Source organism: Pogona vitticeps, chromosome 1, assembly GCF_051106095.1.
Source record: "Pogona vitticeps strain Pit_001003342236 chromosome 1, PviZW2.1, whole genome shotgun sequence".
NCBI classification, from domain to species: domain Eukaryota; kingdom Metazoa; phylum Chordata; class Lepidosauria; order Squamata; family Agamidae; genus Pogona; species Pogona vitticeps.
Window position 1 is genome coordinate 104,071,114 of NC_135783.1, and position 72,089 is coordinate 104,143,202.

At 40.3% G+C, this 72,089-nt stretch overlaps 1 protein-coding gene across 3 annotated transcripts; it reads right to left on the minus strand.

Moving 5' to 3' along the window:
• Positions 1-8,330: 8,330 nt before the first annotated feature.
• MANEA (mannosidase endo-alpha) lies at positions 8,331-54,419 on the minus strand. Of its 3 annotated transcripts, none has more exons than XM_078380358.1 (5): positions 54,283-54,401; positions 44,634-45,217; positions 39,647-39,756; positions 38,175-38,251; positions 8,331-9,311 (listed from the first exon to the last, which is right to left on the minus strand). In XM_078380358.1, exons 2-5 carry the CDS (start codon positions 45,175-45,177, stop codon positions 9,149-9,151), a joined length of 894 nt encoding a protein of 297 aa, XP_078236484.1. In that variant the 5' UTR covers positions 45,178-45,217; positions 54,283-54,401; the 3' UTR covers positions 8,331-9,148. The 3 variants fall into 3 exon arrangements, with proteins under 3 accessions (XP_078236484.1, XP_020639735.3, XP_020639827.3); XM_020784076.3 differs by lacking the exon at positions 8,331-9,311 and adding an exon at positions 35,344-37,754 and having other exon boundaries at positions 54,283-54,419; XM_020784168.3 differs by lacking the exons at positions 8,331-9,311; positions 54,283-54,401 and adding exons at positions 35,344-37,754; positions 54,032-54,256.
• Between the last annotated feature and the right edge of the window lie 17,670 nt (positions 54,420-72,089).

The window sequence follows — 72,089 nt, forward strand, 5'->3', positions numbered from 1 at the left end:
GGGGTCTCTGTCTCCAGCATCTCCCTTATATTCTCTAGTTCCCAAGGGCTCTCTTTCCCCTCTAGGCATCACTCCTCCAGATCTGAGCTTTCAGCCTTTGCCACTCCCTCCAGGGCTGTGGTCCTGGTTCCTTCGTCCTGTAGTCTGGGTTCCTCCCATCCAGGTCCCTCTGGAAAGCCCTCTGCTAACCTGATCTCCCCCAGGTCCACTGGGGAGCTTTACCATCTGGAACTGGGTGAAGGTGAGCTAGCCTGATGGCAGGAGCACCAGTCCCACAGTCACTATATTCACTGAGGCCAAGGACAGAATGAAGGTAAAAATCACTTCCTGCTCCTATGGAAAATGTAATTAATTTTAAATACAAATAATGATTTCAGTCTTGTGTGTTCAGTCGTTTAGTCGTGTCCGACTCTTCGTGACCCCATGGACCAGAGCATGCCAGGCCCTCCTATCTTTCACCGCCTCCCGAAGTTGTGCCAAATTCATGTTGGTTGCTTCGATGACGCTGTCCAACCATCTCATCCTCGGTCGTCCCCTTCTCCTCTTGCCTTCACACTTTCCAAACATCAAAGTCTTTTCCAAGGAGTCTTCTCTTCTCATGAGATGGCCAAAGTACTGGAGCCTCAGCTTCAGGATCTGTCCTTCCAATGAGCACTCAGGGTTGATTTCCTTTAGAATTTCAGTCTTACAACTACTGAATCTTTTTAGATTACACACAGTTTCAATGGGCTTAGCAGCATCAGCATCCTTCCTGGAACTCCTAATAAGAGGGTGACCAGTTATCTTCTTAATGTCCCCTTGCCTGCTTTTCCTTGTAGGAAGGAGAGAACTGTATAGGCTTGTCAGTTTCCAATGTAAGTTGCATATCTTGAGAATCCTCACTCTGCAACTAACTGGTTCATTAGGTCATTTAGAGACATGTAAATTTTATTTGTTTGTTTATTAAATTTCTACTCCAGCCATCTAGTGGCAAGCCACTACTCTGGGCAGCTCACAACAAAAAACTGTAAATTAAGAGCAAAACATAGGTTTGAAACAACAGGCAGAAAAGGAAAACACCACAGCAGAAATACTGTCTACATCTAAACATATCTCTTCCAAGAAGGCAGCAACGGTAGCATCTGTTAAACAATAGATATAACAGAATAAAATATTTAAATTAAATTAAATTAAATGGAGAGAAGGTATTCAAAGGCCTGAGTAAAAAGCCATATTAAATATATACTTAGCTAAGCTATCAAAAGTGCCAGTACCACTAAACACCCTGGGCATGAAGAAGAAACCAAGTGGAAGGGCCCTTTTTTGACAGCGAGTCCATTGCTAAGCAAATATCAGATATTGTCCATGATACGAATGGATGAGGATATGTAAGTAGGCTTCTATGAAGTCTAACAACATTAGGAAATCTCCTTGCTGCAGTTTCTCTAGTACGGGACAGAACATTTCCATTCAAAAATTGAGTCTCCTGACAAATTTGTTTAGATGTGTGGGAGATTGATACCTTTATTACAGTACTAAAAATGTAAGCTAGTTTTCAATCCATACAGCTCTTACTCAGGACAGTCACCACAGAGCTGTGCATGGTGTAGAAAAAACATGGAAGCTCCAAAATTCCTGGCCACGTGTGCATGGGCCAGGCATCTCTGCTTAAGGCAAGTTTCAAAATGAGGGCTGTCATCTCATCTCGGAGGAGTACCAGACTGCACCTCTGAAGTTCCTCCCAGGCTTCTTAGCCAAAAGGGCTGTCAGTCACTCAGCATCCCCCCCTCCTTCTGTGCCCTATTTTGGAACACATGGCATGTGCCTCAAGTTGTAAGGAATCTAAATTTGCATCAGTCTTGAATGCTGATGCCTTGATTATTTTGTTCATACCTTAACCGTTTTTAGTCTCAGAGAGGAGAATGAGCTAAAATAATTCTTTTGCCCAAAGGAAAAAAATCCTGCTCATGACAGAGACAGCTGAAGATACTCTAATAGCAAGCGAGGTGGGTTTGTGAATTTTCTTTAACATTGAGCTCATTTTGGCTCTTTAGTGCAGCCATTCTCAAAAGGGGCCGTATGGCCTCCTGGGGGGTCTGACATATTTGAAGGAGGTGACAGACTGAAAGGGGGCCATAGACTCTTCTCATGAGAAGAGAAGACTCCCTGGAAAAGACCCTGATGCTGGGAAAGTGTGAAAGCAAGAGGAGAAGGGGACGACAGAGGATGAGATGGTTGGACAGTGTCATCGAAGCCACCAACATGACTTTGACCAAACTTTGACCAGGAGGGCCTGGCATGCTCTGGTCTAAGGGGTCACGAAGAGTCAGACACAACTTAACGATTAAACAACAACACAGACTGAAAATGTGAAATGTTTTTGAAAGATATCTGTTCATGTTGTATCCTTGTTTGACAGGGAGCCCTAGAACCTGAGAAGAGCTCCTAAAAGGGCCATGGCCAAAATGAAATAATGATGATTAAAAGATTGAGAATGGCTGCTTCAAGTGTATCCTCTCCATCCTTAGCGTACATGGATTCTTCAAAACCAACCAAACTAAACAAACCAAAATCCTCCAGTTTATGAATATGGGACATTGTGTTTCTATACCTACAGTTCAAAACACCAGGAAATGGCCCAATTTTGCTGCAAAATATCATTCCTGTGTTGCTAGCAGGAAAAAGGATGCCAAGCTTTACAAAGAACAACCTGGATGTTAACAATACCAGTGGCAGCTGTCAAGATGGTCTGCAGGATATCCTCTTGTGCTCGCTATCGTTCACAAAGTGACATCAAGTGAGAGAAAAATCCCAGAAGCTGGCTCCTTTTTTCATCAGTTAATCACTTCTTACCCAAACAGAAAACAATTTTCAGGGCTATTTTTTCAAAAGTGTAAATGACAAGAGAGTATCCTGTAGACCACCTTGGCTGTGGTCCAATCAAAATGGTCTAAAGGATGGTTAACGTCTTTTAAAATATTTCACAGTCAGACATTTCAGACATCTCTGTTTCAAATATAGAAAATATACTAGTATGGGTGATTTTGATTTCTTGGATTACAAATCCCATAATTCCACATTCTGGGAGTTCTATCTCACTTACAGTCATCTAAATGAACTTACCTGGGAGAATTGGCCTAAAGTGGAAGAATTCAAGGTTCAGCTAAGCCTAGCTCCACTTCAACTTCCTGTTTCCTTTTGGTGCTGGCTGAGAACTTCCTTTTTGATCTGGAAGCTAGACAGAGCTACAGTAGATCTAGCTACACCTGAAATCCTTTAGACCTTCTTTCCCCTGGTGAGACACATTCAAGTGTCTGTAAGGCATATGTTAGTCAGGTAGAATTCCAAGAATGGAGAAACATGGGATATGTAGTCCAAGGATTTTTTTTTAAAAAAATCCCATCCTTTTTTTTTTTTTTTTTGGACGTATATACCTCCCCATAGCGCTACAAGCACTCTCCGGGTGGTTTGCAATTTTAATTATACAGGCTACACATTGCCCCCCCCAGCAAGCTGGGTACTCATTTTACCGACCTCGGAAGGATGGAAGGCTGAGTCAACCTTGAGCCGGCTACCTGGGATTTGAAGCCCAGGTTGTGAGCACAGTTTTAGCTGCAGTACAGCGTTTTAACCACTGCGCCACGAGGCTCTTTCTTATAGACCAGCAGTTGAATCTTCCCCCAGTACTGGTGATGGGACATCCTCCTCCACTGTAGCCATATGACTGAGGGGGGCATGCCCCATTTTGAGGGTGAGTGTTTCCCTTGCATGCTCCCTAAGCTGCCTATGACCAGAGTTTGGAAAGTTACTGAAAAATGGTCATGTCTTAAATGAATTATTAATAAATCAAATACTCTAATTAAGTTAAATTTATGTTGACAAAAGGAGATTACTATATTAAAAATCTTAATGGAATGAAGGTGAAAAGTCTCATGATTTTGCTTCTTTCCTCCCTTGTCCTTTTCTGAGCTTTCAAGAGACGAAAATAGCTGCAAAATTTCTTACTCATCCTGAAAAAGAAAATCATCTATAAAACCATCTATTCATCTATAATCTCACCTCATTATTCTTTCTTTAAGAGTTTAAGATTCTTCATTGGGCTGGGCAATACAGATCTTAGGGTAGGAGGAGAAGCAGGGTTTATGTTATGCAATATAACGATGCTCCTGTTGCCTGGCAACAGCTTTCTTTCCTGAACTCTCCTGACTAAATTATTACTGGAGAGAGTTAAGTTAAACACTAAATAAATTATGTTAGAAAATTATGTTACAGTTATCTTAGAAAATGCCCAGTTTAGTTGATGATTTAATTTATTGTAATATATTAGTGCCAATTTGACAAGCTAAACTAAGGATAGGTAGGGCACACACAGTTCTGTCCTCTAACATAGTGGTCCCCAACCTTGGGCCTCCAAATGTTCTTGGACTACAACTCCCAGAAGCCTTCACCCCTACCTTTGTTGGCCAGGATTTCTGGGAGTTGAAGTCCTAGAATATCTGGAGACCCAAGGTTGGGGACCACTGCACACAATACCCCAACATCTACTGCCTGACAGGCAACATCATTTGGTCTGTTGGTCAAGTATTTTCAAATACTTGTTTACTAATATTGGTAATTTCACCAATATTAGTTAAGTTTCTTTTTTGAATTGTGTAAGATTATTTACAAAGTTTTAAGGTATGTGTATGTAAAATATTTTGACCTCTTTGCTTTCTTTTCTGTTGAAATGTATATTGTAGTTAATTAAAAAAAATTCATTTATACCATATAAACAATATGTTCTTAAGAATTAGTAATGCTAATTATCTTAACATTTTAATTTGTTTTAATTTCACCTATATTTCATATAAGTCCATAATTTTAAATTGTGGAACATTGTGATATACAGTACATAATGAATGAATTTGTTATTACAACTGTCTTGCTGTGGGTCTTGTAATAATACTGACTGACAAAATGTCTTTAAATCTCAGGATTTTTGACAGCATTATATCTGAGAAGATGATATAATAATGGGCATTAACTTATCATCTGGAGGGTTGTTGTTGGTTTATTTTATTTTATTTGTTTATTTTTGGTAGCATATTTCCTTGAAACTAAGTTTCCCAAATCTTCCTTAGGAGGAACAGAATAAGGAATAAGAGGGACCCCGTTCATTCTGTAAGGGTGTTATGCCCATTTAAACCAAGGAAACAAGGATGAAGGGGGTGGAATCTGCCTTTTTATTTAAAAAATGGTATCAGAGGTCTGAATGGGAGCTTTACTCCGAAAGTGCAGGTTAACTTAGAAGTGCTATTAATCAACCACTGCTGTCAGCCAAGATGATTAGCATTTTTTATCTCTATTGCTTTCCTGAGTGCAATTACCACCTAATTATCTCTCTGTCACCTAATCAAGGGCACTTTTAAAAAGCTGATTGTGTTGAAAGTTGTTTTTCCTCCCTCCTCAATGAACTTGGTAGCACTAGAAGACATGGCTTTAGAAAAAAATCTGGTACATACTGTACATGTACAGTATATTGAAGCTAGGAATTTTAGGATGCTTTTAGAAATAGAACTGTAATGAACCAAATTTTATTAAGAGCATATGTTGTCTGCCTCTGAGTCCCGAGAGGCTAAATATAAAAATACAGTGTCTCCTCTACACATTTGAAATCTACTTTTACTACACTACTAACAGAATATTGCATACCTCATTACACACACACACATGAAGAAACAGACATAGGAGAATGTATATTGTACAAAGCACTTTATGGCAAACGATAATTCATCCAAACACGATTCGTACTTGAACTATGTATCTCCTCTTTGGAGAGGTAGTAATTAGGAATATGTTGTCCATTCACCTTGTGTCTGTAGCAAAAATTCTCCAGCTTGGAAAGCACAGGGGACTCATTGTATCTCTTTTAGGAGAGAGGAAGGTCACTAAGACTGCCCTGTTTTTGCCTTTAATGTTGATAGCCACCAGATGTTAAGGAAGAAGCAGGAGAACAGCTAACATAAAAATCATAATAATTTCACAATAACTTCCCTGTCTGGAGACTTTTCATTCTGGCTGGTCCAAACTTTGGGGTGGGGGATGGATGGATGGTGTAGCACCAGTCCAGCCAAGATCAAATCATCACCATCATCATTGAACTGCAGAGCTATAAGGGACCCTTTGGATCATGGGAACCAACTCCTCTCAGTGGGGAACTGAATTCCCAACTTCTGGCTCTGCAGCCAGATACCTAAACCACTGGGCAGCAGTTATAATATAGGGAACAAACTGCTGAATAAAGGATGAATATAGAGAAATAAAGACTTGGGAGGGGGATTTTTACCTAATTTCAGTTAATGGCATGACATTAAATTAGATATCTGTTAATACAATTCAGAAGATTGAATTGAGAATATATTCTTTGTATGATGTACTTTGTTGTTGTTGTTGTTTAGTTGTTAGTTGTGTCTGACTCTTCATGATCCAATGGACCAGAGCACGCCAGGCCCTCCTGTCTTTCACTGCCTCCCACAGTTGGGTCAAATTCATGTTGATAGCTTCGATGACACTGTCCAGCCATTTCGTCCTCTGTTATCCCCTTCTCCTCTTGTCTTCACACTTTCCCAACATTAGGGTCTTTTCCAGGGAGTCGTCTCTTCTCATGTGATGGCCAAAGTATTGAAGCCTCAGCTTCAGGATCTGTCCTTCCAGTGAGCACTCAGGGTTGATTTCCTTCAAAATGGATAGGTTTGTTCTCCTTGCAGTCCCGGGGACTCTCAAGAGCCTCCTCCAGCACCACAATTCAAAAGCATAAATTCTTCAGCAGTCAGCCTTCTTTATTGTCCAGCTCTCACTTCCATACATCGCTACTGGAAAAACCATAGCTTTGACTATGTGGACCTTTGTCGGCAAGGTGATGTCTCTGCTTTTTAAGATGCTGTCTAGTTTTGGTGTCGTCATGATGTGCTTACTGAAGCACATACATCCAGAGAAAAATATTCAATGGTCAAAGTCCACTGTGGGCTGCCACCTACTGGGTATTATAGATGTTGCATCTTTTTATGTGCCGTTCTGTAGTCCAGTGGCCATTAAGATGTGGCCCATTGCTGAAATCTCTTAGGATTAGGTGCCCCATCTCTGTCTCACAGACAACTGGCTAATAAAACAAATCACATATGCTCTTGTCTTTCTCTGATCTTTCAATAAGATGTTCTTCTGAACATTGTGCAGTAGTAGGCTTTGTATACACTCCCATGAGGGAAGGTGGAATGGAAAGAGAAAGGATGAGAGTTATTTAAATAAGACTGCTATTACAACCTTGTCTTTCAGGGTACCTATATTGGAGAAAGCAGCTTTGACCTATTCATAGCAATGTATGTCACAGCACACAGCACAAACAGCGTTGGTCATGTCCACTTGGCAGGGGTCTGAGAAAGCATGGGTACTGTTGCATCCAGAGATGGGCACAAATCAGAAAAATGGTCCTTCATTTTGATTCATGTTTCATCAAGTTCAGCGAATCATGAATTATGAAAATAATTTTTTTTCTGACAAGTTGACAACTGCATTTGTCAATTCATTTTTTACTTTACTAGTTTATTAAACAGCTCCCAAGCACCTAGAAACACCAAATTTGCAGGGAAGCTTCAAAGACTCTCCTCTACAAGTCCTGTAAGTTTGGTGAACTTTGGGTTTTGGATGTCCCAGTAATACACCCACAAAGAGCCCACCCCAAGAAAATTCCCCTCCCCCAGGCACCAAACTTGGAGGGATTATAGAGGAGCGTCATTGGATGCTTCTCTGTGATCTTGGTGTCTCTAGGTGCCTGGTGGAAACTTTCCTGGGGGTGTATAACTTGGGCATCTGAAACCCAATCGTCAACAACCTTGGAAAGATTGTACATGAGAGTCAAGGGAAGCTTCTCTGCAATTTTGGTGCCTCTAGATGCCTTGGGGGCTATTTTATCGCTCTCTTCTTTCATCCTCCATAAAAAGGTAAAGGTAAAGGTTCCCCTTGACATTTAGTCCAGTTGTGTCTGACTCTAGAGTGCGGTGCTCATCCCCGTCTCCAAGCTGTAGAGCCAACTTTTGTCCATAGACAGTTTCCATGGTCACGTGGCCAGCACAACTAGACACAGACCACCGTTACCTTCCCACCAGGGTGGTACCTATTTATCTACTCGCATTTTTACATGCTTTTGTACTGCTAGGTTGGCAGGAGCTGGGACATCCTCCATACTTACCCCAATTTTCCTTTAGACAAACAAACAAACAAACTTTTCCTTACAAGGAGCCTGCAGGGGGATCTCCCCCCCCCCCAGGAAGCAGCCATGTTTGTCTATTGCAGATAACAAAGAGTCCTGGAGTATCTTTAAGATTAACAGTTTTATTTGGTGTAAACTGGCTACACGGTGGATTCAGCTGAGAGATATTGATTGGTCCAAGACCACTCAATAAAACTGATGTGCTCACTCTCTCTCCTACACAAGTATAGCATTATACAAACAAAGCTAAGACTGATGGAAATAAACGGAGTTAGATTAAAATTAACTTGTGTCCTCAACTTTCTCAGGAGCTAATATGGGTATTCATAGGTGGATTTCCCTGAGGCAAAGATGCAGATACATAAACTAAAATTATAAGGAGAGGCAGAAAATTGAATTACAAATTATAAGGATCCAAATATAGCCCTCAAAATATAGGCTATAAACTGAGAGAGACAGAAAAAGGTAACTGACAGCTGCCATCTCTAGTTCCATTCCACACATGCATACTGGGTTCTTCTTAATAACTAAAACATTAGCATTCCATTCTGGGAGAGGCTATTTAAAGCAACATTTCTGAAGGCACCTGAAGGCAACCCTTTCTCAGGCTGCCATGGCAGGACAGAGCATTGTATTTAAACAAATGTAGAACAGTGTCATTAGCAATAGAATCACATTGCGGCTGTCGGCTCCTGGTTGTGATTTGTACTGACAGAATAACATGACTTGGAAGCCCAGGGCAAGGTTTTATGCAGGACTCCTTCGAGCATTCTGCTTTTATATATTTGAAAAGTACACAGGTCTGACATAGTTGTCCTCTGTGTTTCTCCTCATAAAGAGCAATCCACTCTCCTGAGCAGTGTCTGAGGTAAAGATGCCGCTCCGTCAGCTGTGCTATATTTAGAGCCCAGGATTCATTGAGAATCAGGACCTGAGACAGCAGCCTTGGAATTCCAGACACCTTAAAGAGCCCCTGAAAACAGCCTCTGGCTCAGAGAAAAAGGCAACAAGAACTGAGAGAATCCCCAGAAGTCTTGTCGATCCTGAAGTGCTCTGAAGAACAAACAACAGTTCCAGGTGTGCAGCTCTGCGAGTAAAGGGAAGATAAAGAGAGAAACCCAGGTTATGTTGGTAGCAGTCGACTCCCTTGTAGGTTTTGTCGTTCTTGTTGTTAGATGCTGACTGGTCAACATTTTAAAAAGAGGACAGGCTTGTAAGTGCTTACAAGATACAAATATTCTGATTCTATTAAATAAAAGAATATTCTGCTTGTTCTATCCACAAGACTCTACTTATATATGTATAAATATTTAAATTGTTACTTATGTATGGATTTTATTGTTTTCAATAGTCCATGCCAGGAGTGTTTGTGTGGTGTGTGTATATGGAAAGATCTATCTATCTATCTATCTATCTATCTATCTATCTATCTATCTATCTATCTATCTATCTATCTATCTATCTATCTATCTATCTATCTATCTATCTATCTATCTATCTATCTATCTATCTATCTATCTATCTATCTATCTGATTTATATACTGTCCTATTAGTGCAAGTACTATGCTGGGCAGTTTACAGGTTTTATGGCTATTCACTCTAACATTGAGTGAATATTTACTCTAATATAAACTGAACTGCCACCAACATAAATTCTACTGAAAATACATCCAGCGAATTTCAGTGGTGTCACAATGTGTTTAAGCCTAAAACAGCCAAGCATACATAGGCTTCATCCCTACATCCACTCATTTAAGTGTAAACCCAATTTAATTTGTTTCTGAGTAGACATATATAGGATTGCAGGGTAAATGAATTTTTGTGCAATCCTACACATGCCCATTCAGAAGTAAACTTGTCTCCTTTTTATGACTTGCTATAGGTCACAATGCACATGCCTCAGGATACTAATGGTTGGATCCAGCATGCAACTGAGCTTCCAAACACCAACATGCTATACATGGGGAGTGGGTTATTGAAGAATGTAGAGAGGAGAATGACCCATGGAAGGCAATTTCACTTGACCTTTGGGGATTCCTCTTGAAGCAAAGTGCATGCCATTGAGTAGGATTCCGTGGCCTTTTACATAGCACTGGGGTGTTTTTGAGGGGTAGTGGTGGAGGAACTGTTATAGGGATGAGTAAGCAAGCCCAATCTACTCGCAGGTTCCTAAAGCTGGATCTAACCCTGTGAACCTCAGCCTGACAGATAATGTAGGAAATCTTGAATGGGGGCGGAAAATGTGTCCTCCCTCAGATGCTGTTGGAGTGGAACTCCCATCAACCCTAGTCTGTGTGGTCAAAAATGAGGCATGATGGGAACTGGAATCCAACAACACCTGTTAGGCAACGAGATGATTGTCACTGTCCTACATGAACTTGCAAGAAGCTTGATTGAGAGCCAACATTTCATTATCCCAGCACTGATCATTTTAAACATCTGTTTCATCCATGAAATATGAAAGCAATCCAATATCTTCTGCTAAAGGGACCATTTCTTATTTGACTTCGTAAGTGCTCTAGACATAGCCTTTATCATCTAGCCTGCTGTAAATATTATTTGCCACTGACCTGATGACTAATTTATTTTATTTATTTTATTGGACTTATATACCGCCCCATAGCGCTACAAGCACTCTCCGGGCGGTTTACAATTTTTAATTATACAGGCTACACATTGCCCCCCCAGCAAGCTGGGTACTCATTTTACCGACCTCGGAAGGATGGAAGGCTGAATCAACCTTGAGCCGGCTACCTGGGATTTGAACCCCAGGTCGTGAGCACAGTTTTTAGCTGCAGTACAGCGTTTTAACCATATGTATATGTATGTGTTCTTCACCCAGAGCTGATTGTGCTGCATTTCTTCATGGCTTTCAGAGCCTGACAGATCTACTGGATGATTCTTCAGTGTTTGCTTGCCTTTTATGATTTCTACATCTTCACTGAAAGTTCTTCAGCATAGGAAAAATACTGACTGGCATGATATATGGGGGAAAAACAAAACAAAAAACAGAAGCAAAGCACATTCAATTTAAACTCCCCTTGAGAACATCTCTCTTTCAGCCTGGATGAAAAAGGCCATGCCATACACACTTGCCAAGTCAAATAAAAGATGGTCCCTTTGTTTCAGCAGAATGCATTAGATTGCTTTCATGTCTCATGGGTGAAACAGGAACCCAAAATGTTCATGCTAGGATCCCATATTGATTTTGATGTCCCGCCTCATCAGGAATCATCACAAACAGTGAGCCATGTCTCTGTTATAGTCACTTCAACAGCAGCAAATAGCCAATCGAATAGCTAGTGGCACTTCACAATACTGAGAATTTTTGTTGGTTTGTTTTTGTTGAAATAGGAAGGAAGGACATTCAAGAATGACAGGAGCCCTTCCAGGATCTTGAAGTCCGGGTGGAAAATGCAGAACGTATGTGATTGGAAGGCTGATTATTGCCAGCAGGCGCAACATCTGCAGTCTGTCATGCTGCAATAAAGAAAACATGAAGAACAGATGCTGTACGCATGCAACGTGAGCGAGACCATTATGCTGCATCATCTCGTAGTCTACCGAAAGGATACGATTACCCAAGGAAGTTTCCCTCATTCAGCACAAGAATATCTTCCGAATGCTGTGGGGCAAAATCTGTGACAAGATTAGAAGGAATCCAATACAAATTTAAGCTGCAAAGCAGCTCACTGGTTTTCAGTTTTCCTTTAATGAGCAAACATGCCAGAAGTGCAAACAATGTGATATTCTGAGGAAAAAATAGAAACTAGCTACCACGTTACAGGAGGTACTGCTGCACAGACAGACGCAGAGTGAGAGAGCAGCACTTCCTGCAATATGGCAATGCCTATCAGCCAAGCCAACACACAGTCAAAGGATAGGTCCATGGACCATATGTCAATATTCTAGCTTATGTCCCTCCATTCAGATTCTTCATGGAGCCCATTGATCAAGTGCTTAAGCTCTCAGTATTCTGAAGTTCATTGTCCAAGGTCTTCTTTCAGACATCTTCCACCCAACAAAAGCATTCTGGGAGCTGCAGGGTTGTCTATTTTGGCTGGCAGCAGCTGTCCTGGCTTGCAGGTGGAATTTTTCCAACACTGCCTGGTGAAACTGGTAGTTGAACCCAGGACTGTCTGCATGGAAAGCATGGGCTTTATTATTCAAATACAGTCCTCCCACTAATGGGGAGAATGTGCACACTGACTTACTTCCCTTCCTCACATGAAATGGGATTCCTGTTTTCCTAAGAGCCGCTTCTTCCCAGTAGAAGGCACACAGAGCCCTATACCAAGAAAGTTGCCTCTGGTCACAAGTACCATTAATTCCACAATATTGACGAGAATTTTCAAGAAACATATTTGGTGGAGCTGGTGGGGGGGGAGCATGAGCATCATGGAAATGAAGCAAAGCCCTCAAGGCTATGAATGTGCTCTGGTCTATATGAATTTCACAGAAAGCACCCTGCAAAGACAAATGTAATCTGCTCAGATGAGAAAATTAGACGGCAAACTGCCAGATGTTCAGAAACGTAGCATTAATCCAGATCCAACCGCTTTTTGTTTGGTGTTTACAGCTGACAGAATGATCAACACAGAGGAGAAATTTGCGGGTGATGGTGAAGTAATGAGTATTTTAGATAGGATCTTCTGAATGACCTTGAGAGACTAGGTTCAGAAGCAACAGAAGATGCAAACATAATTATCCAGGTTTTAGCATGTGATTTGGGCACGACGATCAACAGGGGAAAACATTTCCAGCTTTCAAAGCCTGCAATTTCAGGCAATCATTCTTACTGCATGAAGCGCACGCCATTGTAATCTGCCAAATGTGTTTATTATTCAATGGCTATGTTTTAAACAAAATCTGTTCCAGTCAAACAAGGCAAATGCATTGCCTAGGAAAGAAACATATTGAACAAAACCCTGCACAATTCAATAGGGTGGAGCTAAAAAAGAAACAAAAAAAGTTTCCTAGTCCTAATATCTATATTGCCTTTAGGTCATTCCTATTGCCTTTTAGTACAGTATTTCGTACTGCTTTGTACATACACAAGCATGCACACTCATACGATTATTTCTAATCTTTCTCAAATTCTTAGGTATGAAATATAATTGCAGCCCCAGCCCACCTTGAATGCAACAGTCAATATGTCAGGATATTATGACCCATAATAGAGAATTTACTCTTAGTACATGAACCAAAGTTTTAGTAATAGGCATCCATCTTGAAACAGGTGTGCAGCCACAAAGTCAGCACATGAGGCTGATGCAATCCTTGAAAAGTGTACTGGATATGATGTAATGTCCGGAAGAAGACATGATATGCCCAGTGACTGGCTATTCACACTATATAAGTGTGGCACGCTATGGTGCTTTGTGGAGCCTTGTGTTGGAGAGTTGCTGCACAAAGTGTTGTCCATTTCTGTACTGTGAGTGTATTATTTAGTCTGTTGACTGATGTACATAGTCTGGTGAAGGAATCTACCATCTCTGTGAGTGTCTTTGCCGTTAACCTGGAAGACGGACTTGTCTTGGATCCATCTCCTACACTCCAAATCTTGACACAAAATCCTCCAATGATCAATCTACATGTGATGCAAAATCACAGTGCATCCCATGAGTCTTTTTTATTGCTTTAAAGCTGGGTAACTTATGGGACTCCAGATGTTGCTGCACTGCAATCCACATCGTTCCTCACTAGAACTTACAATAATATCTGGAAGGCCAGATGTTGCAGGTCTCTGCTCTAAACAGTAGACATAGGCAGACTGATTTCAGTCAGAACTGCAGCATGTGGAAAGGCTTCTTTCATCTCTCTTTCTCTGCCACAGTGGAAGTCACTCTACCACAAAACTGCAATTTTGTACAAGCGGACACTTCCCATCAGTGCCACTGAGCTTCCATCTTAGAAATAAGAGCCACTTCACTGGAGATATTTCTTCCATTGCTCCAATCCTGAATTTCTCATCATCAGGGCACCTGTGGGCTAAAGAATCAAAAAGATCTACCAAATCAAAGGATCAAACAAGATGTTAGTGGGATTGCATAATTCTCAGTTTCTCATCTCATAATAGGATTTTCTCAGTGATACATGCCTCTGTGATCTGACTGACAAATTAATCCCTCCTCATCTTCTAATGACCAATCATAATACTGTACATTAAATGCATCAAATACAAGATATGTGTGTAAAGAAATACATGTGCTGTGACAAACATATGTCTTTTACCACTTGGGGGAACACCTCTAAAAGCAATATAAATAATAAATAAATAATCTTAGAGCTGCAGAGCTGGAAGGGACCCTATGGGTCATCGAGTCTAGCCCCACTGTGTCAAGGAGGCACAGCGGTAGACTTAACTTCCAGCTTTCCTAAACCGCTGAGCTACTCAACAGCTCTATTATGAACTCATTATCCAGTTGCATCCTAACACTTTGCTTGTAAACCAGATAGCTGCCTGAAGGTCCACATTGCTGATATTTCATTCTTAAAGTACCAGAGAGAGAGAGAGAGAGAGAGAGAGAGAGATCAGTTCACTTCTGTGCAGTGACTCTAAACTAGTCTTGAACCTAGCGTAACGTGTAGAAATGTTCTTTAAGAAGATATGAGGGAATTTCCCTCTCAGGTGAATTACAGCCTTTGATTTACTTTTATTCTGTGCTGATATGGTTGCTTTCCTTTCTTTCATCTTTGCTTTATGATTTCAGTTTCATATATTATGAAACTTCAGAGGCTAGAGAACTCCTTAATATTCCCAGTGCAGAAGACAGCAGAGCAGTTAGAAAGCTCACAGTATAGTTGGAAGCAGCAGAAATGCAAAGGAAGTGGGGGAGTGTATCATGCCAAGGTAACTACACAGCTCACATGTAAAAGATAGGTTACTTTGATTCGAATTCAATATCATATAGACTTAAATCATACTTTTAAAAATATGTATGAAATGAAAGCATAATGTAGAGCAGTGGTTCCCAACCTTGTTTCTCCAGATGTTCTTGGCTTACAACTCCCAGAAATCCTGGCCAGCACAGCTAGTGGTGAAGGCTTCTAGGAAGTTTAGTCCAAGTATTTAGTATTTAAATTCCAATATTTCTGCTTGGGAAGTATTATCTTCTTCATTGAATGGCCCACTTTCAGCTTTATTATGCTTCTATTCAGAAATGTTTTTGAAGATTCTATGGCAATGTTACTCAAGCTGGGAACTCTGAATCCTTGGAATCGTATCCAAGATCCCTCAGGGAAGAGGTTATTGAAGAATACTTCTTGGTTTTTATTATAGGCTAAGAAGCAGAATTTGTGTCTAAGGTGAGAGTTGTTTTTTTTTTAAGGGGCCAAGAAATTGAAGTAGGATGCCTTTTTGTTGTTTGTAAAGCAGTTCTTTGTAATGGCACCACCTACAGGGCCATATAAAGAACTGCAAGCAAGCAGCAAAAAATATACACTCTTCTATTTTCTTAATGACAACTTACTGCACCTATTGTCTGCTGAATGGCTGGCTGATCTGCTCTGCAGAGGAGAAATGGTCTCCTGTGAATGTACTGAAGCTGGTGGATGTCTCTTGAAGGAAAAAAAATGTATACACTGAATCTGTCAAGCCAGAAAATCACCCAAGTTATCAGAATGTCTGGTGATAAGAATACCAGTTCTATGAATGGCAGCAACATCCTACCACAACTTCATAACTGATGTTCAGTGAAGTTCCACCATGTGTGATGCTTCTGCATAATAACAAAATTTATGCAACAAAATGTCCAAAGGGAGATAATTTCAAGCGCTGTAAGAAACTCAGAACTAATAAACACGAGATATTACATTGCTTTCACTATTATCAAATATCCTGAAACTGATTTCTTAGACTTGCCAAAAGGCTTTTCCTTGTAGATTTCACTTCTTTTAGCACTAAATAAAATACATGACTCTGAAACCAGAGCTTTCATTAATCCTAGCAGTTATCCAAACAGGGTGTGCTTTTTGAAATATCACTGGCGCATAGCAATACCTGCCTCTCCAAATCTGATCCTAGGATCTACACAAAGAGAAAATTATACTTCTCCCACCATTGCTATGACAAGAGAATAAAATCTTCCATTCAGACTTCCCCAGCTGAGACCTATTAATATCACAATAGGGCAACATTTTAATTTTTCCTCTCTATTTCCCCTGAAGCAACTGAGCTTTGATTTGTTTGCTTGTTAATTTTATTTTCTGAATCATCTCACTGCTGTGCAGGGAAGCCAGATATTTGAGACACCATGCTGTGTTTCCATAGCAATGGCTTGACTCTCTATATACGGCTGAGAAGGCCACATCCTGGTGAGCCGTGCAGCACGTATTTCCATATATATGTGTTTTTGTGTGTATGTGTGTGTGTACACACATATATAAACAAACAAGCAAGCAAACAAGTGCCTATTGTTTGTATATAGGAACAGTAAAAAATCTCAAGAAACACTATGGAGAATGGAACCTTAAATACTTAATTCTGTGTCTTTCCTAAATGACAATACCAGCCGAAGATGTTTTGCTGATAGAGATGAAGAACAAGATGGAACCTTCATCTCTTCTATGTCTACAACCCAACTAGACTGACGGTAACATTTTACACATCAATACCAGTGATGGGATTGTTGACACCTGAAATTTTGAGTTTATAAGGCTTTAAAAATGATTAAAGGAAGTGCAGTTGTGAAAATGAAAAGTACATCTTGGAACAATAGTTTACATTATATTTCTAAACTATTGGCTACTTTCCAGTTAATCCTGAGAAAAAGGTCATGATTAGGGGGAGGACTTATATGACATGCCATTTTTTCATGCAACCTAATGATTGAACTTATGGATAGGTTTGAACATGCTTATGAGATGGTTGGACAGTGTCATTGAAGCAACCAGTATGAATTTGACCCAACTCCGGGAGGCAATGGAAGACAGGAGGGCCTGGCGTGCTTTGGTCCCTGGGGTCACAAAGAGTCGGAACGACTAAACAACGATGATGAGTAATCTGGTAAGAGGCCAGATTACTCATAAACATGTTTGAACTTGCTTATGGGTTCAAATGTAGGTTGCAGAGAAAATGTGAAATGTCACAGAAATCCCTAGTGGTAGTTATATGATAATGATTGCAGAATTTTATTCATGTCTACCAGTAAGCTAAAGGTTGTAGGTTGGGCAGGAGGTGGGACAGGGATGGTAGCTGTAACACCAAAGGTCCTTTCAAGAAATGCTCTGACTAATTTCACCCAAACGGTTAGCCAGGGCAATTGAGGGCCATCAGGAAGAAACGTAATTACTCTGTTTGTATTTTCCCACTGAAGTTATGAAGGCAAGGATAGGCAAACTTATTAGCCCTGTCATTGGAGGGAAACTCATTAACCCTAATAAATTAAATAGTGACGAATGCTAGGAATTGTAAACAATAAATACACAGAAACCAGCACTCCAAACCAATGAGATGAAAGTTACAAACACACTTGGCATAATTGCACAATAGGATTTCAGCTATTAACTGTTCCAGTATGGCACCCAATAGCTGAGGAAATTTGAACCAGGGTTTTTACAGTCGCCTAACCAACAGCGGCATGTTGTTTAGTGCTATTAACTATGCTGGCTGGGGATTCTGGGACTTGAAATCCAAAAAAGGAAGAACTTTTTAAAGTCCTGACTTCATCCTTGATTCAATTGTATGCTTAATTTTTTAATCTTAGAAGAGCTTTAAATATGCATGAAAAGAAACATGCTCCTATCCAGGAGAGCCTGAAGGAGGAGGGACCTGGAGAGAGGTGAAATAAGAAAAACAATTAGAATGTAACTGAAGGGACAGGTTAGGTTTTGGATAGTTGAGCTGATGTTGAAATCTATTTCCTGACTTCTTGTTACTTTGTAATAAAAAGAATTTTTAAAAAACTATTTAACCACTTTGTCTACTGTGTTTAGTGGCTAGAGTCAAGCCCTTTAAAAGAAGATTATTTTAAATTGTGACAAGTCTGGGCTGAGGCTGGCCACACAGCAATTCTCTGTTTTCAAGTAAACTTTGACACACAAGTTGCAGAGCTGTCAATATACAAGAATCAATGGACAAGCAGAACTATTTTCAACGCTATTGAATCTAAAAATTGCAAACTATTCTAATCAGCATGCCAGAGCAGTTTCTATCCTTTTTATAAACACTTTATCTCATTTAGAGTTTTCAAGATATGAAACGTGTCCCTTGGGAAATTATTCTGCACAATAATAGCATTACCCATCAGGAAGCTGTCCCTGAAATTCAGACGGTTTACCTATTAATTTCACTTATTAGAGTCACAAATAATGCTATTTATTTTTGTTCAATAATTCACTGCCATTTTAATGTGTCCAGGTATGTGAAGACCTGCTTTTCTTCTTCATCGGTGGCAAACACAGCCTATGCGTATGTAAAGTCACACTTCCTAACTAAGCCAGGCTGACAATTCCATGTTGTTGTGTTGCTGTGGGTTCCAGTCTCTTAGTTTTTCCAAAACGTCTGTGCCAAACTTCCAGCTATACCTGTGAAGTATTCAGTTTACAGTGTAACAATTATACCCATAGTCAAGGCTTGCACCAAGCTTTCTCAGCTGCATTTCATGGAATCTTCTCATTTCCCTATAGCTATCTTAACCAAGAAAGACATCTATTCCCATCTCAAGGCAGCTTATGGTGTGAACCCTTCTAGGCAGCTTATGGTGTGAACCCTTCCTTCCGTTCCACAGTTACAAAATTTCTCCTTAGACGTTATGTGTGTGTGTGTGTGTGTGTGTATTATTCTCTTTGAAACTATGCAACTCCCTGTGATGATATCCCAAGGTTCTTCAAACCAACTCTTTATCTGTTATCACTATTTGGTGAAACACTGTTTCAAAGAGATCCCACCATTTTAACTGAAAGTAAATACATATTAAATACATTTTACTAAATGGAATTTGTTTACTGAACAATGCTGTCTTTTAGTTCAAAGCCTGGCAAACACAACCTACCAAGAAAATAACATACTAACACCCCCCCCCCCAATTAATCTATATTTTATTCACGAATACTGGCAAGTCTTTGGGTCCAAGTCCTGAGTCTGAGTCTTTGGGTCTGAGTCCTGAGTCCCAAGCCTTAAGTCTGAGTCTTAAGCCTCTGTTAAAACAATAGGAAGTTGAGTACTCTTCTGGACCGGAACTGCCAGAATCCCATGGCCAGCACAAAGAATTCTGGGCCTCCCTCCCCCAAGCCCCTCACTCTCTGTTCTCCATGGTGGCACCAGCATCTTCCTCCTCCTCCTCCCTCAGAGCAGCTGGCAAAATGGCAGCGGCCTGGCAGTGTTGCCTGGCAGAAGCCCTCACCTGATGCATTCTGGGATGTTGCCCAGTAAGGAGGCCTGGGGCGCTGCCTCCTCAGAGCAGTCTAGTGACCCAAACAAAGTTGGTGTTGCTAGGGCAATGGGGCTGCTCTGGGCTGCCTCAAGACACATTTTCAGAGTCTGTGGATGGCTGCCCTGTTGCAGCCATGCCTCAAGGGGCAGCAGACCATATTGTTGAATGCCCACTGCTCCCTCCCAAATCACGACTCAGGAAAATGGGTCTGAGTCATGTCTCAAGTCGAAGTCTTTTTTTAAAAAACGCTGAGTCAAGTCCAAGTTCAGTCACAGGTGCAACTTAAATCCGACTCAACAGCAAGTCGTGAGTGGCAAGTCCCCATCCTTGATTTTATTTTTCTCTTTTCTTGCCTTTTTCCATGAACTGAACAACTTCAAAATTTTCCTAACAGTCCACTACTTCTAACTGTTGAAATAAAAAGTCATAGCATTAAAATAAAAGAAAGTGAGTAGAATCTTCAGCCAATAAGGATTTAGAAATTCTCAAATCAATTATAATGAATTTACCTGGTCAGGCCCCAACCTGGGGACTATTACAATTACCCTCTTTCTCTTGCCACGATCTGCCACCAAGCAAGAATTTGTGCTCAAACATGAAGCATGTAACGATACACAACATACCCACTTCATTTTTTTCCACATCTATAAACTGTACTGAAAGCCTTAGGATGCAGTTGACTTATTACCTTCTTGGAGTGGTACCAGGCTGGCTCAATGCATTTTGCCATCTGAAGTGGAGCAGCAAATTTACCCCCACAAAGAAGTCAAAGTACATACCTATGTTATCCCCATTATTGTGACATAGCAGGCAAGAAATCCCAAAAGCATATCTTCCCATCCCTGAATGTAAAGAGGCATCAATAACACATTAGTTGCTGCCTTTTCATGACACCCAAAATCTGCTGCCTGTGTCAGCTGCCTTACTCTGCTTAGTGGGAAAACTGGCCATGGAACAGCAAACAAACCCGGATTACAGCTGAGAGTAGAACAAGCCAAGGCCATTTCCACTATCCAATCCAATTTCCAACCAAACAGAAATAAAATGACTGGTATTCTGTCCAGCAAAGGAACATGTCCCATTTAAATTCACCACAGTAAAGGACGGTAAAAAGGTATTTTTTATGGGGCTTGAATTGTGTATAAGTAGAGATCAGGCATAAGCGTCCTAAATTAACTTAGAAAAATAGCTTGTCTCTAGCTCTGCTCAGCCATCCCTGTGTCTTTCACTAATCATCACTTATTAGCACCTTGTTCCTCCTCGCACAGTTGTCGTAAGCAAAACACTTTTGAAAGGGGAGAAATAATTTCTCAAGAGGTTGCAGTTGAAATGTACCGTATTAAAAAACTGAAGAAATAATAGTGATTATGTTGATTGTCCTGGATCTCATATTATGGATGGCCAGATCTGTATGTTTTGCCAACTTTTATTTTTTTTTAATTTCAAAGTATTTGCATTGCATTTATGAAGAAATTAGCAAACTTGGTACATTCTTTTTTTAAAAAAAAACCCTGTAGATCTGGAATCAAATTTTCAACCATTTGCACCAAATGTCATATGAACATACACAGACCCAAAGCAAACTTTTAAGAGGTTAGCACTTAAAGCTCTATTACTGAATGGTTGCATTTTTTAGATGTCAATATTCTTCTCCCTCACAATTTTATCAAGAAGCTGCACATTACAGAATTTTAAAGAAACCAACTGAACCATATTTTTACAACTTGTTGCTCATGTGATATTATACTGTTACTCACTGTCTTAAGCATGTTCATAGCACCTTGCATTTAAAAAAAAAACCAAAATGACTGGAGAAGATGAACCAAGAGGAGGCTGAAGCCCACTTGAATTAGCCCAACATAACTCTGAAAAGTTAATGCATGGTGCCATTGAACATGCAGTGTGGTGCTCCTACATTTTCTGCCTTCATCATCTTCCAAGGGTTGCACGGACCATCAAAAGTGCCCACAAAATAAAAAGAATCAGGAAATGCTCAGAAGTCCAACTCCCTCTCTTTTTGTATGTGTGTGTGTCAAAAGGTGCAGCCTCATCTCACAATCTGTTTAGAAGGCAAATCAGTTTGTGGAGCCACCCAGAGTAGCAATACATTTTTCTTTTCTTTTTGCCAAGCAATTTGTATATAGATATGTGTGTGTGTGTGTGTGTGTGTATATATATCTGTGTGTAGGGCTTGGGGCTACAAAAATTGCCTTAGGGACCCTCTCTTGCAATAACACTAACCAAGGATAGGGATGTCTCCTTAGGGTTAGATCTTGGAATTGTTCTTGGATTTTGCTGAAGGCATCAGCAGGCTTAGAAAACCAAACCCCCTTTTACATTTTGCATTTTCTCCATGATAGAGAACAGGTTGAGAACCCTTCTTTGTTCTCAACATTTTGGAAGAGTTGGTTCTCAATTTATTAGCTTTGCCCAGCCTGTTATTATAACTAGATCTGCTCTCCTCCTTTCTTTCCTACTGCTGGTCCAGTTACCAGCCTTGTACATCCCTTCTATGTTGTTCACTGAAAAACCTAATAGCAAATGTAGATAAAGGGCTTTTTTGACACAGCACTGTAAATTCAGAGAAACACTACTCAATAATTTTGAGTAGAGACCTGGTCCTTCAAATATTATTCCAAGAGAAGTCTGAAGAAGTGGACTTGTCCACAAAAGCTAACATTAGAATACAGCAATCAGTCTTTAAGTTTCCACAATATTTTTGTTTTTGTTTTGGCCTGATATAACAAAGCATGCTGCTTACATACTGGCCCATAGTGTTTAAAGCTCTCTCTGGCTGGTTTACAGTATAATTGTGCAGGCTAAACATTGTCCTCCCCCATTCACCAGTGAACCAGGTACTCAATTTACTGACCTCCGAAGGACAGAAGGCTGAGTCAACCTTGAGCCAGCTACCTTAGCCCGAGATCAAATTCATATCGTGAGCAGAGTTTTCAGTGCAGTGCTGCAGTTTAACCACTGCACTACGAGGCTCTTACTTCCCTTCTAATCCCTTTCCTGAATTAAGTAACTATTTGTTAGTCTATTTCCATGCATCTCCCACTTTTATTCCTATCCCAAGTCTTTATCTCTTCTAGTTGTGCTAATTGAAACATGCCAAATATGCTATTAGATTTCCTGGATATCCATTTGCTTCCTAAAGGCCCTCCCATTGCCTAATTTGCTGGTAAGTTCCTCCTTTGTACCCATTCTATTTCACCAGATCCTTAACATCCTATCATTCTGAACACATTTAGTCTTACATAAGAAGAGCCCTGCAGGATCAGGTCAAGGCCCCATCTAGTCCAGCTTCCTGTATCTCACAGTGGCCCCACCAGATGCCTCTGGGAGCACACCAGACAACTTTATAAAGACAGTTGTTTTAATATCTAATTGTTTTAAGTTTGGGAGTAGGCATCAATTTCAGTTCATCTTTAGTAGGCATGTATGCTGTCTTTGGGCACATGTGCAAAACCAGCTATTATCAGGATTATTTGTGGATTTTATGGTAATATAGGGTGGAACAAAGACTCAGTGTTCACCCCTAAGGCAAAGCAATACTGCAACATATCCTTCTTACTCAATTTGACATTCATAGGGTTAAAAAGATGGCTCGCAACTGGAACTAAATAAAGGAGAAGTCATTATTGGTAGACTGAGTTTCTGGCAGTTAAGAAAGTGAGTGAAAGCTGACCCTCCCCACGAAGCTCAAGAGCGTCCTGGACATTCCAACTAGGGAGGTCTCACATGAGATCATGTTGTGCTTCTGCAGCTGCTAAACCAGCCCTTTGGCTCAGATGTAGGCCAAAGTGAATGACGTGCATCACTGTGTAAACAGCCTTCTGCCATTTGTGGAACAATCTTCTTTTCGCTTCTCTCATTCAGCATGGTTTACTACACTAGGGTTATAGGTGAAAATAAAATAAAAATAAAGAGTAAAAAGAGGCAGAAATATGGTGGCACTTTTAAAGACTTATATAAATTTTTAATGTGAGCTTTCGTGGACAAGTCCACTTCATCAGACATGTTCACATTAAAAATATAAAAGTTAGTCTCTAAAGTGCCACAATGTTTTTGTCTTTTTTTTAACTCTTTTTTTTAAAATTTCACCTATAATGCTTGCAGAGACTAATACGGCTATCCCTTCTACAACTATTACTAGGACTGTGTGTGTGAATAATTGCAGAAGGATGACTCCTGCCTGATTGTTGATTGGGGATGTCACACAATTAGGGCATTAAGAGTCCATCTTTCTTCTTTAACTGCCACTTCCCTTTTTTCTTCTTGTTTGAATTCTTTTTTGTGTGTTCATACAAATACCATCCACTGCCTCTTCGGATTCTGGCTATAATGTTGAAGTCCACCATATCCCGGAAATGGATGACTGCTCCCATCCAAATTATATCTACTTTCATTTCCTCCCTATTTTTTTTATTTGATCGAAAACTGTGGGGTATAATTTCAGACTCCAGGTCAGAATGTTTCTTGAAGGGCACATATCAGATCAGTTCCAATATGTATGCCAAATATTCAGGTGCAGAGCAAGCTGGTGGCCTTCGATACATCTCAGCTGTCTAAGAACGCAACCCATGTATACGGAAGTGAAATGTTTGAGGTTTTTTTTCTTAACAACCAAATTATTATAAGCTACTTTTTAATTTCAGAAATCCATAATTGTATTTGCAGTTAATTAGGAGGCCTGTTCTAAATTAACACTAATAGAACAGAGAAAGAAGTAATTAGAATTTGGTAGGAAACTGAAAAAGTGAGTGGGAAATGATAGAGTCTTGACACAGAGAGTTCCAATTCCAAATGCCAGGTAATAGCATTGTTTTCACAAACATTTTAAGTTACATTCCACAAAGGTGCTAAATTTAGTAAAAGTGATTCCACTGGGCCACCAAGTGATAGGAGATTAAAAAGGGAAAACTTTATAACTTGGCTCTAGCAACTACAGGCAGGAGAGAGCTTACTTGTAACAATACAATTATTTTGCACAATATCTAAGAGGTATAACTACTGAATATTTATTACCTTTGTTTTTAAATGAGGTCATTAAAAGCAATGCAACAAAAATTGAAAGGTACACCTTTTCTTTGTTGTTTCAGTTGACTACTACAAGACCACATAATAATGGAAAGAGAGAAACATACATTTTATTTGTGAAATAACCTACAATTTGTTTGCAGTCCATAGGTCAAGTGTTAATCACATCACACAGCATTTCGACAGGTTTTTACAATTTCTGAAGTGCATTTAGCGTAAATTATATTTCCTGAGACATGCAGAGTAATTTCAACATTTGTAAATGAACACAAATTGTAGATGTCAGTGGTAGGTGCATTCAGTGGCATGCAAAAATAAGGTATATACAAAATACATATGTAATGTGTCACAGAAAGAAACTATACAATTTATTTAAATGATGTTTTCACACCAGTATTTATCTAACTAAGAATACAAATCATTTATACTTTTAAAACATGTTGGAAAATATTAACCATTAATTAATTATTGTTTAGTTTCCCCTCAAAGTTTACACATGATTAACAAGCTGAAAGCCCTATAGATTTTTCCCTCCCTTTTAAATAGAGCTGGTACTTTTTATTGGTCATTGTTTAAGTTTGGAGCTGTAAAGTTTCTTTCACTAGCTTGTGGGAGAGGTAAGATTACAGTAAGGATCTATAAAGCTTCAAAGCACTGACGATATCAGGCAACTCTGAATCAGAAAAGTAATATTCCCTTCAAGCCTCCTCTATAGATGAACAGGCTGGACAAAATGCAAATAGTTACATAGCATCTTCAAAGACATCCTACACATAATTAATTTCCAGAAATTTATTTCCATGTTGGAAAAGGTATCTACTGCGACATTCAGACATGTATATTTCTCAGCTCAATGCACATGCTATTAGCAGGGTTGCCTTAGCTCTACAGTGAAAGCATATTACATGTAGAACATCAACATAGAATCTTAGCCATGTGATTTTAACAGTGCCATACCTCTCCAAGAGTTTCCATTGTCAAGGAGGGATTTGAACCCAGGAGTTCTAGTCTGTCACTCTATCCATTACACCATGATATGTGCTATGACTACAGCATAAGAAATCTAAAATAATTTCAGATTACTATTATAAGAATTAGAGAAAGTCCACATGGAAGTTAATTCATTGCAGACAATGGGAAAAACTATATGGAAATTCTTTTACATCAGAGAAGTTTGTTTTAAAAACCTCCAAGGCTAAGGGCAATGTATTACTTCATACCAGTGAACTTTAAAAAATATATACAGTGAAAATTATTTAAGTAAACCTATGCATCCTTTTTTTTGACCAAACTCCGGGAGGCAGTGGAAGACAGGAGGGCCTGGCATGCTCTGGTCCATGGGGTCACAAAGAGTTGGACATGACTTAACGACCAAACAACAACAACATGTATCCTTTAAATTAAAAGTATTGCTATTGTACTCCACTGCCTGTGTTTTATGGCACATTGTGAGACTGGAGAAGTGATGGACCCAGGAGACAGAGGTGTGCCGTCCGCAGGAAAAGTAAAGATGAAGAAACATAGACTTGGAAGAAGAGCTTGGAAAGATGATTGTGGAATGCACAAAAGTAAAAGAGCCAGGAGAAACTGTACCAATAAGAGGAGCTATTTTGGTGGTGGTGGTGGGGAAATGGGGAAATAAAAGGAAATGTGAAGGAAGAAAAGGTGCAGTTAGGAAGGGAAGAGGTGGAAGAAGTTCAGTTCAGGTGTGAGAGATTGCGAAAGATGAAGAAGGCTGGGTTGAGAAAGTAAAAAAAAAATCCTTGGACAGGAGAATGATTTCCTTTTAAACTGCCCAGGAAAGAGGTGGCCCAAGAATGGAAAAAAAAATATACAGAAAACTTCTGTACTGGGGCCAAACTGCTGAGATGTAGAAAAGGGAGAGAGAGAAAGGAAAGAAAAGCCCAAAACAGAGATAATCAGGCATGATGAGTCCCTTCAAACCCTGTCTCAGACCAGGCAGGGCATGAAAGTTTGGGAGCTATTTGGGGGATGGGTTTGCCACTCTCATCCCTCTTGAATATAGAGGTAGAGGAACTGTGGCAGAAGGCCTTAAATCAAACTCCAGACAAAAGCATTATTTCTGCCCCTCGCCTGTTACAAGGGAATTTGTTGAATATAAAGAAAGTAAGTGCTGGTGGAAAGATTACAGAAGAGAAAAATGAAATGTTTGTTGACTTCGTTCCATTAAGTTTGTTAAATAATTAAGAGCTAAATTCTGTTAAAGAAGAAGTGGCTGCATCATCTATGTCTGGGACACAAAAATCTGAGGGGGAAGGTTAAGGCAAACCTCACACACATACGATGAATATATAATACAGGAAAAGGGCTTCAGCATACGTATCCATGCCTATGCAAAAGATTAAGCTCCATTGTAACTGTTTTTCACACACTACTTTTTCTATTCACATATGGTATATTGGTACAAAATATAAGTGCAACATATAGAATGTGAATAATATATTCTTCATAATGTCAAATGAAAGTGGAGCCCAATATTTTTCCCAGTACCATATATATAAAGCAAGTATAGCATCTAAATGTGTGTGGACTACTAGTAAGTGATATATAACTGTGTATGCTTTTATTTGACAATATGTTCAAGTAGAGGAAGATTTGAGTACTTATTCATCATAGAAAACTAAAATATCCACATTCAGATTTTCACACTGGGTAAGTAACAAATAAAAACGTATACAGGGGAATCACCACTAACAGATAATTACATTTGCAGATATGGCAATAAGCAATTAAAAATATTTCAATTTTGAACCAAAACAATCAAAACATTAATAATGATTCTAGTTGCATAAGTTATGTAAGAGAGAAACACCATATTTTGCAGCCTCACGCCCTAGACATGTCGCTAACTCATACGTACTATAGTGGTGCCTCGCTTAATGGCGATAATCCGTTCCAGGAAAATCGCCGTTAAACGAAAACATCATAAAGCGGAAATAAAAAGCCCACTGAAATGCATTGAAAACCTTTCGATGCATTCCAATGGGCTTAAAATTCACCGTCCAGCGAAGATCCTCCATACGGCAGCCATTTTCGCTGCCTGTATAGCGAGGAATCCATCCCTAAACACAGTGGGGAGCCATTTTAGTTACCTGGTGGTCATTTTAAAACTGCCGATCAGCTGTTTAAAAATCATCGTTTTGCGAAGAATCAGTTGCCGAAGCAGGGAACCGATCATCGCAAAGCGAAATTCCCCCTTTTAGATCATCGTTTTGTGATTGCAGTTGCGATCACAAACAGATCGTCGTAAAGGGGATTCGTCGTAATGCGGGGCAATTGTAAAGCGAGGCACCACTGTACTTCAGGCAAGCCCTGTGTATACCAAAGCATACTGCACAAAAAGCAAAGCCCAGCTTTGCTTCTGAAATTCTAGGTCTGAATGTTCAAGAATTTGTTTACATCTGATTTTCCAACTGCAGCTGGAAGTAGCATAATTCTTCAGGTTGTATCATGCAAGACTGCTCATTGAACATTTTGTCTTGGACCTGTAACTTGATGTCCAATTAAAGCACTGGCTGATATGCTTGTAAATTTCTGGTTATCACAGCTAATTAAAAATGAGCTAGCAACATCTTTCTACCTCTGTCCTTCAAACAAAACTGTCCTTCAAACAAAACCAGTGCTGCGAATGAAAAAACCCACATATTCTGCTGTTTAGCTACAATGACATTACTGCAGAAAAGCATCATATACTAAGTTTGTCAACAGCTTCAGAATTAAATGTCACAAGAATAATTTCACTTCACTGAAATGCAAGAAAGGTAGACAAGTAAGAAGAAGGAAAGCAAATGTTATGACAGAAATAAGAAGAGAAAAGCTTTACCGGTTTATCTTCTGTTAGAAAAAGAAACAGAGGGACAACTCCCTTTCTTAGATGTCATGGTCATGCGCAAACCTGACCTCCTATTGGGACATAAGGTCTACAGAAAACCCACCCACACAGACCGGTACCTACACAAAAACTCCATGACAAAAAAGAGGCATAATCAAAACACTGGTAGACTGTGCGAATCAGAACTGTGAAGCTCAATTTTTCAGCACCGAACTCAAACATCTGAATTGGGCCCTACAGGCAAATACTATTCCAAGAATGAGATCACAAGAGCCATCACACCGCGAAAACAATACCAAACTGAAGAAGAAAAAAAGACACCCACAAATAAAATATTTCTGCCATACATCAAAGCGGTTGGGACCACAAAATGCAGCATCCACACCAGAATCAAAGAACATGAAAGATACTGCAGACTAAAACAACCGGAAAAATCAGCAGTAGCTGAAGACACCCTGAAACAAGCTGGACATGAAGTCCTATTTCAAAACACAGAAGTACTGGACACCAGCAATCATTGTTAGACTACACAGGGAAACCATTGAAATCCACCAACATCAACACAGCTTCAACAAAAAAGAAGAAAGTCTAAAACTCAACAAAGCCTGGCTCCCAGCACTGAAAAATGCAAGCTGCAAAAAAAGGATCAACAAACTCTACCCAGCCACAAGGACCAGTGATCACTGCACACAAAAGACTTGCTAACGACACCCATCAATCACAGTGACAGATCATTTCCCCCTTATCACAACAATACACCCATAACAAAAAACACCCTGATCATCATCATCACCCAACACACTACACCAGAACACAGGAAGTGCTCTAACTCCTGTCTTCTGAAGATGCTGGCCCACAGAGACTGGTGAAATGTTAGGAAGAAAAACCTCCAGAACACGGCCAAACAGTCCAAAAAAACCTAAAACAAGCATTGGATCCCGGTCATGAAAACCTTTGAGAATACATATCTCATACTATTTTTTTAATTTAATAATTTCATTCCAACTGCCAAGAAAGGAAAAATGGCTGACAAATAGCATATTCTCTTGATATTAATATGTAAAATGGTTGTAGTGTAGTTGCAGTCTCCAACTATACTGATTTATAACATGATCTTTCAAAATGTTCCAATTTCCAACTGATAAGCCTAAGAAGGATTTGTATTATATTGTTCCAAGGTCTGTTTGGATGTCAAAATGTTGTAGCCAAGTTAGCGCTATCCACACATTTATAATCTATCTACCACTGACTAAAGTACCTACCCTGTTCTCCCAAAAATAAGCCCTAACCTGAAAATAAGCCCTAGTATAATTTTTCAGGATACTCGTAATATAAGTCCTACTCCAAAAATAAGCCCCAGTTAAGTGAAACCCTGCCCTCTACCATGGTGCAGCAACCAGAAGATGACATGACCGTAAAATAAAACATCCCCTGAAAATAAGCCCTAGTGTGTTTTTAAGAGCAAAAATGAATATAAGACCCTGTCTTATTTTCAGGGAAACACGGTATATCATCTATATATATTGCTCTCACATACATATACAGTATACCAATAAGCTCATGTGCATGCAAATGTGTACACATGTACAAAAACTCTACATCTGGATTAATCTGGAGAAGAAGACTTAGTTTTGATTTCAAAGAAACACAGACTTACCATTTACTAGGGATAGGATTTTTGTATTTTTTTTTTTTTACTCAAAATACCCCTAACATATCTCAGGTGTTTGACATAACATACAATTTCTTGAGTTTCTTGAGCTAAGCTCTGTGGCACTGCCCAGCAATAAGGCTGTTGGAGTCTTCCAGCCCTGCACAGGGTGCCTTTCAGAAAACTTCAAAAACCCAAAAGCTTTGCAGTGCCGCCAAGCTTAGGCCTGCCTCAGAACTCAAAAAATGGAAGCATTTTTTTCATTTATACACCAACTGTAAATTATATCAAATATTTAAGACAGCTTTTTGGGGGGGGAGGGGGACAGGGGGCTAAAGCCACCAGAATTCTATCTCAGGCAATACCAGCAGATCTATAGAAATTTGTGTAATTCAAAAAATTACAAAAACCTCATTCCTACCCTCCCCCAAGTCTCTTCCATATAAATTGTAATGTTGGCCAAATTAGGAAGAAACCTATGTGGTATTTAATTGCCTTATTAGAGCAAACTGTATAAAATTCAATAGGCATTAGAGATGTATGAATAGTTAATTAAGAACAGGATTAATTGAGATTTATTTACAAAGCATTTATTTTTCATGAAGAAAAGTTTTATTTAATTTTTCTAGGTAGAAAACACAAGTAAGTTATTGTTACTATTATTTCTACCCATTTTAGCTAAAAAAAGGGAAAGAAACCCACAGCAAAATACTCTACCTTTCTCATTGAAATTCTGCTCAGCATCTAAATGTCATCAACGTAACATCCAAAATACAGCATGACTTCAAAAACTGATCTTAGTAGCATTACTACCACCAAGTATGTCACAAAAGGACCAAGTGCCTGTTATTCAATATGCTTTTATAGTATAGCTCAAATAAATTTGACCATCGAAAAGACATAAATTCTAAGCAGAAATCTGTACAAAATCTACATAATATTCACCATCACAAATTTTATCCCAAAAATGTATTTCTGCACTTTTCATTACATAAAGAATTTTGTCTGTCTTTATGTTTCACACTCAGCATAAATGTGTACAAAATGTTTCCCAAATTTTTTAATATACCATATTTTTCCATTTATAAGATGACCCAATGTATAAGATGACACTCCCTTTTTTAACCCCAAATTTGATCCCTGCTTTCCCTTCCTTTTGCTAAGCTCTGTGGCTTAGCAAAAGGAAGGGAAAAGCAGTGGTCAAAGGGCTCCCGCAAGAAGACGATCATTGGAGGGGGTGATTGGGCGGCAGCGGCAGCAATCAATGGGCAGCCATGAGAGGCGGCTGAGCCCGGCTTCTTCTTTGCCTCAGTGTCTGCCTCCTGCTGCTGCCTTGCATCTATAAAACGACCCTCAATTTTTTCTCTAATTATTTTAGGGGAAAAGTGCCTTTTATACACAGAAAAATTTTGTATGTAGTTAATGCTATGCATGTTTTTAAAAAGCACTGTATAATAGACTTTTGCAAATAGCTATTACTTAAGTAAATTAGAATAATTTCATTTCTCACATGGCAGACCTTAATATAACTTCACAAACCTTTATCATTTAATTGCCTGACACAACTATTCAGACATTTTGTTAATTTAGACAGAAGGAAGAAGACTGAATTTCTAACCTAGTCAGTTATTTATAAAAACCTGTAGCCCTATGACTGAGCCATAGGGTTCAGTCAGTTGAGCTCTAAATCAATTCTTTTGAAATTTAGGTTTTTTTCTTTTTCATTGTCATAGTCGCTTACCATTATAATTCATAAAATGTTATCTGTTTCTTAGCTCATAGACAGAAGTATTAATTTTAAAATTGTGCAGGGTTTAAAGGCAATTGAAGAACTGAGATTCAAAGTTTATAACTAACTGTGCCCTTGTCAAGGAATATTACCCAAAGCTGTTCAGAACAGATGTCTGTCTGTCTCATTACAAATCAAACTGGACAACTGACTCGCTTCATACACTTTGAGCTTCTGCTGTACCTCTGAGAATTTAAATTCTGTGTCAGTGACTTGCACTATGAAAGATACCAACAGATGCTGTTTTAATCCTATATCCTGACCTATACAGTATAGAACTGTCATTTCTCTCTACTTCCTGTCAAATAATCTACTGTTCAAATATCCAGCCAGCCAATAACCACACACTGCACCATCATATTTGGATAGTAAGTAAGAAATTCCCCTTAAAGCAAATAGAAAATACAATTTTAAAAATCTTTGTTCATAGTTTCTTCCTGAAAGTTGATGGCAAACCACAAAAATCTCTGTAAACGAAGCACATCTTGCTTTTTAAAAGGCATTTCTGGACTGCTACTGAACATCAGCAATACAGTTCATGAAACATGCCATACAGGGAAGAAATTGGTCCCTGGATATGTCAAAATTATCCATCCATGCTGAAGACTGAAGGAATCTCATTGGAATTAATATGTTAAAGATTAGAGTAAACTGCCTCCTGCACAACTATCGCTAGAAGGAAAACTTAGAGATAGAGTCATGCAAGAAAAACCGTAAAATATTCTAACATTTCCTACTTGGCAAGATTCCAAACTTGTAAAAGAAAAAGGTCTTCCAGCTGACACTAGAACTATTTTGCACATTTTCTCCAGTCTCAGAAGGTAGGTGAGGGAACTGTGCTAATTTAACCAGCAGTATCTTTGAAGTCTGAACTGTTTCTGTTCACTTTAGAATACTGCTTGCCATTTCAACAAAGCAAATTACTGAAATCTCTAGCTGCCCCATATATTTAGCTTAGTTAGATCACAAACCTCAGCAGTTTATACAGGAGCAACAAAATTGGTTTCAGACCATGATTATGTCCAACTCCTTTCCTATTTATGAATGAATTTTGAAAGCTTTGAAGTATTAATTACTTTAAGGATAAGTGCTCTATTTATCAGAACAGAGGTTAAGCCATGCTGAGACACCTACAGATATCATCACAGCATTCTTATGCCAATTTTATTTTGGAGATAAACTCCACAGGGATCACTAGGACTGACTTCTGAGCAGACATGTATAGGACTCTGCTGTAATATAAACAGACTTGGTTAATTAATCACCATGTACAGAATTTAGAATGAGTTTCAAGTTAATATATTTTTTCTTGGACTTAATATTCTTGCTTCTCTAATAGGCAATTCAAACAATTAATTTACATAGCAATTAGTAAGTGATACAAGTAATAAATAATTGCCTTGGCACCCCCAGGCAGAGCATTAGAGCTACTTCACTGATGTCATCTTGAAAGCTGTGTTTTACAGCAACTTTTAAAGGTTAGTATTATCATTTAAAATGAATACTATATATATCAGCATAAACTATGGGAAGTTGTTGTTACTTGTTGTCAAGTCAGAACTGACTTGTGGTGACCCTAATAGGGCTTTCAAAGTAAGCGAGATATTTAAGGAGTGGCTTTAACAGTTTCTACAATTACAGGGGGATTCGATCCCTGTCCTAGTCTGTCACTCTATCCACTGAACCATTGGGAACTCACAGGAAAGTAGAAATGGATAAAACTCAGTTTCCACCCACCACCCCTACCAGCCTCATCACTTCATATCAGCTATCCCTGTAAATTAATTAAGTAGAGAACGGCACTGAAATAATCTTCATTTTTAATCTATATCATCGTTTAGTGTACTGATCTTTAACCTCTAAAACCTTACACAGCCTGAACTCCCATGTGTGACAAAGTACCTCTCTCGTCATGATCAGCATTTGAGGCCTTCACCCAAGAGTACATTGAAGGTGCTAACAAAGGGTTTCTTCAGGAGTCCCTCTCCCCAGCAAAGCTTGTCTACCCCTCCAGAGTTACCATCCTTTCAATGGCAGGTTAACATTCCTCTCTGTTCCTAGGTGTTAGATGGCATATGAATGCTGATTAATTTCTGCAAATTCATACAACATAAAAAATGGTGGTGTGGGTTCTAATTTGGTTTGCAGATGACTTCAGAAAAATCTGTATTTAAAAATGTTTTAAACCATGACATTGCAATTTGTGCAGTGAGTAGGAAAAATCATTATATAATGGGATTATGTACATTTCTATTTTTAGGGTGACTAGAAAATATGGATTTCATCTGTGTAAACTCCTAAAGCAGTGCTCCCAAACCTTTTTCGAATTGTGATTCCGTTTTATAAGAACCAAGTAACTTGTGGCCTCCACCGGGCATATTTGCATAAAATGCATTTTAGAGAAAACACATTAAAAATAGATTTTTATAACATAATTCTAACCCAATATATTAATATAATAATACATAATTAAGAGCCCCCCCTGTAAATTTGCTGCTCCCAGATAAAATTTGAGGAGGGGAGAAAAAGTAAATACATTTGACTTAAATTTACTTTTTTGGAAGTGGAAAAGTCTCTCCCTTTATGTCTCCCCACCCTCAAACAAACTCCCTCACTGAAAGGCCTCCACCCTTTGAGCCCTAATAAACACCTACCCCCAACAGGCCCTGCCCCATCCCACTCCTCCCCAGTTCTCCTCCCTCACCTTTTTGCCCCTCTTGCCTTCTGCTTCCATAACTCAGGCAGGCCCAGAGGCATCTCCTCACCCAGGTACTCTCTCTCTTCACTGTGCTGCCATTGCCACCCCCAGAAAAGCAAGAGACTCAGGTAGAGCAAAAGGCACCAGTGCTGCTATGGCCAAAATGACCACATCAACAACTTTTCCGTCCTGCCGTCATCTTTGGCATCATTGCTCCCAGTGTGGGTTAATGCTTGGGTCCAAAAGGCTGGCATTAGTCCTCCAAAGGTGGAGGTGGTGAAGAAAAGAGAAGCGGGTATAGAGAGGTTTTTGAAGAGCAGTATGTCAATAGCAGAAAAAGAATAAGGGGCGGAACAAATAAAATCTTTAGACTGTGGCCCTGTAAAGTCTTTACATGTTTCTCCCTTCCTTCCTTCCTTCCTCTCTCCCATTTGCTTTGGCTAACTGCAGCAGTAACAACAGGATGGTCTCTATGGATAGCTTTGAATACTGCTACTCATTGAACCCCACAGCATATCGTTTCCTGGGTATATGAGGACTCAAGCTGCCTAAACCAACTGCACTTCTCAGCAGATGTGGCAGATTTGCTATGGTGGAGAATCTGTTCATTGTTTGTCAAAAGAGAAAAGCAGCATTCACTCTCACAACCCATATTATGTGTTATAGTGTATTTTTCAGAACTCCCAAACTCAAGCTCATAACAATGGACTCATATTCCATAGTTTACTTAGTTTTGGAAAAGTATTAAAGAAGCTCAGCAGAGAGGCACTTTCAATTTAGACATCATAAGGCACTCAAGCGAGTATCACAACTTCCTGTAGCCCATCATTACACATAAAGTACAACTCCTCTTGTGGTACTACCCTCCTATCTGATATGGCAAACAAAGGCCTAGTGTTTTGGAAAAGGCTCCCCACAATCAAGCTGCATCTCGTATGTAATGTTTAAATTTAAGGGACAAACCTAAAGCAACAAAATACTTATTGTTTTTATTAATTCAGTCTAAATCACTTCAAAAGACTGTGCTAGAAAAGTGTATTTGTGTGGAAGACAATACATAAAAAGGATTTCTGTACCGGGGCAATAACATGACAGCGTTCTGAAATGCTTGAATCCTGAGACTATAAATATCAGTAAGAGGAGACTGAACCATTAGCATAAATGTGCAGCTGTTTACACATTATTCCATCTCTTTAATAAGACTATCACCAAGTAAAAGTGCAAATAAAGGATACTTGTGTATTCCCAAGACACGGCTTTGGTGGCTTTTTTCTGAGGCACCTTCAATTCTCTCTACCAAATCTATCGTGTTTTCACTTATGAACTGATAATACTTGCACTGCTAAAAAAATTAAAGTTGCTTTAGCCTCTGCAAATGATCACATGACCGTTTATACTATTATTAATTTTTCAGACTTTTTTATAAAAAGATATACTTCTAGAAACGTTATCTTCTTTGAAGATGTTTCAGATGGCTGATATCCAAACAAAATGAAGTGGCTGCTCCACTTGCACTGAGTTTTAAGGGCCCCACTTCAAACAGGGCCCCACTCCCACTCTCTCAGAACTCACTTCAAAGCTGAAATGTTCTCTGTAGTGGCACTCCTTTAAGACTTCCATTGTGTTTCTTAGTTCTAGTTATATGCTGACAGCACAACCACATAAAAGCTGGTTAGCTACTGAAAGTCTTTACATAATGCCAAGCAACATTAGTGAACCTTTCTTAACAATTAACAATGAAATTAACAATGGCTATTAATTTCACATCACTCATTTACAACAAAACCAAAAGCAACTACAAAGATACAACTTATTATAATGGACAAAATATGCACACTGTGGACAACTGGGAATACAAAATTTACACACTGTGGACATCTATAACCAAGACTGGCTTTCTGCACTGAAATATATGGGAGCTTCACTGGAGAAAAAACTGTATTCCAATACAGCTCTAAGTAATTTTTAAGTAGTTCTTCCACTAAAAAAGTGTTCTTTACCATTGGATAAGCTGTTTCATGCACTGCTTACACACTACTCTTCAAGAAACAATGTCTAAATTTTTGTTCTTAGTTGTTCCAAGACAGGGATCTAGACTTTGCACAGGGAGGAAATTTTTGTATCCTGATTGCATCTCTTCACTTTGCACTGGAAGCTACTTCCTAAATTTACCTTGTTCTAAAGGGATGCTGAAATAAGCTATGTACCATTCCACTTCAACAGTGTATCAAATAATCTGGACAGAGTATTTGAAATATCTAGATAGAACATTAAAACACATTATATGTAGCATTGTTAGCATATTCCCTGTGTAATACAAGAACCCAAGGATGTAGTATTACTTTCCATTGTCTCCTTGACTCTTTAGAATGAAAATTTCTTCTAACAAAGCTATACCAGTACAGTGACCATAGCCTCACAAAATGTTCACCATTTTTCAGTGACACAGTGATTAGCTCATTGTTGAATTGCGAAACAGCACCTCATGTAAGCCACTGCTCCTTTTCTTTGCTATATTTTTCAGACCACTTCTGAGTGAGTTCCAGATAAATATTTGGTTTATGTGGCAAGTAGTCCAGATATGTTGTCTTTCCAGTTTTCTTTGGAATAGCTCTTTCAATTTGAGTCCCTTCATGCCATTCATTAAAAGATGTGATGGAAATTATTTCAGGCCGTACTAGAAGTGCAGCACTGAATGCAGTCTCATAGTATTTGCCATTGACCCGGTTCCGTGTATTGTGATTGTTCCATGGACGGATGCTGGTATCTACATAGCCTGGGCCCACACTTGGAATAAATATTAAGTTCTTTGTATCACAAAAAGCTTTTAGACTTGGCCAGTTATGATGGCTTGATCCATAAGAGAAACCGTTTGTGGCAAAATATGTATACATTCCATCGAAGCCACTTCTATGGATTTCATGCTTGTGCTTTTCTTCAACCAAGAGGCCAATGAATAAGCTATCATATGGTGTATTACGTATACTTTGGGATCCCGACACAGTGAGTAGATTAGCCCATATTTCAGGGATTGTTATGTAAGAGTCGTAAACATAAAACATAGGAAGGGTTCTACCCGTGTTGATTTTATGTCTGTAAAAGGCTGGATGACCTCCATATCTACAAAGCAAAGAATCAAATCAAGTAATTATTTCTTATGGTTTTCTAATGACTATTATAAGCTGTTATTCAAACTCTGTCTCCTTTTCATCTGAAACGTGGCATCATCATAAACATTAGACATACTGAAAAAGAAACACTTAGCAATGCAAAATGTCAAATAAATTTTAATTAATTTAATGCTCCCTACAATGTCATGACAAATCCTACATTTCATTGTATTTTACCTAATTCAGACTAGATGGAAATCATGCAAAAGAGAGAACATGAAAAATAATGATAAGACATAGCAATAAAGGTGAAAAAATAACTAGCAACAGAACCAAATACATTGGAATGGTGCACACAGAAACTAAAAATTAGACAAACAAGTCCAGACAGGATAACGTTAACATTCTCATTCCCTTCAAAGATTCTTACCTGTCAATGATATACTTGATATTGTTGTACATACTGCGATCATCTCTATCTTTGTATGGCTCAATATGAAAAGTGACCTGAAAGATGAAAATACTGATAGATTTTTTTAAAATACTGAATTGCCTCAACGTAGCTATAAGCTAAAGTAAATACAGTCTATCTAATTTCCTCTGTTTCAGACATTTAAAGATGACTGTGGATTCTTCCCATGATGTATGTACAATACAGTGTGGCAGACTTGAGTCTGGAGAAAAACAAAAATAACTGTGGTGGTCATCGATAAGTATTCAGTTATCACAGAATGCTGACTGATAGATGGGAAATGGAAAATCTAAATGAGCAATGTGCAGCTGAACACTGAATAGGGATATTCTACACACCAATATTTTGTTGCATGGTCAATAATAATAATAATAATAATAATAATAATGATAATGATACTTCTTCTTCTTCTTCTTCTTCTTCTTCTTCTTCTTCTTCTTCTTATTGCTGTTGTTACTTTGTTTACCCAAGTCTAGCCCCAAATGTTTATAGTAAAGAAATAAAGAAACGTAGCTGGAAATTCTATCAGTCAAGAGTCACCGTTTCGTCTCTTTATTTTGCCCTCCGTGCGCTCTGTCCCTCTCTCCCTCCCTCTCTCTCTCTGTGTATTTACTAGAGACACACATGACTATGAGCTGCAGAGTCTTGTGCAAAAACTGAGAGATCACTGAATCAGTTAGTAGCAAGTTCATGAAAATCACCCTTTTTTCAAGGAAATAATCCATGACTTTTCTTCCTGCAGGCCATGAGAATGCTTTCACACCATTCCTTTGCAATCGTCTTTGAATCCAAATACTGTATAGGGTATGTTTTTTATCAAACTACATACTTGTGTATTTCAAGCACTTATTTCTCCCTGCCTCCTCCACGTTTTTCCCCAACTACAATTTGAAACAATCCCCAAAAATAAGCAACAATCTTTTGGGTATTAGACAATAAATTATGCTAACTAAATCATGTTCAGTTTAACTTCTTCAAAATCAGAAGTCTGGAATGGGGTGGTAGGAATGAGAAACTCTTTCATTCCACAATACTGTACATGCTTCACTCACTAAAAGTTAGCTCCTGAATTCTAGCCCAGCTTGCATTGTGATTTGCTGTTACCACCAGGCAGTCATTTCAACTATTTCCCCCCTTTTCCTCCTATTAGTTTAACATTAGGGATGGAGCCAGGACAAGCTTTCCTGGCCTCTCTTACTTACTAGGTTAAAAATTTTTTTAGCTTTTTTCATCTCAGAATTTAATTTATTTAAGCTGGAGGGGAAAAGAGAAGGAAAAGCTTAGAACACTATATTAAATTAAATGAGCCAGTGTAGTGTAGGTAAGTGATATAAAATAACAATTGGTTAATTTAACAATCCACACTGTTTCAGAGTCATCGGACCACTACATTTACACCATTACCAAGTCTCAAAGTTGGACTACTGTACCTTTAATCTGTACTTATGGGCAATATCCAAAATTGTAGGCACCAGACCATCGGCTGGTTCTCCATTTTCATCAGCCATACCAGGGGGGTACCAGGAAAGAGCCAATACACCTAAAGAAAAAAAAATGTATATTATGACCATCTTAAACTGGATGTCTAATTAAAACACAATTCACTTTGAGTCAAACCCAGTCCCCAGAGCTAGTTCCCTGGTGAGATTAGGATGGGACAGAGGTGCCCCTCTGCTCTGAAGGAAGTGGTTCCATGAACACTAATCTATATGCAGAAAGTTTGATAGCTAGAAAAGCCTACCAAGCAGGGCATTCTGAGGACACTGCACCATGAATCATGAGTGCTCTATATCCACCTGTAGCTCACAGCATGAAACCTCTCCTCTTTTGCTCTGGTTGATGGGAACTAGCATAGCTTGGGAATGGCGGTGGAGACATTGCTGTGCTTCACCAATTGGATTGTTACATTGGCCGGTTCTTTGTGATTAAGCACAAGCCTTAAATAATATGTTTGCCCCCAAGAGAATACCAAGATTCTCTGTTCATACAATTGTTGGCTTGGACTTTAGTGCACAAAGAAGAGCAGAACAAAAGGACCATATGACTACTTTCAGATTGCTCTCAAAATTCTCTGATGTGTTAAGAATTATGCTAGATCCCCCTTTGTGTGTACAGTGGTGCCCTGCTTGACGATTACCCCGCTCCACAATGAATCCACTTTACGATGTTTTTGCGATCGCTAAACAATGTTTAAATGGGGAAAATTTGCTTTACAACGATCGGTTCCCTGCTTCGGAAACCGATTCTTTGCTAAAGGACGATTTTAAAACAGCTGATTGTTGGCTCTCAGAATGGCTCCCCGCTGTGCAAAATGGCTCCCCGCTGTGTTTAGGACGGATTCCTTGCTTAATAGGCACTGGAAAATGGCCGCCTTACGGAGGATCTTCGCTACATGATGCATTTCAATGGTTTTTTTAAATTTTCACTTGACGACGATTTCATTCTACAGCGATTTTGCTGGAACGGATTATCATCGTCAAGCGAGGCACCACTGTGTTTCAAAAGATATTGATAATGATGAACTGTACAGATAATATTTAATTGCCTGGGCGCAAAGAGACAATCCAGTGTAGTGGTGGTGGGGGCAGTTCAATTGCATCTGCTGAATTACTTTAAAAATACTTTGGAAAAAATGCAGTTTTTATCTGCAAACATCAGTTCCTCACCAAAGGCTGACATAGCAACTGGAATTCAGCCTCAACTGGCTGAATAGCTTAGGTATCAGGCTGCAGAGCCAGAGGCTGGGAGCTCAGTTCCCCACTTTGTGTCCTAGGAATAGACCTATCCTACGTAATCATCATCATCACCAGCATCTTAGAACTACAGAGCTGGAAGGAACCCTATGGATCATTAAGTCCAGCCTCTGTCAAGGAGGCATAGTGGAGAATCAAACTCCCAACTTCTGGCTCCACAACCAGATATGTAAGCCACCAGCCTTGGGCAAACTGCACAGTCCCAGGACATCCCCAGAAGAAAGGACTGGTAAGCCTTGTATTGTATTCTATACCTAGAAAACCCTGAAAAAGGCTCACCATAAGGTAGAATTGATGGCACACTATTATTTATATATATATTATTACTATTACTATTACTATTACTATTACTATTACTATTATTATTATTATTATTATTATTATTCAAAAACACTAGGCACAATCCATCAAAATTTAAAAAAGCATTGGCAGGCATTATATAACAGATACAAGTTTTAACCAAAAACCTAAGTATCTGTTCAATATCAGCACAGTATGTATGTTGTTCCTAATGTTGCCTTTTTGTAGCTCTAATGGTGTCATTTCTGAGAACTGCAATTGCTTATAATAGTGTCTGAAATTTCTTGATATTGTTCCCAAAGCCCCAATGACCACTGAAGTGTATTTCATCCACAAGCAAGATGTTTTGACTCCCAGGTCTCTATATTTTGTTAGTTTTTTAAAATTCTTTATTTTTAACTTTGGGATCCCCTGGAATTGCAGTGCCAATGATCCAGACATTTCTTTGTTCTATTATTACTATGTCTGATGTGTTATGTTCAAGATGTCTATCTGTTTGGATCCGGAAATCCCACAAGATCTTGACACTGTCATTGTCTGAAACTTTCTCTACTTGATGTTCCCATGGGTTTTCGGAGGCTGGCAAGTTATATTTTTTGCATAATAACGAATGCACTAATTTTGCCAATCTATCATGTCTAAACCAAATCCCTTATGAATACACAGTGGAAGTAAAGAACAGATTTAAGGAACTAGATTTGGTGGACAGAGTGCCTGAAGAACTTTGGATAGAGGCTCGTAACATTGTCCAGGAGGCAGCAACGAAAACCATCCCAAAGAAAAGGAAATGCAAGAAAGCAAAGTGGCTGTCCAACGAGGCCTTAGAAATAGCAGAGAGGAGAAGGGAAGCAAAATGCAAGGGAGATAGGGAAAGTTACAGAAAATTGAATGCAGACTTCCAAAGAATAGCAAGGAGAGACAAGAGGGCCTTCTTAAATGAACAATGCAAAGAAATAGAGGAAGATAACAGAAAAGGAAAGACCAGAGATCTGTTCAGGAAAATTGGAGATATTAGAGGAACATTTTGCGCAAAGATGAACATGATAAAAGACAAAAATGGGAGGGACCTAACAGAAGCAGAAGACGTCAAGAAGAGGTGGCAAGAATACACAGAGGAATTATATCAGAAAGATTTGGATATCCCGGACAACCCAGACAATGTAGTTGCTGACCTTGAGCCAGACATCCTGGAGAGCGAAGTCAAGTGGGCCTTAGAAAGCTTGGCTAACAACAAGGCCAGTGGAGGTGATGGCATTCCAGTTGAACTATTTAAAATCTTGAAAGATGATGCTGTTAAGGTGCTACATTCAATATGCCAGCAAGTTTGGAAAACTCAACAGTGGCCAGAGGATCGGAAAAGATCAGTCTAAATCCCAATCCCAAAGAAAGGCAGTGCCAAAGAATGCTCCAACTACTGTACAATTACACTCATTTCACACGCTAGCAAGGTTATGCTCAAAATCCTCCAAGGTAGGCTTCAGCAGTATGTGGACCGAGAACTCCCAGAAGTACAAGCTGGATTCCGAAGAGGCAGAGGAACTCGAGACCAAATTGCTAGCTTGCGCTGGATTATGGAGAAAGCCAGAGAGTTCCAGAAAAATATCTACTTCTGCTTCATTGACTATGCAAAAGCCTTTGACTGTGTGGACCACAGCAAACTATGGCAAGTTCTTAAAGAAATGGGAGTGCCTGACCACTTTATCTGTCTCCTGAGAAACCTATATGTGGGACAGGAAGCAACAGTCAGAACTGGTCATGGAACAACTGAGTGGTTCAAAATTGGGAAAGGAGTACGGCAAGGCTGTATACTGTCCCCCAGCTTATTTAACTTATATGCAGAATACATCATGCGGAAGGCTGGACTGGAAGAAACCCAAGCCGGAATTAAGATTGCCAGAAGAAATATCAACTACCTCCGATATGCAGATGATACCACTCTGATGGCAGAAAGTGAGGAGAAATTAAAGAACCTTGTAATGAGAGTGAAAGAGGAGAGTGCAAAAAACGGTCTGAAACTCAACATCAAAAAAACTAAGATCATGGCCACTGGTCCCATCACCTCCTGGGAAATAGAAGGGGAAGATATGGAGGCAGTGTCAAATTTTATCTTCCTGGGCTCCATGATCACTGCAGATGGAGACAGCAGCCCTGAAATTAAAAGACACCTTCTTCTTGGGAGGAAAGCGATGACAAATCTTGACAGCATCTTGAAAAGCAGAGACATCACCTTGCCAACAAAAGTCCGAATAGTCAAAGCTATGGTTTTTCCTGTCGTGATGTATGGAAGTGAGAGCTGGACCATAAAGAAAGCAGACCGCCAAAGAATTGATGCCTTTGAATTGTGGTGCTGGAGGAGGCTCTTCAGAGTCCCCTGGACTGCAAGGAGAACAAACCTATCAGTTCTAAAGGAAATCAACCCTGAGTGCTCACTGGAAGGACAGATCCTGAAGCTGAGGCTCCAGTACTTTGGCCATCTCATGAGAAGAAAAGAGTCCTTGGAAAAAACCCTGATGTTAGGAAGGTGTGACGGCAAGAGGAGAAGGGGACGACCGAGGATGAGATGGCTGGACAGTGTCTGCAAAGCAACCAACATGAACCTGACACAACTCTGGGGGGCAGTGGAGGACAGGAGGGCCTGGCGTGCTCTGGTCCATGGGGTCACGAAGAGTCGGACACGACTAAACGACTAAACACACACACATCATGTCTAAGTTTGTAATCTGTTTAGCAATACTGATACTACTACTACTACTACTACTACTACTACTACTACTACTACTACTACTACTACTACTAATAATAATAATAATAATAATAATAATAATAATAAAGCAGCTTGCTGAGTAACTGACAGTAAAGAGGGGTACTAGAAAACAATCCTGTTGCCAAGAGGAATGAGAGAGGAGGTGGGAATGGCAAAACAAACCATGGCATCCAAGTTTGGATGAAGTAGGAAATTACAGATTGAAGTGTGATTGACAAACTTGGACCCACAAAATAGTTTTTTGATCCAGATTTGTCAAATCCAAAACAACCATGCACTAGTGAGTTGGTGTGGGTTTTAATGTATGAACAAACAATAGTTTATTAAAATACAAACACCCTAAATCTTAACAGGGTTGCTTATGAGGTTACTTTTTATGCTGATAGTTTCAAGATGTTTTTATTCAATCACCAATCAAGAGGCATTTGTGATTCAATGAATACTCATATATCATATATAATGGGGATGGGAGTGTTATAATTTCTGGATTTTTCAGTTTCATTTCAAGGAAAAGTGGGTTCAAAATATCTGAATTCATTTAAACTACCTGACTTCAAGAATTTCTTGCCACTTCAAAGAAATAAATAAATACCTATTTACCAATAGAAGCTGAGCTCATCTGTTTCATGTGAGCTTCTATAACAGAAGGATCTCTAGAGCTGTAAGGCCCAAGTTCAGGATAGAAGCTGGATCCAATATCTTCTGGAGGACTGTGTCTTCCATTTGGATAACCACTTGCAATTTTGGGATCCCAGTGTGTCAACAAAGGATGGTTCCAGTGAATATATTTTCCATCAAACTGTGGAGTCCCAAACCAGCTGTAGTAAAACACATGGAAGTTGTAATTAAGAGATGGGAAATCTTCTTCCCGTTTCCCTACAGAAACTGTTGAGGCTTTGATATTCATACTCAGAGTGTGGAGATTGTTACTCTGTGTGAAGCTATCTTCTTTAGCATGCTTCATGCTGAATTTATTTTTTAAATGTGTGGTCCGTTGCTGAAAATCTGGTAAAAGGCCAATACCAAATGGATCTCCAAACACAGCTCTTTCAGGTCTCAGATTTTTCAAGGCCATCATTATGGAGCAAATAAATAAAATAAAAAGTAACAAAATGATGCACGTTCTTCTGCGAAATCTTGCCATGATGACATGGTAGTTCAAGACACACGTAGGAGACTTCAAGCTGTCAGTAAGCAAAAGAAAAAATGTTAGAGTTCTAAATGTTGCAAGCAATTGAGTAATGTTCACAAACTAACTCATAAGGCTTCAAAGCCCTATAGAGATAATAAGAAATAAGGCAGTAACTATAGCAGATATAGGAATGAGATACAATAATGATGCGACAGAAGCAAAGTATAATGGGAGGTCAAGAAAAAAGGAGGCACTGAAATGATTGAAGTGAGGGCCAGATATTCTTGAACCCACAGTCAGTGACAAGGGAGTCTTCCTTCAGCTTTGTAACCTAAGACTAATTTGCACAGATAATTACAATTCCTATTGCTACAGAATACTTACAAATCTGAAAATTTTAGATTGTTGCCCAGAAATATGATAATAAACCTTAGAGTGAAGTTGAAAATTGTATGATGTTTCATCTCATGACTTAACTAAAGTTTAATAGAAAATTAAACAATAGCTGGGAACTGAAAACAAAGATTGTTCGACAAATGTATACCATGCAATTTCTCCTAAAATAATAAAATGCAAGAGGTCTCAGATGTTGATTCCATGATATCTTGAAAATGTGGGAAGAGTGGGACATGTACAGAATTCCAGCTAGAAAATCTAGAGTCAGTTTTGGCACATTAGTTAAACAATTAAAACCTGTAGCCTGTTTTTCCCCAAAGAATTGTTAAAGAGCAATGTTCCTTCTGTTCTATGTACTAGCTTGAAGAAGACAGACAGACAACAACCATGTCTATAAGCAAATTAAATGTGGACAAGAAAGAACAACACTGGGACAAACACTTGCTTGTTCTTTATTATCCTCAAAGGGTTGAGAGAAGTTGAATGCAGGAAGCTTTTCCCCAACTACTCTGGGAACCATATAGCTGACCACTTGTTTTCTCACCTGGAGATGTAAAGGCAAGAGAACCAACGTGAAACTCATGAAGTATTTTTTCTAACACAATGTTATTCAGCTGAAAAACACTACAGAGATGAGAACCTCAATGATAGTCATAAGCTGGTCAGAATAAATTGTAGAGACTGTAGTCTTACACAAAACTTTTGCACAATGAAACTGTCCCTACAAAAGTGTGGTGATTTAAGCACACACAGACCTATGCTCAGAAATCTCAAATAAAGTTCAAGGATAGAACACTTGTATTATACAAATACCTGCTAGTCTCAGGCTACAGAACATAAAGCTATGCCTTACTATAAAAAGCAACTAATCATTGATTTGTAGTCTCCATTTTGTAGTCTCCAAAATGAATTTGTTTAGTTCATCCTAGCCTACTGTACTAAACTTATGATGAAAACAATGTCCGAGCCACAGAAAATAAAATATAATATTGGTCCACGTGTTGCATATAGATAGTTGGATATATCTCATACACTAGACAAGTAGGTGAAAATGAGGATCTGGCATTGGATAGAAAATTCAGTATTTGCTAGCCCTGGCACTTCTTCTTCTTTTTTTAACTGCTTACAGTATAATACTCTGATGTCAGCCACTCAGTTCAAGGAGACTTATGCTCAAGTAAAGGTTGCAAGAATGCACTTTTAGCCTCTGGCTGTTTATTATTTATCATTAAATTTAGCTTAAAGAAATATGTAGTGAAATACCAAAAGTATAGCATTTTATAAAGCATTTTTTTAATTTGGTGAGATCTTTTCTGGTAGGCTGACCTTTGTACTCCCTGATCGCATGGTCTGAGGGGGCAGGGCTTTGGCTTTAAATTACTGCCAGCAGAAGCACTCTAGTTCTATCTTTGACCCTAATCTGCTAAATAGGAAAGCCAAATAGCATTTCATACACCTGGGGGCAGGAATGTTTCAGGAGTAGTATCATACTTCTGCACTATTAGGGAGCCGGGCGGGTAGGTGGGGTTCGTCAGCCATGTAAGGCAGCCCATCTAGGAGAAGGAAAACTCTGATTTCAAACCTCTACTGCCTTGTGGCTATATCCACTGATGGGAAAGGCTTCAGGAGATAACCTCAAGGCAAAATCCGGAGCCAGAGTCCCGTAGACAGTTTGTGTCGTTCTGCCAACTCCTGCGACGTCGCTGGAACCAGTTGTATTGGTTCTTGCCTTTCCACTGGACTATTTCAGTGACGTGGAGAGGGGGGATTTGCTGCTTGGGTAACAGCCTATCCTCCATATTATTCTACCCAGGCTTCGTGCTCTGGAGAGGACACTCCAGCTTTGCATACAGTATCTAAATAACACAGGAATTAGCAGTTACTGGTTATAAGTCTTGCTCAATTGGTGTAGAGCATGATGCCAGGGCCTATTTCTTTTTTTATATATATAAATTTTATTGAGTTTTTTAACATACAAAAAACCACAAGATACCAAAAAAAGAAAAAGAAAACCAAAACGAAGAGATGAAAAGAAAAGAGAAAAAAAAGAGAAGAAAATCATATAGCAAAGAGAAAAAAAGCAAACCTAAATTAACCCCTCTATCTGAAGTCCCCCCCGCTTGGAGTAAAAGATTCCAGGGCCTATTTCTGATGGTGGGAGAGCCGACAAGCAGAGCAATAACCCTGCACCATGCAACAATCAGAAGAAAACATCTGCCCTAAATTTGGGCACTTGGAATGTTCGGACAATGACCCCTGGCTTTTCTGACAACCTGCAGGAAATAGATGACATGCGCAAGACAGCTGTCATCGACATCATACTGAGTAGACTGCAGATGGACATTGTTGCCCTGCAAGAAGCGAGATTGCCAGACATGGGATCTGTCAAAGAAAAAAACTTCTCATTCTTCTGGCAGGGAAAACCATTGAATGAGACCAGGGAATATGGTGCTGGCTTTGCAGTCAGAAATACTCTGCTGAGATCCATTGTTCCACCTACTGTGGGGAGTGAAAGAATCCTGTCTCTGCAGCTCCACTCATCAGCGGGACTGGTCACCCTCATCAGTGCATACGCACTGACACTGTTATCCACAACAGAAGTCAAAGACAAATTCTATGACGATCTGGCAGCTACTATCAAAAAAGTCCCTGAGAGAGAGGCACTGTTCATTCTTGGAGACTTTAACGCTAGAGTTGGTGCTGATCACAACTCTTGGCCCACCTGTCTAGGCCATTTTGGCATTGAAAAGATGAATGAAAATGGCCAACGCTTGCTGGAGTTTTGCTGTTATTATGGTCTTTGTGTCACCAACACATTCTTTAATACAAAGCCACAACACAGAGTTTCCTGGAGACATCCAAGATCGAAGCATTGGCATCAGCTCGATTTGATCCTCACTAGATGTTCTAACCTTCCTAGCATTACGATCACATGCAGTTACCAGAGTGCTGATTGTGATACTGATCACTCCCTGGTGTGTAGCAGAGTAAAACTGGGAAAAAAGAGATTGTATCGCACTAAAAAGGAAGGAAGACCACGTATTGACATCAACAAGATTCGCAATCAAAGAAAAGTTGAGGAATTTGCCCAAGCGGTTCAGGAAACCCTTCCAGGCCCGGCTGATGCAAATGCACTTGAACGATGGGAACATTTCAAGAACACTGTTTATAACATTGCCTTGTCCACATTTGGCAAGAAGACCAAAAAGACGGCCGACTGGTTCGAAGCCCATTCGGAGGAGTTGATCCCAGCCATCGAGGATAAGAGGAGAGCTCTAGCAGCATACAAAGCCTGTCCTAGTGAGTACAACCTGCAGGCTCTTCAAGCTGCTCATAGCCAAGTCCAACAGACTGCCAGGAGATGTTCCAATGATTACTGGCTTCAGCTCTGCTCTCAGATACAGATAGCAGCAGACACAGGTAACATCAAGGGAATGTATGACAGTATCAAGCAGACTTTAGGTCCAATACAGAAGAAATCTGCTCCCTAGAAGTCTGCTACAGGCGTGATCATCCAGGACCGAGCACAGCAGATGGAACGCTGGGTGCAGCACTACTCTGAGCTATATTCTAGAGAGAATGTAGTAACCAAAGAGGCATTAAATAACATTGAGTGTCTGCCTGTCTTGGAAGAGCTGGACAATGAACCAACTTTAGCAGAAATAAAAGCAGCCTTGGATTCCCTTGCCTCTGGCAAGGCACCTGGAAAGGATAACATCTCCATTGAAGTTTTGAAGTGCTGTAAAGAGATCATCACCACCGAGCTGTATGAAGTCTTTTGTCTTTGCTGGAGCGAAGGTGGAGTACCACAGGACATGAAGGATGCTAATATCATCACACTGTATAAGAACAAAGGCGACAGGGGTGACTGCAATAACTACCGTGGTATCTCTCTTCTCAGCGTTGTAGGGAAGCTGCTGGCCTGTGTTGTGCTGAAGAGACTCCAGGTGCTATACAGAATCACAGTGCGGATTTCGAGCTAATAGATCCACCACCAACATGGTATTTTCCCTCAGACAGCTGCAGGAGAAATGCAGGGAACAACAACAGCCACTCTTTGTCACCTTCATAGATCTCACAAAAGCCTTTGACTTGGTTAGCAGGGACGGCCTTTTTAAAATCCTTCCCAAAATTAGATGTCCACCTCGATGCCTTAACATTATCAGGTTCTTTCATGAAGATATGAAGGGCACTGTAGTTTTTAGTGGCTCAACATCGGATCCCTTTGACATCCGAAGCGGAGTAAAACAAGGCTGTGTCCTCGCGCTGACCCTGTTTGGTATCTTCATTGCTGTCATGCTGAAGCAGGCCTTTGGAACTGCAACAGAAGGTGTCTATCTCCGGACTAGATCAGATGGAAAGCTCTTTAATCTCTCTAGATTGAGAGCAAAGACCAAAGTCCAACTGAAATGCATGCGGGACTTCCTCTTCGCTGATGATGCAGCCATTGTTGCCCACTCTGCTGAAGACCTCCAACAACACAGGAATCATTTTAGCAAGGCCTGCCAAGACTTTGGACTAACAATCAGCCTGAAGAAAACACAAGTCATGGGCCAGGGTGTGGACTCACCTCCCTCTATTACTATCTCCACGCAAGAATTGGAGGTTGTTCATGACTTTGTGTACCTTGGCTCAACAATCTCTGACAATCTCTCACTAAAGAGCTGGATAAATGCATTGGGAAAGCAGCTACCATGTTCTCTAGACTCATAAAAAGAGTATGGCTTAATAACAAGTTGACGGCATACACCAAAATCCAGGTCTATAGAGCCTGTGTCCTGAGCACACTCCTGTACTGCAGCAAGTCCTCGACCCTCTGTGCAAGGCAGGAGAGGAAGCTGAACACGCTCCATATGCGTTGCCTCCGACGCATTTTTGGTATCACCTGGCAGGACAAAGTTCCAAATAGAGTAGTCCTAGAACGAGCTGGAATTTTTAGCATGTATACATTATTTATTTATTTATTTATTTATTGGACTTATATACCGCCCCATAGCGCTACATTACTGAAACAGCGCCATCTACGTTGGCTTGGGCATGTTGTGAGAATGGCTGATGGTCGGATTCCAAAAGATCTCCTGTATGGAGAATTAGTGCAGGGAAGCTGCAATACAAGGATATCTGCAAGCGGGATTTGAAGGTCTTAGGAATAGACCTCAACAGATCGGAAACCTTGACGTTTGAGCGTTCAGCCTGGAGGCAGGCGGTGCATCATGGCCTCTCCCAATTTGAAGAGACACTTGTACAGCAGGCCGAGGCAAAGAGGCAGTCCCAAAACAAGCAAAACCAGGGACCTGGACAGGGGACATATTGCATTTGTCTTCATTGTGGAAGAGATTGTCACTCTTGAATTGGCCTTCTCAGCCACACTAGACACTGTTCCAAGACCTCCATACAGAGCATGTTAACCATAGTCTCTCGAGACTGAAGGATGCCTACACAGCATTTTATAAAATAAGAAAAGCCAAAGGAAATCTCAAACTCAGCCTTATGCATACTTACTTTTCTGGGAACTATTATGTATTTCTTCTGAGTAAACATGAAAAGAAATGCACTATTTCTAGATAAAAGGGCTTCATGAAGATGAATACAATGCAGACTGGTTAAACAGAAAGACAGAGAAAGCTTAAGTGTGCAGGGGAAGGAACATCAACTTTAAAAGTCCTTGCAGCTCACTTAAAGGGTAGATCACTAATATCTTAATTTTCTTTTAAACTTTCTTCTTTATTGAAAGGGAGTAGGGTGAATTACAATAGTGCAGGCTTGTGAATTTGAGAGATCTACTCTGAAGGAATTGGAGGAAATAGAAGGATTTAGTATCCCAAAGCCTGCACTACATTCAGACTACAGATGTCCAAGGAGACTGCTTTGCTTGTAAGTAGATCATCTCATGCAACTCCACTCTTCCTCTCAATAAATGCTGCACTGTAATTCTGCTTGGTTCACAATTTTGATTTTAGTTTAAATGGAGGCACACTCTTCATCCAGTATTTCTGTCTTTTAAGGCATTCTGCTAAAACAGGATATAATTTGGCAGGTAAACTAAGGAGTTAACAGTCATTCTTTCCCTTTGGCAAATAAACAGGCATGTTAGCAGTAGTACTTTTTAAAATTACTGTTGTTCTATTATGCTTGGTACTGCATTTGTCTTGCAATGGTTCTGTCTCAAAATACTGTATGTTTCCTGCTAAAACTGTGATAGTGGCAAAAAAAACTTGCAGGGATGAAATTTGATGGACAGAACAATGAGATAACAAAAGTAACAATTTATTCTTCATAAGAAGTATCACAAAAGCTGAGCTCACTTCTATAGATAGTGGGGTTTTTTTAACCACCACAGACATAAGAACTTGTCACAGAGACACAGAACATAAAAAGTATAATACACAAGTAAATCATCACCAGCAAGTCCACCTATTGTCTTCTAAGAGCCAACAGAAACCAGACTAAACAGACAGCAGATAAAATTCTCTATCTTTGTAAATACAACTAGCCACTCAAAAACAAACACGGGAAGGGAAGGAATGAAAGCTGGTGTGAATATTTAAGACACAACTATTAATGTTCAAACTTTAGTTATTCATTCTCCTACCCAGTTTCAAAAAGGCTAGGAAAGAAAAAATAGCTCTTTAATACTGCACTGTACTGTTAAAAGATCCTTCGGGGAAAAAAAAAAAGAGAATAAGAGGGAATCCTGCTAAATATGCATTCACACTAAAAAGATTAAATATAATGGGTTCTTTGCACATTACTGGACAGAACTATAAGCCACACTTGTGCCAAAACAGTCAGCCTTCCTCCTCCATCTCTTTATGATTCCTAAAAATCTACTTCAGAAGGCTGGAAAAACTCTTGGCAGTTCGGTGAGAGCTTTGGAGCTGATTTGGGGTATATGGGGGGGAAAGAGAAGGGGAAAATTTTTAACATTGTTATTTGCTCATAAGTGAAACAACAATTCTTGAAACAAGCATCTATCTGTATAAAAATATTCAGGAGTACTTTCAGAATACATTACATCTCGTCAGCTGAATTTGTTATTGTTGTGTGTGTGTATCTTCTGTGCTGTCAAATCAGAACTGACGTATAGTAAGCCTATTAGGGCTCTGAAGGCAAGTGAGATATTTAAGCAGTGGTTTTACCAGTTCCACTCCCCCAATGAATTTCAATGGCTGAGTGGAGATTTGAACCGTGTTCTCCAGAGTCCACGTCTGTCACTCTATCCCCTACGCCACACTACAAATATCTGAATCTATTAGAAACAAAGAAATGTTTTATGTACTGAACCTAAAAGCTGTTCTGTGACATTAGTTAAATGACGGTGTAAAACTCAAGGCCATCCAAAGAAAGAACCTAGCCAGGTGAAACTCAGATAACCAATGAGGAAGTCTCTCACTTAGTGCCCTTTGTTAACATAGCATCTGCCAAGAGACCATGTTGACTCCTGTATAGAGGAGTATCTCTGTGCTTACACACATGGAAACATTCAGCTCTGCACATGGGAAGTCTGCTCACTTGCATGTACTGTATCTGCTGAAGGTTCAACCTCTTTGTCTGTTCCAAAAGTCCAAAGCTTTGCAATATTTGCAAGGTTTGGGAGCTGGTTTTCCCGTCAGCCCAGGTTAAGGGCCAGAAATTATTCTTTCCAGGGCAGAATCCAGATCGGTATCAGATAATACTGTAATAATTTTAGGACTGCAGAGCTGGAAAGGACGCTATGGACTATCCAATCCAGCCCCAGATGAGGACTCGAACTCTCAACCTCTGGTTCTGCAGTCAGATACCTAAACCACTGAGCTATCCAGCAGTTCATTTCATACATCTGGTACCTTTCCTCCAAGACATTCAAGACCACATAGGCTGCTCTTCCTTTCCCATCTCTTCAGCAAGGCCAACTTCCCCTCAGAGCAGTTGTGGTCTTCACAACAACCCTGCAAGGTCTACCTTCGGCTCAACAACAAGGGACGTGCCCTCAAACCCATCCAGCGGGGATTTCAACCAAGGTCTCCTCAACCCCTGAACACGGCACAGGATACGGCCCGTCAACTAGTCAAGTAAACTCGCCGAATGTAATGAAGAAAGCGGTTAACTTCTTCTACTCACTACCGGCCTATGCGAAACGGGTCTGAAGGGTCGTCCTTCGGTTTTTAATTCAACTGACGCTGCTCTCCAGGCCCGCCTCTTGGTACCCCGTCAAACGGAGCCCTAAAAAGCCTCGAGGCAAACGAGAGAGGGCGCTGAGGCGGGAAGGGGCGACCAGCCTCCCTCGGAGGTAAATGGATAAAGACCCCCTCCCTCCCTCTGACGGGGCCGAAAGGTCCTCGAAGACGAGGAGGCAACCCCCTCCGACCCGCTTGCCCTCCCCCCCGGCTCGGGCGGTGGGTGGGCGCCGTCCTCGCCACCCCTCACAGAAAAGCGCGTTGAAAGGGTTCTCGGAAGTGGAAGCGCAAACCACCCCACCTCTTTGACTTACCAGCCTTCGCGGAACAGAGACCTATGCCCCAGGGGGGAAAGCCAAGGGTCCCGGATGGGAGAGAGGGGGTGCAAGTGAGGACAAGGACAGGAGGAGCAAAAGGGGGTTTCAGGCTAACGGAACGGTCAAGAGGAGGTCGCGCTGAAGCCTAAGTAGCCTCTATCCAGGACTGGCTCACGCCTTCCCCCCCCCCCCACTACTGTAATTATTGCTGAGTGTGCGGTTGTTCCCCTCCCTGTAAGCATGCGTACCAGCGAAGGATGAAGCCATCAATGCCCTTAATTTCAGGAAGAGCCACAGGCTTAGACTTTACATTGTTCCGCTTTCTGCGGCGCAGCCTAACTACGTAGAACCTTCTATAGTTCAACGCGTCCTTGGGATTTTTTTTGGACAATGCGTTGAGGCGCGATGCGCATGCGTACACGGTGTTTCAAGGTGAGGGGAGCGGGTGTTTCTCCGTTCAGCGACCTCGTGCTCGCTCGGTGGCAGTCTCTCTCTCTCTCTCTCTCTCTCTCTCTCTCTCTCTCTCTCTCTCTCTCTCTCTCTCTCTCTCACACACACACACACACACACACACACACACACACACACACACACGAGAGTAAGCATTGTCACACAGGTATGAAGGTAGGCATTCACGCAGCTACGCTTCCCCCCCCCCCCCCGTATTTATTCACTCCCAGCTCTGACACAAACCTCAAGAGATATTTCAACCTGTTGCTGGGTGGTTGACTTACTCACATTGGTTTTTTTCAGCATTCCTTGCAGCTTCTTACCCCTAGATCCCTTTGCTGTTGCCCATCTTGCTCCATATGTGGTGATTTCTCTTATTTTCTAAGCGTAAAAAAATTTACCCAGAAAAATTCAACTCATCTTTCTCTACCAGCTGCCATTTTTCACAGCATCCAGAGTAACTGACAAAGCTGCAGACAAGTACCCTGTATTTCTTTCAGCTGATGAACAGGTACCCTTTCAGTACTGTATAGTCCAGGCTTGAAACCCTTGTATGTTACATTATCTGGACTGCCCAGGGCTTTGCTCTTCCGGATTTTCCTCCTCTTCACCAAGGTCTGCCAAGAGTCTCTCACTTTGGCCCTGTAACTGAGCCTCATTTCCTGGGTTTAAGGAACTCATGAGGAAGTAAGGGTGTCATCCTGATATATTGGGAAGAGTCCCAGGACGTGTCAAATACTGAGGCAAGTATTTGTGCACTCAGCTTTGCTGAAAAGTTCATGTCAAAACTGATGCAAGATTCAGCAAGCTCATTACAACAGTATGTACCTCCATTACATCCCAATGTATTAAGCATCTTTTGTTTGAACCTTTGTAAATATGACTGGCTTTGATTGAAGTAAGTAAACATACCATCTGTTTACTAGTTTTATAGATTTCAGAGAATTAGATTTCAAAGAATCACTTTCCTAGCCTGCAGACCAGTTACCATCATTAAAATCACTCATGTGATGTGATTAGAGAGCGAAGACTCCAGAGACCTGAGTTCAAAGTTTCTCTCAATCATGGAACTCATGGCTGAATGACCATGGTCACATTTGCTCAGCTTAATCTGCCTCATAGGGTTGTTGTGAGGAGTAAGGGAGCCTTTTACACACCCTTGAACTCACTGAAGGAGCAGCAAAATATAAATATAATAAATAATTGTGAACTCTTCTGCATACTTAGTTTTATTTAGGTAACTATTGTTGATAGCTGTTGCAGGAAAAGCAAAGCTTTGGGGCATCCCAAAAACTAACATAAGCTTTCACAGGTTAGACTTCTGTTTATGAATCTATGTTTTGAAAGGTAGACATAAAACAGTAAAAATTTTCTATTTGAAATGTTGGGTCAATAATAACCTACCTTGCATGCTATACTTTTGAATGGTTTGGGATTGATGAAAATTTTATGAGGCTTATTTCCTTTCCTGCATACTGTGCTCATGGAACACATAGCCATTGATGGGAATATTCTCCACAGCTGTCCATGTTAAGTAACAACAAACATGTGCATGAGGATTCATGCTGAGTTAATCCACATTTGGTTACACTAAGGCTGCAATCCAATGCATGGTTAGTTGGGAACAAGTTCCATGGTGCTTACTTCTGATGAGACATACATAAGAATGAGCTGTAAGGCAGAAGGACTTGAAAATAAATCCAATTTAAAGCAACAGGACAACTTATGAATAAAATGGTTATGATTGGATTGAAAGCAACAGGATGCTGTCATCTTCTGCAAGTTTTATGTGACACTACTGAGTTCACTGATTTTAGTGTGACCGAAAATGAGATTTGAACATTTTTCATTGACAGGAAAGTTTTTGAAATGATTGCTGTGAAGAAGAAGAAAAACATCAAGCAACATTTCAGTTTTCTAAAAAATATAAGGTAGTGTGCTAAAATAAACCAGTATGCTAGATGAAAATCAAGTCTAAGTTACAAAAGTGCTTTGGAGAAGGGACAAACAATCCTGATGAAAGAAATACATGTATTTATCAGAATCATGCCAGAAGCTAATCCAATGAATCAGGTTTGATTGAAGCACATCTGAAATTCTAGCAAGCAGTTGTAAGACAGTAGATAATATTGAGCTGCATGAACCAATGGGTGAACTTTAAATATGTTTATTTTTAGAAATGTTTATATCCTTATGATATTCTTACAATAACATAAATGGCAATGGGACGAACGACTGCAGTAAAAGTTCCCAAAGACTTCCCCATGCTGAAAAGGTTCCATAGAGAGCCTCAGGACATGACTGGCAATGGCTGAGGGGAGGATAGGAAACTTTAAAATTAATATTAATGATTATGGCTACTAACATCATCAGGATATACAGTACATGCACACCGTTGTTTAACATAATTTCAGCCATTAAGTTCAACAGGTTTTATGGCTTTCTTGCTATTTATAATAACATAAGGATGTAAACATTTCTTATAAATAAATAAAGCTTTAGAAAAATTAATTATGTGCACACAGTTGTGCAACAGTATTTCAGCCAACGTAAGAGTAACAGTGTGGCAATAATCCAAATAATAAAACAATTGTCATTTCCCAACCAGGTGCCTGATGAGCCAAAATGCAATTTCTCTGTGTTGTATATATTCTGTTGTGAAAGGCTAGAGCAATTTCAGACTTGGTTCTTTCAGAGTGATTGATGTTTCTCCATTGGAAAAAAATTGACTGAAAACTCTCAAGGAATTTAAAAGTGAAAACTCCTGTGGAACTGCTAGCTAAGCATTCAGTATATGAAGGAAGAGATCCTCACTGTCAAAGGTTACATGATGTTCAGCAAGACTTATAAAATAAGAAAAACAGGTCATTGGGTCACAGAGATGTGTGGAAAATTTGGGATGTCATTCAGGACATCCATTTAACAAGTGATCTCCCCACTGGGATGGGATCTGTGAGACACCTGCTGTAAAACCTCATCTTTATTTTTGTTTGTCAAATAGTATAAGGTGACTAGTGTAAAAAAATCAGGGCATGATTTCTAAGATCCATCTCATAAAAGAGTGAAAAACTGTTAGGTAAAGTCAATATAAGAAGACTACATTGCTGCACTGATTTAAAAAGGTATGAAATGACTTGGACAACAAAAGGCAAGGGAGGCAGTCACATGAACTTCTCTTCAAAGCCTGGCATTAGATAATCTGGTGAAAGGGGATTGTTGACCTTGCATGGCAATATGTTTTTCCTGTGTAGATGTATATCTCTGCATTCTGAAATATTTCAGTGTTGGCTGAGATGCAGTAGTAGGTCACAATTACTGTATTTGCCAGCATACAAGATTACTTTTTGGCCCTGAAAAACATGCCTCCAAGTGGGGGGGGGGTCGTCTTGTACGCCGGGTGCATGTCTAGCAAACCCTCCCTCTCTCCCAGCAAAGTCACTTACCTGGTAGTAAGACCCAGTAGAGCCCCGCTCCTAGCCTGGGAACAACCGGACTCTAGCGCCGAACAGCTGACTGTCGGAACAGCAGAGAGGCGGCAGCCATTTTGAGATGCGACCACATGGCTGCTGCCTCTCCAAAATGGCTGCCGCCTCTCTGCTGTTCCTTCTTCCAGCAAACCCTGGCTCTCTCCGAAAAGGAACCAAAAGGGGCAAAAGGAACTCTCCCCATGATGCAGCCAAAGCAGAATCACGCATGTGGAAGAGGGGGTAGTCTTATACAGCAAGTATATAAACTCTACATTCTGAGTGGGAATGTTGGGGGGCCGTCTTATACACCCAGTTGCCTTGTACACCGGCAAATACGGTAGAATAGGCCTGTTGAATTGATGGTGATTTGGTGAAACACTGCCTGTGTAAATGCCATTGATTTAATGGGCCTATTCTAGTTGTGACTTACTACTGCGTTTCAGCCATTAACAATAATAATCTTAGTTAAGTCCAGCCCCTGTCAAGGAGGCACAGTGGGGAATTAAACTCCCAACCATATGTAAACTACTGAGCTATCCAGCAGTTTACCATTCTATAATAAAATATATTTTACACTAAAGAAATGAATGTAAGTCTTATTTCTAAGTGATCTGCATCTATTTATCCAAATCCGATCTTTGATATTACTGCAAAGCCTATACGTAAGTACAAACACTCGGAAAGCATTATCATTGTGGCACTTAGAAAAAAGTAAATTGAGAGCTAAATATTTTAGTCCAGAGCTGGCTGGCTGTCTCTCTGTGTGTAGACCTCTATATATATCTCCATTCCTCATATATATATAGGTCTACACAGAGAGAGAGAGAGGGTGGGGGAGAGAGACAGAGATAGCATAAATGTTTGTCACATCTAGGCCAATTATGTGTCAGTCTGTCAGTCTTGAAGAAATAACCTCTAGTAGTAAGGGTTGATCTTGGCATGAATGTTTTGCTGCTTGCTGAATTCATTGGCATGCTAGAAGAAAGATCTAATAGAAAACAAAAAGAGTGGGATTGCCTTAGTATGACCAAGCAGTAGTGTAGATTTATAATGTTAAATCAGATTCAAATAGGCCCGCAACAGATGGTTGCAGTGTGAAATGTTTCTTGTCAGGGTTCCAACAGTTTAGGCTTTTCCTTGCCATGTTTCCTTCATTTTCCATTGGAGTTGGGTGGTTCTGGCAGGTGGTGGACAAACCATTGTCCAAACTTGGCAACATTGGTATCTAGTTTATCCTCTTGTGTAGGAGCATCTGTCATTTCTGTTTCTGAGAATATTACAAATGATTTCTCAATTTAACCAGCAAATTACTGTTGAGACTATATACAGTACTGTATCTCTCTGCCATTCTGATCTTTTATGTGGGCATCAGTGGAACTTGTGTTCTTTGTGGAGAGGAGGAGAAGCATGATAGCCATGCCTTGCTTTCTTCGTGCAATAGTGACATGTCTGAAGGAAACTGAGGGTTCAATTGGACGATCGTGTGGTTCTTCTTTATCTCTAATAACATCATCAGACGTGGACACCATTTGTAGTGGTAACGATTAAACATTTCTTTTTGAACTTTTGAATAAACAATTATCATGATCCCGGAACATACCGTAGTCTTTCTCTTCCCTCCAACGGGGTGGGAAGGGGCTTCCAGTCTTCTAAAACAAAGGGGTTCCCAAAACTAGAGTTCCATGGGCCTGGCTGCTCTACCGGTGACCATTCCTTCATCATCATCCCCGTCTGTATAGACAACAGGGGCACGGGCGCCTCAGAAATCTTCCCACTTGGGCCACTCCCCGGGTTCCAGCATCTCCCAGGACCTCTCCACTCTTCTTTATCTCCCACGCTCGCCATTCGTTCCTTTCCCTTCTCTCCTGTTCCACTCTTTCTTTCTCCTCTCTTAATCTCTTCCTCCACTCTCTTGCTTCTGCTACTCCCCAGTAAGATGGTCTAGGGGTGTGTGTGTTCCCCCTTTCTTATGGTCGGCTTTCTCCCTTTGTACTTTCAGTCTCTCCCACTTCTGGGTCGAAGGATCTTACAACCTGATCCATTCCCAACTTGGAGGTAATGCTTCTTCCTTTTCTGTCACTTTTCCTTCTCCTGCTTCTATCTCTTCCCTCTCTCTACTTCCCTTCCCCATCTTTTCTGTTTTTCCCTTAATCCCATCAACTTGTTCTTCATATGAGCCACAGCCCTAATTTTTTTCATGCATTAGCTCATGAACATAGAATAGAGCTCTCCCTCTTTGTCTACTCTTCTTCATTCACTCCATTCTATTCTTGTTCTATTTGATCTGCTGCTTTCCCCTGCCGGCTAATTTTCACCATTAACCATCCCACTCAGTTGTCAGGGATTTTCTCCCCCTTCCCTACACACCTGTAAACATTCTTTACCACTAGTTGGCTATTTATAACCCCAATCTCCTCAGTTACTTTTAAAAAGATTTTTCTGTAATGTACCTCTTCCAATCTCAGAGTCACTCCGAATCTGCTGACACCTTCTTCTGGTGCATGGTTGTCACATTTTTAGCTACATTCGTAAGCATGGGAAAATCTGAACATGATATTAAAAGGACCCACAGGAACTTGAAGCAAAATGTTGTATTATGGCGTGTTCCTGCTTTCGTTTCCCATCAGCCAGCTATGTTCTTTTTCACATAACTCCACGCCACAATACAACATTTGCAAACAACAGTTCTTCACACTACCCCATTCCTCCTTATCTTTGCCATTTCTATTCTCCATGCCCCAGATAGGTACCTAGCATGAGCATGCTTGACCTTCATTGAGGTGTTTGGGAGTTCCCCTGTTGGGACTTTTTAATGTTTTATTCTACTTTTGTAAACTTCCAGAGCTTCTCTCAAGTCTATTCTATTGCTCCCATTCTTTTGTGCAAGGAATGGATCATGCCATTTTGTGTACATGAGAACCACTACTTGGGAAAATGTGTTTCATTAGTATTAGCACATGTGATTATATCAGCTGTGTTTCCCTGAAAATAAGAGGTCTTATATTAATTTCTGCTCTAAAAAACACATTAGGGCTTATTTTCAGGGGATTTTTTTTCATGTACAACAGGAGTCTCAAACATGCGGCTCAGGGGCCATTTGTGGCCTGCCGGATGATAGTTTGCAGCCCCCGCCTTGCCTGCCTCCCCTGAAGCACCCATGCGTCCTCTGCTGTCAAGAGTCAAAACAAAGCCTTGCCTCGCTCGCCGGCTCTCTCCCAAGACAGCGCCTCTTGCACCCTCCATCCAGAACTGCAGCCTGCGAGCGAACTCGCCTATCTGCCTGCTGGCAGGCTGCAGTTCCGGATGGAGGGTGCAAGAGGCGCTGTCTTGGGGGGGAGCCAGCAAACGAGGCTCACTGCCGGCCCTTGCCCCCAAGCGCCTGAGCCGCTGCTGATCGATGCCTGAGAGCGGAGCTCACTCCCAGCCTGTCCTCAAAGAGCGCCTCCAACAGCAGCTGCCACTGCCATCTCTTCCAGGGAAGTGGCTCTCTGGCTCTCTTTCTCTCTCAGCACCCCAGCACCAGCCCAGCCAGCAGGCGCTTCAACACCCAGCGGTGCTTCTTCCTCCTCCTCTTCGTCCTGCTTCAGCCACTTCGGCTCTGGAGGCTGCCTGCATTCACTTCACAAAATTTGCTCCTCTGTTGTGGTGGGGGTAGCTGCTACTGCTGAGTGCGCCTTTTTTGAGGGGGGCCCTCAGAGGAAGGTTGCTGGACCTCCATGTGTGTGTGTTTGTGTGCGCACATGTGCCTGTGTGCACCTGTGGGGGGCCGCCCTGTTCTGTTTAATTTCACGGGTACCGATGGGGGCTTTTCTCCTTTGGCAAGGCGATTCTGTGAGGGTTTTTTTTTTTTAATGATGTCGTGCTCTCTCCCCCCCCTGGCTAGGCAGTCACTGGCGCTCCCTCCCTTCTCTGCTTCTTCGTCCTGCTGCTGCTGCTGGTGGTGGTAGTGAAGAAGGAGCCGGAGGGGGTCATGGCCAGTGATGAGGGCTCATGCCCCCTCCCCCTCCTCAGAGCCCCAGCTGGGCTAAGGAAACTCCTGGGCGGCTTCCTTGGGCTCTTGCTCCGCTTGGCGGAAAATCTGATGCGGCCCAGCCTCACCCAGACTCTGCCTCCAGCGGCCCCCAGGTAAATTGAGTTAGAGACCCCGATATATAACAATCTACATTTATTCAAATACAGCCATGTCATCTTTTTCTGGTTGCTGCACAATAGTAGAAGACAGGGTTTCACTTAACCGGGGCTTATATTTGGGGTAGGGCTTATATTATGAGCATCCTGAAAAATCATATTAGGGCTTATTTTCAGGTTAGGTCTTATTTTAGGGAAAACTGGGTATGCCTGGAAATTTTTTAAAAATCTGCTTTTGTGCAACTACCACCGATGCTGATAATTTAGAATGTTCGTGGTTGGTGCATCAGGATAATCTGAATTTAATGCCCAATCATTTGCCCCCACAGTCACTAAAGTCAGTTAAATCAGGCATAATAAAATTATGTAATTTACACCCCGACAAGACAGATGAAATATGCACTTCCAGCAAGAAATAGATCCTACATAGAAAAATAAGCAAAAGAAATCACAAAACTCAACTAAACTCAATTAGTGTATATGTGTGTTTTAATGACATATCAATTTACTTTCATGGCATTTCGATACTGCGTAATCATCATTTTCTAATTGATTGAGTATTAACATTAAAGAGAATTAACTGAACGCTGTTTCATCACATTTCCAGGAGTAATCAAGGATTCTCAATTACCGGTGGAGCAATATGCATAAATAATCTTTTGCAAGAAATAAAGCACACTATTTATTTACATATCAGGGGTGTGACTTAGAATGCATGTCACAGGAGCAATCTTGCAGATATATTGAGCCTCACTTTGGCAAGGGAGATATGATGTTATCTCCTGTGTGACTGAAAATCCAAGAGAGATGTGATGCTATCTCCTACATGACTGGAGAGTTAGTTCTTATCTTTCGCTCATAGCAAAGGTTCTATTTGTGCAGTGGAAGAAAGATTGAAGAAGGGGCTGGAACCATGAGTGGCTTGCAGCAACTGGGAAAGTCCGGGCATGGGAACAAAGTACAGTGGTGCCTCGCATAGCGAGGTTAATCCGTTCCGGATTAACCCTCGCTGTGTGAAAACATTGCTGTACGGATCAAAAAAAGCCATTGGAACGCATTAAACTTAGTTTAATGCGTTCCAATAGCAGCTTTACTCAGCATACAGCGATGTTTCTCCGATGGCCGGCAGCCATTTTCACGCCCTCCCCTCGCTTAACGAGGGCGCGAAAACGCAGCGTGCGGCCATTTTGGGGCTTCCGGCGGTCATTTTGTAGCCGCCGAACAGCTGATCGGCGGGTCGCAAAGCGAAGGTCAGTAAGCGAACCGCTTACCGACCTTCGCTCTGCGATTTTGAGCCATAGGGGCCGTCAGTGTGCGATCGCATTTGCGATCGCTAGAATGGCCCCGTTGTGCGGGTTCGTTGTTCTACGGTGCACTTGTTGTGCGAGGCACCACTGTATTAGAATGTGGATACAGTACTTCTTGCAAGAGCTTAGAAAAACTGCAGAATCTCCAGTCTGAAGGGGTATTGTCAAGGGATTTAGGGAGATGATATTATTATTATTATTATTATTATTATTATTATTATTATTATTATTATTATTATTATTATTATTATTATTATTATTATTATTATTATTAGTTTTATTATTATTAGTTTTATTATTATTATTAGTTTTATTATTAGTTTTATTATTAGTTTTATTTATATGTAGCATTTCTCCCAGCAAGAGACGCAAAGCGTCTCACAACGTTAAAATTCACATAATTTATAAACACAATGAGTTAAATATCAAAAGATAAATTAAACAATATATGATTTAAAATACAATTAAATGATTAAAACATGAAAACATAAAAAAGATTAAAATTATCTGCTAAAATGGGGTTCAGGGATTCAGCTATAATTGTTAAAAGCCTGCCTGAAGAGATGGGTCTTTAGCTTTTTTCGAAAGGATAACAGGGAAGAGGCCATCCAGAATTATCTGTGAATTATCTCTTTCTGATTGTTAGCTGAAATCCAGGAGTAAGTTACAAATAGAGTAGGTCCATTAAATTAATATGGATTTGGTGAGTCAGCTGCTCTGCAAGTTCCATTGATTCAAATAGGCCTATTTTGCATTGCAATTTATTTCAACATAGTGAGTTGCAACTAGAGTAGGCCCATATGAATCAGTGGAAGTTATGGAGGAGTTGACACACCAAATCCCCACAGATTCAATGAATGTACTATAGTTATGCAACAGCAGTTTACTGTGTCATGGAATTTATTTATTGATTGATTTGATTTGATTTCTGTACTGCCCATCAGACTACAAGGGTACTCTGGGCAGTTCACACTCAATGAGACAATAACACATAAAATATAAAACATAAACAAATGAGAACAAAAATACAAAATTCAATTACCAATATATCATAATTATACAAAGTCAAACACAAAATCAAAATAATAAACATACAGAGTAAATAAAATAAAAAACATAAATAACAATTTGAAAAGCAAGATGGCAGAATGATGTAAACACTGGAAAGTGCAGCTGCATTATTCTGATGTAAATTGTGTGAAGGCCTGCCTAAAGAACCATGTCATCAAGGATTGTTTAAAAGTTCCCAGTGAAGGACCCACATGGATTTCAGGAGGAAGATTGTTCCAGAGATGGGGAACAACTGCCCAGAAGGCCTGGCTTCTAGTTTTCTCTTTCTAGGCCTCTCTTGGGTTCAGTTACGTCATGGCCACCGTGATCTAGACCCACTGGAGTTTCTGTAGCAGTTTCATGGGTAGCCCCATATAAAAAGCATTACAGTAGTCTGATCTTGAGACTACCAGTGCATAGACGAGCATTGTGAGGGTCCCCCCACCAAGGTAGGGATGCAGCTGGACAGTCTGTCTCAGGCAGAGAAAGGCAGACCAGACCACCAATGCTACCTGAGACTCCATCAGTAGTGCAGGGTCCAAAAGTACGCCCAGGCTGCAACAGCTGATTTCATCAGTTATCTGAATATTTCTTGTTCTAGGTGTTGAATTATTACTTAACTAAACATATATTTTACCTTTTAAACACCTGTGCCTAGGCTGGGTGGACCATATCTCATTCCACATGCTGGCTCTGAAGTACACTCCACTACAAATCAGTAAGTGGCAGCAGTCCTAAGGGGAAAAGCCCTGATGGGGACCCCTGGATACATAAAAATGTGACAAGGTGGTGAGATTCAAACTGATGGACTTTGCATTTGTGTGTGTGTGTGTGTCATTTTGCTTTTAAAAATTTACCCAGGTCAGAGCACAGATGTTTCAATAATGACACTCTATTTCTACAACAGCTCAGCAGTCAGAAGGGATAATCATTTTATACACAGTAATAAATAGTAGATTAAAAAATACCACCTTTCAGAGCATAGAATAGTTACTGTTTTGGACTATATTTCCTAGAGTGCTCCAGCAATTCATGGCACTTACTTTGCCAGTCTCTTGCATCAATCCTTATCCTAAGCAGTAATAAAAAAATTAATTGTACTATTATTATCTGATAGTAGCCTCTTTGACAATCCTGCATAGCAGGGCTGGGCAACTTGTGGCCTTCCAAAAGTTTTTGGACTGAAGCTTCCATCATTACTGGTTATGCAGCCTACCAGCACCAGAACATCCACAAGTCTCCTCCAGTGTAAACTTAGTATACGTTATAATATTCTATAGTGCTGATGTGAGACTGAAGCTAAAATGGTGTGGCTTGTCTAAGGACATCTAGCGAGCTCAGAAGAAACTAATTTTGAGATATGAGACCTCCTGATTTGTAGCTCATCCTCTTAGCCGCTGCGTTATAACAGCTCTACAACTAAGCCAAAATATGCAGCCACAGCTTAGCCCACAGCTGTTCTCTAAGAAAAGCAAATCATTCTAGGCAGGTTCAGGAAAATGAATCTGAAGAGAAAGGACTTGCAGGACGGGCTGTGGAAAGCTTCTCTAGTATCATTTTGGTTTGAGCACTGGTATAATGGTGTAATAAACACAGTTCTGTGTCTGATTGGTACTGTGACCACAGCATTTATCACAAGCCTTTCAGGCAGCCCAAGCAGGGCTCTTTGAGACAACTTTGCCTGGGGGCATGCACACACAGGGCTCTAGGATCTTAGCTGGTTGTTAGCTTGGAGAAATGAGGAGTCTGGAAAAGCGAGAGGAGAGGGAAGATACGAAATTTGTTGAGTTTGTGTTTGCTGTGAATCTTAGCTTTCTGGAAAGGGATTTCCGATAATGAAATAGTAGATGTAGGACTGTCTTTCTTCTTAAAAATGCTAGCCATCAGGACTATTGGTGATTCTGGAAAGTATAGTACAAGAAAACAACTATTAGGAATAAAAGACTGACATAGTTCCTTTCTTGGAATACAACTTCCAGTATCCCCAATGGTCCTGCTGACTGACATTTTCAAGATGAAAGAAAGTCCTGCCATAACAGAGTAACACCTGACTGTGAAATGTACAATATATTTCTTTTACAAAGAAACACTTTCAAATTTTTCAGAGGAGTTAGCTGTGTTAGACAGCTGCAGGAAAAATAGCAGTCTTGTGGCACTTTAAATATCGGTGAGTTTTACTAGAGCATTTTCTAATGATTGTAAAATACTCAATCTGTAGCTCCTTATTAGACCTTATAGTTTGTCTCATGCTTTCCTGAAGTTTGACCTCATTTTCTTTTATATATTTTTCTTGCAAATCAAATGGCAGTGCTTCTTTGCTATTCGTAGAAACTGGTAGCAAAGAAGGAAAATTGTCTGACAAGAATATCACTTACCTCACCGCAAACATGCTTTGTTTTGTGATTGGGCATTAGAATGTAAACACAAGTTTAATTTGCCAACTTGATTATTGAGGCATACATTTCTGAAGAATTCCTGTTGTAGGAGGACAGGTTATAGAAGGATGTATACATTCACTTTATATCTACTTTGACTCTCAGGCGTTTCTTTATATTTTGTGGAACTTGTTTATGTTAGGTTGTCAGTAGAGATGGAGGCTTCATATTTGTACAGTGGTGCCTCGCTTAACGAGCGCACCGTATAACGACGAAATCGCATAGCGATCCGTTTTTTCGGATTGCTAATGCGATCGCTGAACGTTTTTCCAATAGGGGAAAATTCACTTTGCGAAGACCGGTAAGCGTTTCGCTTACCGATCTTCGCAAAACGAACCCCGACGATCAGCTGTTCGGCGGCCAAAATGGCCGCCGGAAGCCTGGAAATGGCCCAAAATGGCCGCGCGCAGCGTTTTCGCGCCCTCGTTAAGCGAGGCGAGGGCGCGAAAATGGCTGCCGGCCATCCTGAAGCATCGCTGAACGGTGAGTATTTGGCCCATTTGGAACGCATTAAACCATGTTTAATGCGTTCCAATGGAAATCCCTGCCCCGTTCAACGATGCTTCAGCATAGCGAAGGTTAATCTGGAACGGATTAACCTCGCTATGCGAGGCACCACTGTAGATGAATATGAAGCCTGCTGACACAGATGGCTGGCCTGATTACCTCTCGCCCTCAGAACCTGTCAGTCCACTTAGAGTGCAGGGTGCGTGGCCAGCATCATCGTCAATGCGCCAGTTGTGGCAGTACAGTTCCTGCAGCCCTATCTTCTTACTTTCCCCACCACTCCATGGCTGAGTGGGGAGACTCGTCCTTCCACCCCCTAGCTGGAGAGGCAGGGCGAGCAGGGAGATGGGGCTGTGGCAGCCAGGCTACTGCCACGATTGGTGCAATGATTATGATGCTGGCCACACGTGCTGTGTGCCACATGCCGTGCTGTAGGTGGACTGGTGGGTTCTGAGGGTGGAAGGTAATTGAGCTGGCCACCTGTGCTGGTGGGCTTTGTGTTCACTTATGAATACAAAGACCTCATCTCTAGTTGGCAGTCAGTGGCTGAAATTCTATTGCTCTTGATGTAAAGTTGTATCTGCGGACATTTGCAGAGAATTGTGCCCAGACAATCCTTATCACATACTTGATTGTGCAATTGCTTGCTCAGTGCACCTGCGGTACGGTATATGAGGTTATGCAGACATAGCTGTGCAACAGGATTTCAGCCACTGGATTACAGTTTTTTCATCATGCATTTCATTCTCTTTTATTACAACAATTTACAGTTAATTGGTGTCAATCACATTGACACGAGTATCTTACATTATTTAATCCAGAATTCGCTTCTTCCAGTGCCATCATTTTCTGAGCCACAATGATCCTACTACCAGTGGAAAGTGGGAAGGATGCAATTATTGTCAATTTTCCCCTTTTAAGACCCCCAACCACTAACCACACAATTTCAGACAGTCACCTAACACTACAGAGGGTACTTTTGCATATATTTTTAAAATAACCTTCTGTTGTTTGAGAAGCAAAATTCGTCTATTGAATCAGAAATCTTCTATGGAGGAAACACTTCCATGTGTGAAAACTAAAATGTAGAGCAAATATAAGGTCTTTGTGTAGAAATTCACATGTCAATGTAGATCTTTGTGTCACACATCAGCACGGTGTACATGTTTTGATATGCAATGCCTTTGAGCATTATTTTTCTATTCTTGTATATTAAATGTCACATTTATATAACAGTACTGTTGTATTAATCTCTAAAAAATTGAATGCCTAGTTGTATCTTACTGTCTGTCACTATTACAACTGGTGCCTTTATTTTCGGTTTTTCCTCATTTCCTCAGTTGTGGATTTTAAGTATGATTTCTAAAACTGATCAGTGTTTCTATAATTAGCAATATTTTTCCAGACTCCTGGCTCTGTTACTCATCTCATAATTGGCCAAACTCACATCTGTCTCACAGGATCTAGGACCAAAACATGAGTAAAGTATTAAAGATGCCCAGCCTGCCTGCAGAAGATGAAGAAATGGATTAATTGCCATGGAGATAGGAATTTCCATGTTTCTTTCTGCCCTTCAGATTCCAGCACAGCTTGCATGTACAGCTTTAATCCCTGAAATGCAATCATTTGCTCAAAAAACAAACAAAAAAATAACAGTCTAAGCAGGAGTTAACAATTATTATGGTAATATTTATTTATATTTATTTATTTATTTATTTATTGGACTTATATACCGCCCCATAGCGCTACAAGCACTCTCCGGGCGGTTTACAATTTTAATTATACAGGCTACACATTGCCCCCCCAGCAAGCTGGGTACTCATTTTACCGACCTCGGAAGGATGGAAGGCTGAGTCAACCTTGAGCCGGCTACCTGGGATTTGAACCCCAGGTCGTGAGCACAGTTTTAGCTGCAATACAGCATTTTAACCACTGCGCCACGAGGCTCTTGCATGTGATGTGATTGTGCTAGACATTTAGAAAGTCTTATTTAGACATCCATCTAGAAATATTTATCTATATCTTCCTGTTTGAACAGTGAATGATTGATAGCAAATCATGCAGGCAGGGGAGATGCAAAGCAGACACATTTGTGAAAGGTGGTAAAGCTGTAGAATGCAGTGTATGTAAATGATGTTTCTTTAATCAGCCTCTGGTGGCCTCTAAATAAAGAATCCAGGGAATGCCACATAATGACATTTGTCAGAGGAATACCCTAAGCATTCTTTCTCTGCTCCTGCTAAATTGTCGCCCTTTGCTTCCTGCTCTCTGTTGTCTTATGACCTTCCCTCCAGTGAAGAGACACTTTACACACGCTGGCTCTTAAGCATCAAAATTTGATAACCAAGCAGCAACACCGACTGCATTAACAGTATATCCCTGGGCTATGGTTTTTTGTTTGTTTGTTTTTGTTATTCACCTCATCCTTGCTAACAGTCAGACCTGTTTACATCTCACCAGACAGCTTGGGAAATGTCTGGTGAAACATCTCCCTGTTTCAGTGTGTGGTGGCGACCTTGTCTAAGTCTTTCCAGTGTTCTGTGAAGATATGGAGAAGACCATAAATGAGATACAACATCACAACTACATATAGAACCATCTTAGACTTGTGCAACAGCATTATTTTATGTAGCCCAGTATTATCTATGTTGATTGGAAACAGATATCTAGAATCTCTGGCAGTCCTCCGCCCCCCAACCTATGTACAGCCTCTTAAAGATTACAAATTTCAGAAGAAAATCTCAGAACTAAGAAGCTCTCAGAATTTATCTATGTCCCCTCAACCTCAAACATTCCTACAGACACTGTCCACTGCCGTCAAGCAGAGATGTGTAGATTTGTGGTTTTTTTTTTTTTTAAAACTCCAATTCCCAGAGTTCCCCAGACCACTATGCTTCCTGGGGAATTCTGGGGGTTGTCATTCAACAGCACAAACCAGTACGCGTTTGCTAGCAAGATAAGCTTTCTGAGATTACTACGCCTGCAACAGTAGCTTTGTAGTTTTAGATGGCCTGCATTTTTGAAGGATTTATAGTGACAGAGACCACCCTTGACTGGAACATGTCAAAGTGAACATCCTTGGATGGGTCATTTCCTGACTTCCAATTTACAGATGTACCACCTTCCTCCTTAAGAAGGCTTTTGCCAAAGCATGGCCACACTTCTTGTGTGATGTGCAATAATAACCATTGAGGCTGGTTGCAGGGGCGGATAGATAGCAGAGGGAATTACATGCCTTTATTCATCTCAATTTGGTTGTGGAGCCTTTCTTGCCCATCACAACTGAATAAAAGGAAACAAATAGAAAATCAGAAACAAACATTTTTTCGGTACATAAAATACTAACTTTGCAGAAGGATCTTTACTTTTTTTCCCCAGAGTTGGAATAGAAAATGTTAAAACTTTTCTTCCTACTCAGTGTAATTGTGAAGTTTTTCTACATCGTTTTCATATTCTAGGAATTTCTGGTGAAAAAATTGCAAGTTTTATTTCAAGCAGCAACATTTTGTTGAAAAATGTATGCTTTCTTTGGATTAAATCTGTATTTAAATCTGGAGTTAGAGGAGGACACAGGGCCAAAGAGAGCAGCACCAGATGAAGGCATGAGAAAGTCTTGGGGTAACCCATAGAAATATCTGTCTGCAGGTGAGGCCTCCTCAGGAGTAGGTTTCTTCAAAAGATCTTCCCTCTTGTTGAGACTGTGCAATAAGGCCTACAGCTAAGCCCCAAGTAAGCATCAAACCAGGTTGCCTGCAAAAATCTCATTTAGGCTAGAGGTGATGTTGAAAACACTGTTAGATTCTGCTTAGAATTGGGACTGCCCAGTCTTAGTTTCTGGCCTTGTGTTTGCTACATCAGCCTGGATTGTTGCAATTTGTGCTTCTCCTTATCAGATCTTTCACTGGCTTGCTGACACAAACTGTTTGACTTTGGTTCTGCAAAGTGATTTGCTGACTGATAAGACCTGGCTTTAATTGCTATGGAATCTCTAACTATGCAGATATATTGCTGTGTTTTGGAAAGAGATGAAGGTCTTGAGTACACTAACCCTGTTCTGGCCTTTTCATTGGATAGACTGCTACACCACTGGGCCTCACCTGATCCAAAACAGAATGGTAACACTACTAATAGAAGTGCTCACAACGATTTTTGACTGGGCGTTTTAATGTGTCGAGACACTCCTTTTCCTAAAAGATGAGAAAAATTGCAAAAATTAGCTATATCATTTGTATTAAGTGCACTTCTGACATTTAACGTGAATCAGTGTCTTCTTTTTTCCAGCCTTAGATTCTGAATAAAAAGAAGGCAGAGTTACTTAATTGCTATGTGGAAGGAAACACTGAATTAAAATTGGGCATAATTGATATGTGTGAAGAACATGAATCTTCACTAATCCTTATGACAAATAGACAATTATTTCCTAATCAACAGTGCATCTAGCACAGACACCCTCCAAGAACATGTTTCTTCTATCAAGATGTAAATTTTTCCAGTGCAAATATTTTACCTGCATCTTCTTATGAGGCTCAAAAGAAGATTAACTGAAGTCATTTATGCCACATATAAAGTCACAAGATGATAAGCAAGAAACTGTGTCTTGTTTGTTTTTCACTGGAGGCTGGATATCATAACAGCTATACTGATTTCAAATGTGGCACCTCTAAATCATGAGGTCATGTTGAATTCAAACTGGCCATCAATTATTATTTTT

What these genes read in the sequence shown, in the direction of transcription:
- MANEA (XM_020784076.3), bottom strand. Translation starts at nt 45,177, where the DNA reads ATGGCAAGATTTCGCAGAAGAACGTGCATCATTTTGTTACTTTTTATT. An exon ending in GATGAGCTCAGCTTCTATTG is followed by an intron (nt 39,757 to 44,633) that starts GTAAATAGGTAT and finishes TTTTTTCTTTAG; the next exon opens with GTGTATTGGCTCTTTCCTGG. An exon ending in CCCATAAGTACAGATTAAAG is followed by an intron (nt 38,252 to 39,646) that starts GTACAGTAGTCC and finishes TTCATCTTTCAG; the next exon opens with GTCACTTTTCATATTGAGCC.